The 60,948-nt window shown below is 39.8% G+C and overlaps 1 protein-coding gene across 1 annotated transcript; it reads right to left on the bottom strand.

Annotated features, from left to right (window-relative positions):
• Positions 1–917: 917 nt before the first annotated feature.
• On the bottom strand, positions 918–38,930 carry frmd6 (FERM domain containing 6). Its single transcript, XM_030127118.1, has 14 exons — positions 38,787–38,930; positions 22,654–22,961; positions 21,959–22,049; positions 19,622–19,701; positions 19,219–19,295; positions 17,982–18,168; positions 16,680–16,835; positions 15,157–15,222; positions 14,798–14,866; positions 8,472–8,646; positions 7,958–8,266; positions 6,409–6,540; positions 6,223–6,314; positions 918–4,943 (listed from the first exon to the last, which is right to left on the bottom strand). Exons 2-14 carry the CDS (start codon positions 22,750–22,752, stop codon positions 4,656–4,658), a joined length of 1,821 nt encoding a protein of 606 aa, XP_029982978.1. The 5' UTR covers positions 22,753–22,961; positions 38,787–38,930; the 3' UTR covers positions 918–4,655.
• Positions 38,931–60,948: the final 22,018 nt, after the last annotated feature.

The following is a 60,948-nucleotide window of genomic DNA, read 5'->3' as shown; positions in this document are numbered from 1 at the left end:
CAGCTTGCCATCTAACCTGGCACAGTTAATATCAAAAAATAAACAGATGAATAAATCACATCACAGAGCACTTTCAAGGACTTAAACTGAAATTCAAACACTTTCCAGAACTTAAAAACACATCATTGAAATTCAAGCATTTTCAAGGACCCGTACCAACCCTGAACAGTAAAACAGTGACAGGGATAGTTCTACTGCAGTGGCGTCCTTTAACCACATAACTAACACACTTTGACTTAAATAAGTTTTACGCCCTGTTACTTTTTGTGGAGTGTGTTCATAGTGTGTATTAGTACTTGATGTGTTTGCAGTACTATAGAAGGACCTCAGGCTACTGTTGTGTTTGTTTATGGGACCATATCACAGATGATCTGTCCTTATCAGCTCCACACATAAAAACCTGTTTTACTGAACAGAAGTTCACATTCATCCAATTAATTGCCATATAATATATTCATGTTTCTCTGGTCATTGCAGCTGATTTTAGTTTCTAGATGTAACACACTGACACTTGGACAAGCTCTGATTTGCTGTAATGTGGTTTTCATTAATATTAAACTGATAGAATGTATCATTTTATGAAAGAAATTATTCAGTTTTTGAATCATGTTTGTCTTGTGTTCATGTAGACAGAAAATTGTTAATCTCACACATGATCCATCCAAGATAAAGGTTTTAACACAAAAACATATTATTGTGGCTTTGCTCAAGACAGAAGAACTCTGGGAAGTTTTGAAGGAAAAAAACAAACAAAAAAAAAACTTGAAGACTGTCCAAAGTTCACAGCCTATACTTTGTGTTCTTAATCTTAATAAATAAACCAGTACATAAATGTGTCTGTTGGTTTCAACCCACAAACATTAGGTATTTTAAAAGCTTGGACAGTTCAGTGTTGAAATGAAGACACAGACAGTAAGTAAATGTACCTGTTTATTGGATATTGAAGGTATTAGTACCAAGAAGGCACAGACCAGGATCCATAGAAACAAATCATTTTTTAACTACAGGGTGACAAAAAAATAAAAGTCAGTTAGAGTCATTTTTCCTGAAAGGAGATCCTTTCACAGAAAGGATTATGGACACAGACATACAGACTCTTACATATGTAAGTTGGACCATATACTATTTCAATCTGACAAAAGACCAATGATGCTGCATTTAAAGACATGAATTATGGCTGCGTAGTATATGTACCTTTGCTGTTTTAATACACACTGTAGAAGAAAACATCATTGTCCATCAAAATATGACTTTTCATTTAGAAGTAGAAATAATCACAGGTTTACACAAACAGTTTGTATGAAATACACAAGTTGTTTAAATACATAAAGCAGTATCAAATGATGCACATATTAAATAAATGTCTTTGTTTAAAACCTTGGTCTTTCTATTATGTTGCCACAAAAAATGTAGTCTTGCTAAACCCAGGGTTAAATACATCTGAGCCTGGTGACAATAAAAAGGACATTAAGTTTAACAAAGTGGACTGGAAAATAAAAATATACACATGACCCATGAATATGAGACAAAAACACATGTTCATCCTTAGTGTCCTGGAGGTTCATTCGTCCTAAAAACCACCATCACTGCAGTGGTGATGAAGATGAGCTGTTGGAATGATGATGCAGAGCAGAAACATCAGCTGACTGCTGCATGTACATGTCTACAGAGACCGTTCTGGTTTCTACTCTGAAAACCTTCATATTTGTGTCGATTAAAGCTCTAATGTTGGACAGAACCACCACAGACATGACACAATTCCCTTTGAGCATGAAATTCAGTGGGTAGAGAGGACATGACACCTCAGTATCAACTCCTTTTAAGCCGCAATTCTGTCCAGTCACAAAAAGGTAGGCGGGTTAAATACATGATTGACAGCTTTTTTTAGGGGATCAGTCACATTTGACCATATTTTTGACATTTTATGGACTAAAGAACTGAATGATTAAAAAAACAGGTTAATAAAAGTAAGTGGTAGTTGCAGCCCAACAATGGGCTTTTTCATAGTTAATTACTGATGCAAAGTGTACGTGTACCGTTTGTCTCTGTAGACATATGTCCATCATTCCTCTGCATTTTAAAATGACCTCCCATGAGCTAATGAGACAACTCATAACAACATCCACATGTTTTCACTGGTATATTATGTGAACATTTTAGTATCATTATGATAAACATGATGATGTGTAAGTGTTCAGTCTTTTTTAGAAAGACGTAAATAGTGTGTATGTATTATAAAATGACTAATAAATGTAACATTTTAACATCCACCAGGGTTATGGTTGGGTAATGGCTACCGTACAGCCATGTTTAAAATGATGCAGATTAGGTTTTGTTTGTTTCCTGATAAACAGTCAAAGATGTTCCTTTTCAGATGAAGTCTAATACATACATTTTGGCTGCATACGTCTTATGGCTAAAGTAAAGAAGTCAAGTGACAAGTGGATGTTAAAAGGTTAAACTCTTTCAGAATAATTGTGAGTCGAGTCTCTTTCAATCAGATCTCAAGTTCCTCAAACTAAACGTAGGCTAGGGCTACATGAAAAGACTGTGTTGGAAGGTTAAAGCTGTATCTGTGGCACTTTGCACTGGTTTCAGAGGAAAACCACCTGTTTCAGCATCCTGTTGTCGTTGACTTCAGTCGGACTGAAACCTGAGCTGCATGTGGTTATCGGGTGAAAGGCTTCCACCACGTCTTGTCAGCTTCAGTTCCCCCGTATCTTCTGAGACAAAACAATGAAACCAGTCTTTCTTGTTCAGACTCACAAATAAAAAAAAACGATGTGTGAAATCAACATGTAGAAGATGTAATACTGTTGCTGTAATACTAATAAAACTGCCTGGAGAATAACTTTTTAACATATGCAAGTCTGGACAGTTCATCTGAAAAATACATGTAAAAAGGCTTTAGATAAAATGAGGCTTAAAAAACATCACAAATCCCAGTTGAAAAGATGAAGCAGAACTGAAAAGAGCTGCAAAATAACAATCAAAGGCATGTGATTGGAAAGAAATCCATACATGTATGTTTCCAACTGTCTTTACTTTGGCTGACAGCCAACGGACTCCATTTTGTGTCTTGATTACAAGGAAGCTTTTGTAGCCACGAGCTCAGTACAAGTCAGGACATGCAGGGAGTTACTCGACCTCATTCCTCCCACAAAGTCCCATTTCACAGAGGCATGTGAAACTAGGACCTCTGTGATATTTAAGATGCTGAAGCACAGATCATCCTTTGAATAAAGGACAGGTTTGATCTGCTCAAATGACCAAAACACTTGGAAATAAAGTTTGAAGTGCGATGGCTCAAACCTTTAACAAAGACGATCCCTGTGGCTGAGGCGAGGGCAGCGATTGTCAAGGCGAGTATCCGACACCTGCATAGTGTGATGAAGGCACGTTTGGGTGAGTCTCCATGGTTTAGTCCAGTCAGTGAGGGGAGAGTTGGCATGCTGCACTAGAAGACGACTCTGGGAAAAATTATGGGTAAGGCTGGGCGATAAAGGTGATAATGGCAAAAAAAACAGGACATTTTCTATCATCTTGTCCAACACTAACACTTATTCCAATATAGATAATGTTGGAGTTTGCAGATTATCCTGATAATGGCTGAGATTTCTCCACAATCACAAACCAACTCAAATGGACTTTGCGTTTTTTGCATCGACAACACAATCCACTGAAACTTTAGTCCAAACAGGCTGCAGCTGTTACTCAGTCTGGTCTGAAATGTGTAAAACTTAAAATGTTGTTCATATCTGTTATAACTGACTTTGTTTCACTCTCACCACTGGCAGCAGCATCGCACAGTAGCTGAAGTCCTTAAACTCCACAAATCAACACTTTTATGTATTTGAAAATCTGAGATAAAACCCAGCAGTATGTAAGTAAATGAGAATAAACTGGAGGAAAGGCCATCCAGTTCTTTACTACATGGCTGTTTTGGTACATTTAGCATGTGGATCATCTACCTGTGCTTGGCATTTCATGGATGTCACATTATTAGATCTATATAATCAAAGTAATGTCCAGTTCTGTTTACATTTCAACATACTCTCGTTTTGTGATGGATTTATGGCCCTAAATACGGATGACTGGAGGTTAAACTTCCTTTCTGCAGTGACTCAGAGACTGATGTGGGTTCAGTTTTTCTCCATTTCTTGTCTTTGGTTTGTAGCTCAGATTGGTTCTGTCCTTTGTGTCCTCCACAGACCTTCATGGATGAGGAGTGTTTGCTGTAAGTCTGTGTATGACTGTATTAATGCGTTGGTCGAAGACAGAGGATAAAATGTGAATCCTGTAACCAGTTTGGAGGACACACATACAAAGAACAGTTTTTAAGAAGATCCCTTTAGTTTCCTTTTGCACAGGGGAGCAGCTTGGGTTCCACTGAAACACAGTGTTCATTTGCTAAAAACTGCCATTTCACAATGCTCCAGGTGTGTTCATGTGTTCTGCGTTCCACACCTTCATATGCTAAAGAAGTTGCAGCTGATGTGGAGCCAGTTTAGTCATGGCTCCTCTTTGCTGCCAGAAATGGGAAGCATTTCTTCAACAGCGCTGCTCTTCTTTCCCTGAGGACTCAAACATCTGCACATGTGACACAGAGCAGTGACGGCTCCCCTGAGGCTGCCGTATTTCCACCTCACTGCCGGTCACACCACAAACTCCGGGACCTCGTCACTGCTCAGGTCCAGGGAAAAGTACTTGTTGGTTCTCTTGATGGGGAAGGGGTGCTGCTCATTTCGGATGCCGGCGCATTGATCAGCCAGGCCCTGGTAGTTGCAGCCGTCACTCAGCTCCTGAGCGCAGCCAAACGTGTAGCTGTGGGCAGTGTCCTGGCAAAGCTCCGCCCACTGCTGGCAGTCTTTCTGGTAAAGCCGAATGTCATCCAGGGATTGGCTGTGGCGGTCGGTGGATGACGGAGGCTTCCTGCAGGACGTCTGTTGATTCACAGCAACAAATCAGAGTCAATATCTGCTGCACAAACCAGGATTTTACAAGCAACACTCAGCGTCTTTCTAAAAATACTAGGTCAGTATTTCTTTCTGGAGTGATTCCGCTGTCTTTTACTTTATTTGGAGAATTAATTGTTCTTTAAAGTATAACTCTGCTAGATTTTTCAGATTAATAGAGGACTGGCTGCTGCGCCAAGCTTTAACAGGCAGGTGTGATTGACAGCTCACTCACCTGCCACATGAGACTGGTTTATTCAATACAACAGTTTTTTCAGAGGCAGCTGGACTGTAGTTGTGCTTAATAAATTATACCAGCGAGACTGTGCAATCCCTGCAGTTGACGGTGCATTTAGCCTCAGCTCACCCATCACTCCTCATGCTCTAGCTTCACCCTAAATCCTCTACACACACTGGCAGAACAGAGAAACTGTCTTCTCGCTCCCAAAACTGTGACAACAAATTGATGTCATTTTGTTGTCACAGTCCAAGTTTGGAAGTTCTCACAGCTTGTTCTCCACACACCATCCAAGCAGAACTTTCTTCTTGTGCACTGTCCAAGAGCTATTGCATGACTGGGCAGAAATTGGAAGTGGGTGTGGTTAATGTGGAAAAGCAGAGAACCTCCATGGAGTTCAGCACTGAAGTTACTGATAAAGTATGAAATGTCCTGACCAGAACCAACCTTGCTCTTGTTCTTTCCACCTGGAGAACAAAAACAGGTTTCTGGTGGAGTCAGTAACAAATTTTAGGGTCAGTGTTCGTCACCTCTGCCTCCAATGAGCCAACACAGGGACGGCAAAACACAAACAAACACACTCAACTAACTAAAAACAACTGGCTTCAAAACCTCAGATCATCCAGTGGGAGATGTGGCGGTAGTACCGTCCAGCTGTATAGATTTTATGGTCTTACACAGATTCAGCTGATTTTAATACTTTACCTGTAAATGAGTCAAGGTGAGGGATGACACATATGATGATTTGACAGTGGTAAACCATCTCACAGAAACCTGTGTGATCACATGTGACTTCAGAGTACAACAATGTGGACATGGCCATGGTAACCTCTCCCGTAGGTTTTTGGACTGACGTTTGGAAACCAGGAGTTTGTGTTTTGGCCACATTGCCATGTTTGCTCCTTGGAGTTGGGCGTAAGCATATTTGGATCTTTGGAATGTTAGACGAAGGTAAAAAAAACTGAATATTTGATGTCAATGTAATTGTAGTCAGTAAATGCTCTGAATCTGTTGAAATAAAACCATTACCTGTGGCAGGGACTCAATACTCTGTCCTCTCATCTTGACGACGGTTTCTGAGGAGCTGGATGTTGATGAGCTGACGTCTTTGACAATAAGACCTGCAGCAGATGGAACCATAAAGTAACAGGCTCATATTACAGATAAAGTGTTCATCAGACCTTGGGTAACTTCAGCAGACTGTATTCTACTAACCTGAGTATCCATTGGTCTGATCGGGGGACATGGTCAGCATGTCCTCAGTGATGTGGATGCACAGGTCCTGGTCCAGAACCATCTCATGAAGCTCCTCATAGTCTTTGGGGTCATCCACAAGCATCTCAATCTCTGCAGTGACAAACAGCGCTTGAATTAGGAACATATCGTTAGCCTCATGGCATAACTGGGGTCTGGGATACAAAACAATAATGACAACTGTCATAATATAGTTTCATACTGTGATAAATATCATTGCCTTGCATTGGTTTGCATTTGCATCTGTTATCTTCGCTTCCAAAATGCCTCAGAGATTGTTTTTACCAAATTTCTCTCAATATGGATTTTTTTTTATCCATGACTATGATTTTAAATGTTCTCCACCCTGGTAAAGAAGGCGCGACAGCGTTTATACTTCCTCAGACAGCTGAGGAAGTTCAACATCTCCATAACGCTGTTATGAGCCTTCTACAAGTCTACCTTGGAGCTGGTGCTCACAGGGAGCATCACCGCCTGGTATGGCAGCTGCACTACCATGGACAGAAAAGCTCTGCACAGGGTAATCAGGTGTGCACAGCGTACATGCAGGACAGCATTGTCCAACCTGCAAGACATCTAAACCAGGCGGTGCACGAGCAGGGCCAGGAAAATTATTAAAGACATTCACCATCCTGGCAATGGACTGTTCAGGTGGCTGCTGTCTGGCAAGTGCCTCCGCTCATGTATGACCAGAACAGAAAGGTTGAGGAGGAGTTTCTTCCCTCAGGCCATAAAGACTCTGAACTCTGCACCCCCCACATAACGTCCCACCCCACACACATACACACATTCATACACACTAAGACACACATTCTGATACAGTGAAAGTTTTGGCTTTGACTGGGCGATATATATTGTTTTCTTGTATTTTTTTTTTTCTATTGTTATTTTTTTAATTATTTATATTTGAGATGCCAATTTTTATTTTTTATTTTATTTACAAATGTTTTTTTGCACAATCAGGGTCTGTCGCAGCTCCCATTTTACTGTCGTTGTCTTTGTTAATGTCATGTGACAAAGATTCTGTTCTATTCTATTCTATTCTATTCTATTCTATTCTATCTCTAAATTTCTAAAATATTTTCCTGCTCTGACTAAATAATAATTTTCTGTCATCACTAACCATCTACTTTCTTCACATCTCACTGAGGAAGAAAAATCTCCCATTAATCTTTGAGGAAATATTGAGGTTTCTAAACTATATGGACAAAAATATTGGGACACATCATGTCTACAGCCATAAGATGTTCTGTTCATGGTGAGTTGAGATAAAAACATCAATATTCAAAATCAATATGATATTTATCACAATATTAAACTACATTATGACACTTGTCACTGTTGTTTTGTATCCCAGATCCCTGTTAGAAAAGAAACACCTGAATTCAACTTGTCCACATACTTTTGTCCATTTGTGTGTAAGTTAGGCAATTATGCTACGAGGCTAATGATACGTTAGTAGTGTTGCGTATCTTCAAGTCAAATAGTACATAATAGATTTGGTCCTCACCATCATCGTCTAGAATGCGTTCCTTGCCGCTGCTCTCGATGCCAGATGTGTGTGAGCTGCCATGGCTGGTGGTGGATGAACTGCAGGTCCGGAGGGGCCGGTGGGGGGCCTGACCCGGGGCCCTGAAACTGTCTGTCTCGATGCCGGAGGTGTGCGAGCTGCCATGGCTGGTTGTGGAATGGCGAGACAGACGTTTGTGGTGAGACACGCTTCCTGCGCTGCTGCCACTGGCCCGTGACCGTTTGTCCAGTTGATCCATGTCCAGTTCTAGAGCATCGCTGATGTATGACTCCCTGTACTGCTTCTTCTCTGAAATGAACCAAACACACATACATTTAATCTATATAATGGAAGATTACAATGAATGGTTTCCGTAACAGATATCAGATTAAAAAACACTGACGTACATAATTGTAAAAATGTGAATAATTAGTCTGTCCTTAATGAACAATTTCTACATACACAATATAGGATAGAGTAGGTAATTGAAAAGGCAAAACTAAAAGGTGCATGCCTTCGTTCTCTTCGAGCCGGCGGACCTGCTTCAGGACTGGCTGCAGGTTCATGTAGAGGCGGTGGCTGTTACTGAGCAGCTGCAGGAGATGGCGAGAGCGCATTGGACATCCGGTGTAGTAAATGAGTTTACGGGCAGAGGGGAGGCCGTCAGGGAGGATCTCAAACTTCTTTCCCTGAGACAGGAGGAAAATAAATGAGTCAGTGGTTTATGAAAAATGAATGGGAATTTGGAATTGGACTCAAGTGCCAGAAAAGCCCGAAGGCAAATCTAAGAGAAGGAGTAAAGTGTGTACTTCATGACAATCAGAACCAAGCAGTCCAGTCGACTCATATATGTGTTCTTTATTTCAGCACACAGACTCTACTTTTAAGTAGGTTTGGTGCTGTTCCAGGGAGAGGACATGTTGGCTCAAAGTGCGGAAAAACTAAAATGGTGGATTTGGCAGAGGTTGGACCAAGTAACAGCTGTCTTTAGTGTCAGCGGGGTTGTTTTCAATACAAGGCCCATAAACATTTCTGCAGGGTTTGGACTTTTCAAAGCGACGGGGTAGGTTTAAAGGGCAGTGAAAACGCAAAGAGCTGCATATTTATGTTCACAGGAATGAGCTTTCACTTCATTTATCCAAAGAATTTTTACAGCAACCAGATGAAGCTGGTTTGAGACAATGCATAGGTAGAGATTAACATTATAGGAGCTCAGTGTATTGTAGGGACAGAAGCTTTGCTATGAAAAAGAATGTCAAAGGGCTGTGCTCTACAGTAAATAAAAATAATCTGTTTCAAAGGCATTTCCTTCAGTCAGTTTCAGTGATTGATATACTGCATAATTGCAAGTTTTGTTTTACTGCTTAACAAACACACAGCTGCTCAAATGACACCACAAATGTAAATAGAATAAGAATGACAACAGGGCTGCCCAGCTTAAAATACTTGTTATAAACCAGGTATCCATGTTGAAGCCAGGCTTATTCACAAACAAGGCACTGTTTTATGGAACAAACAGGTTAATTAACATGATATCATATAATACACATATAGGCAGTGTTGTATCATCCTGTATCTGCTTTTAAACATATCAGCATAAAGTAAAGAGCTGAAATACAGCCCAGCTTTGGACAGTAGTACTGTTGAAAATAGAACATATCCTTTTCAAATCCATGGACGCAATGGGAAAAGTCTGAGTGAGGAAATGAAGGACTCCCATCACCTGCTTTATGTTTTTTAGGTTGAAAAAGAGGAAAAAAAAGAGGCAAGTCAGTACCAAGTAGTATTGCAGGACGTGATGGTTCTATGGGTTTCAGCTCATCTTTAACTCAACCCAACTACTTTTGCTTCCATTTTGTTTGTACAGGACTAGTACAGGGTGGGGAAGCAAAATTTACAATATTTTGAGGCAGGCATTGAAAGACAGTGTATGACCAATTAGTTTATTGAAAGTCATGAGAATTTATTTGCCACAAGAAAATTTACATAATAGAAAATGTTTTTATTCTATGGGTCCTCCTTCTTTCTTAATAACTGCCTTCACATGCTTCCTGAAACTTGCGCAAGTGTTCCTCAAATATTCGGGTGACAACTTCTCCCATTCTTCTTTAATAGTATCTTCCAGACTTTCTCGTAATAGTTTTGCTCATAGTCATTCTCTTCTTTCCATTATAAACAGTCTTTATGGACACTCCAACTATTTTTGAAATCTCCTTTGGTGTGACGAGTGCATTCAGCAAATCACACACTCTTTGACGTTTGCTTTCCTGATTACTGATATGGGCAAAAGTTTCTGAAAAGGTATGGATAATAGTGTTAGGTATGATTATGACATCAATATATGTTTGGTTTCAAAACAATTGACGTAGTGCCTGCTGAGAAAAAACAACTAAATGTTCATTGTAAATTTTGCTTCCCCACCCTGTATAACCTGAGGATCTATAAGTGACTCCTCCACAAACATTCATCTGTGTGTCATGTGGGTCACTGAATGGGATACATGAGGTCTGTGTTTTACTTAAGTTTAATGGATGTCAAAGCTCACCATTAATAAGATACCACATAATCACCACTGAACCTGGGTTAATAAAAGTCTGGTTTAGACCAGCTCTAAATGTAAAGTGTCATGAGATAACTTTTGTTATGATGTGGCACTATATAAATAAAATTTGATTGACTGATTGATTGACTGACTGACTGAACCTGTGGAAGGACAGAAAAAGTTTCTTGTTACATGTTGTCATTCATCTGAAGGATTTGAGTTTCTATGACTGGGTCTCCATGAGATTTTTCAATTTACACTTGAAGAAACTTCTGCTAACCTTGATACTCATACACCAGGACGGGGCAAAATAAATGTGTGGATTCTTATAAAAAATATCTCAAATTGCCTGGAATCATAGATGTGCGGATTTATACAGAACAAATATTATCATGTGTGAACTCTGTATTTTGCAAAATATGTTAGGTAATTAGGTAATTTGTGGTGAAATGTGTACTTTACATGGCAGATTGGAACAGGATTAAGGTATGGAAAAGATCCCATCTTCATCCACATGTCCCTGTAACTGTTTCAGCCATGACATGAAATATTGGTTGAGTGTTGTTGGTTCTGACATCTTCATCTGAATGAAATGAATGCGAAATGTGTTTAAAACTCAACATAAACATACATAAAAAAAACATAAACATATAACTTGTGATGCTTGTTTTCTTGTAATGCTTGGCCACCAGTGGTACTTTATTCTAGACCACGGCTTTCCATGCCCTTTCAATTTGAGACCCAAAAGTGCCCTCACATCCACACTATTGTACTGACTTTTACAGTGTGAGTACCAAATATATAAGTCAGCATAGGAATGTCAATCAGGTAGCTAACCAGTAGTAGTAGTAACAGTAGTTACCAACAATATTCCTGTTAATGTACATAAACAAATACAAATGATTTACTTTTCTAAAACTGTCAGCCCTTTCTCTTTGCTCAGTACATGTTTTTAACACTACATAGCATTATGGAATCATGATTCCACCTCTATCACGGCTCTGTTACTACCTCAAGAGGCGTTACAAAGCCGCAATGAAGGTGGGACCAAATGATCCCACCATTTCGTTTACACAGACGTCATTCCAGAATAAAGGTGAAATATTCCCGTAACAGAAATGCTGCGTAAAAGGTTCTGACACTGATTCCAGTTCTGAATAGTATTTGCATGTTGTCCTGAGCAGGATTTGTCTGGTTTCCCCTGCTGTTGAAAATATGAATGCTAGGTTAATTCTCTGGTCAGTGCCCTGGACCACATTGCTGGCTTAGATTTGGCGTTGGTCCACAGGGATCTTCATGGTTGCCCACTGCTATTGTGTGTACTTGATAGGTTAAATGCAGAGGCTGAATTTTCCTATGAGGACAATAAAACAGCTAGAACTTTATCACACTTTCACTTTTCACATCATATCTGGGCTGAACAGACCTAACATAATGTTACTCTAATTAAAAAAATAAACACATTGTTTTGCATTTACCTGCCAGCTGAAGACTCAAAATAACAAAGTCCCCAACTAGGAAACACAGTTCTAGATCCAACAAGCACAAGTAGACTAGTGTCAGGTGTCAGGGCATTAAAAGACGTTGAGATGCCACTTAGAGAAGTCTCTAATTTCATCCACACATGGTCAGTCAGTCTAAAATCTCCATTTATGACTAGACAAGTTTGTGTGCCTTTTAACTGGACCTCCCAAACAGGCCACACACAGAACAGATCCAACTAAACTGGCATTAAAGCTCTGGAAAGGCACAGTCACAGATCCCACACCACTGGACACCAGGGTGATGACTTCATCTCAGCTGTCACAGTCAATCAATAAATCCTTTACAAGCTAAAGAGGAACATAAATGCATCTTTGTTTTCTCTTATGGCATCACAAGTACTGAATTCCATCTCCTTCCTTTTACACTTGGAGTAGAAAACATGATTGTCCTTCCTTTTCGAAACAAGTTTAAGTGGTTCAAGCCCACAGCCTGAATTCAGAATCCCCCCAAAATGCATTGCAACATCTGGTGTTTATTGACCCGCCCTGCTCTGTGGCTCGTTCAGCCGTAGTGTTGCATGACGTGACTGGTTGGTGGGCGGAGGATGGAGAAAGCCTGTTATTCAGGAGAAGGGTGGGACAACGTCCACAGTACAACCGCAGCCACGCCACAGCATTCAGCCTCACCATGCTGCAGACAGCAGACAGAGGGAAAACCACCAAAAAACTACAAAATAAGAAAAACAGGATGTCTTTTTTTTAACTGAGTGGCGGATGGGTTGGTTACTTGTACCAAAATTAGGCCAAAGCAAAACTCCCCACTCTTGGATGTAAACCAATAACACCACAGTCTAGAACAACAGTGAGTTCCTCAGAGGAGCCTGATGGTCATGAAACCTGCCTACGAACATGACCAAAAGAATAGGGGCTTGTTTTTATGCAACTGATAAGGACTAATGACCTCTGGGTAGTGATTAATGGTGGAGTTGAGACGCCGTTAGAGTGAAACAGATATATTGTAAGCTCCTCTGCATTGCTGCGATAGGAGAAACCCTATGGAAGCAAATGAAGTGACTGCTGTGCTCAGCTTAATACCACGCTGAGTCAGAGCACAGATGAGATTTAACAGGATTTCTTTAAAAGGGCATATGGACACAAATGATAACTGACAACAGCAGGAAAATCAAAAGGCATGTGTGTCATTGGAAAATAATACTGCAGCTGATTATATGAATATGTGGATTGGACTTAATACTGTCCCTATAATGAACCACATCCATCATCACAAACAGCTTAAATTATATATTTAGTTCTTCTTCAACACCACACATTGATTATAGACATTAAAATACTATTTTGTATTTTACGCATCTGTTCTTGATGTAATTTTATCATGTCCTCAGTGCACATTAGTAAACCTCTCTAGGACAATAAACTTTGTCTGGTCTATATTCTTTGCTTCTGTTAAACAGCTTATGTTGATGAGAAGTGAAACCTAGTTTTTGCACATTGGCTCCATCGGTGTACAGCAGAAGAAATACACCTCCACCATTTTGGACTGACAGAAGTTTTTGAGTTTCTCCTCTCTGCATTTATACTCTGACATAAGCTTCTTCTTCTTCTTTAGTGTTTAATGTTAGCTGTCTATCATTCAAGCTTCAAGAGCGTGTGAGGGCGTTAACACATTCACAGTATCCAATCAAAAGGGACCAGTGCTTCCTATGGTATCTGCCCCGAAACTGTCTAAAGTCACATCAGCTTGTTCAAGCAGATTTCAACTTCAGCAGCAGAGCAGATCTGTGAGAGGTTGAATGTTGTACATTCGTAAAAACAGACTCACACGTGGTAGATGTTTAGTGTGCAGCAGCAGAATATTTCCTCTTCCTTCTCTCTGTATTTGACTTTTGTTCGCAGTGGCCCATATAGCTCTTGGTTGTTGAATGTTGAATATAACTTGCACATATTATGAATACAGTGTGAGTGTGAAATTAATATCAGTAAATGTGACATATAAATTGCTTATGAGTATGTTTTCTTTCTTGCTCAACTTTTTGATAGGAATTTAACAGCAGACAAGGCTGAACTGTAATTAGATCTTTAATCGGATGAAACTGTAGTTATTAGTGAATAATTTCTTTGCTTAGTTTGTCCTTGATGTTGGTATAGACATCCTCACATTCCCAAAATGGTTTTCAGTGTCACACTCCACCCTGTTAAGAGATTCCATCCACAATAGTGTTTTGTTTTTTTTTTTGTTGGTGGATATGGTTTCCCACCCTGTTATGTCACCTAACAGAGTTCATGGCATCAGATTTCTATCAAAGAACTTTTAAAAGAATTTAATGGAACACAAATGTCCTTTTTTTTCTTGAGCCAGTCGTCACTATTTTAACAATATGCATTCCATATTACTATTCTGATTCTAAAACCATGAAACACATGTAAGATTTTTTCCATACTTCTAGCCATAATGTTACTGGAGAACAGGATTGACCCATAACCCATACATTATAGTTGTGTCTATGTGTATGTGTGCGCACATGCAAGCAAGGAAAGTATTTCTAAATCCCTGATTAGTTCCAGAGGACTCACAGGGTTAAGATAAAACAGCAGTGAAGAGAAAAGAAGCCTTGCATCAAAGTTTCCATGACCCTGTGCAGGAGCTGGGCTTTTACAAACACTGCATTAGGCCTGGGGGTGCTGGGATCCTATCATTGAAGGAATTAATTTAAGAAAAAAAACATCAACACATCCTTTAAAAAATGCATCTGGGTGAACAACGTCTCAAAAACAGTTCTGATCCATGACACTCACCACAAATACCAGTTTCCCAACGTTGGTCCAGGGGAAGTCATACAAAAGCTGCCTCACAGACCCAACATTCTGCAAAACACAAAGCCACACAAATTAAGTCAACTGTAAAGATGATGGTGATGTTTTTTTTAGCTGTTACATTTTCATGAATGAAAATGCTATATACTGACAAACTAAGCAACAAATAAGGATTTTCTGCCTTTTCTTTGTGTGAAACTAAAATTACCTAAATATTTCCTAGAATGTAGTCTGTACCTCTTCACAGTATTTACGTACATAGAGTACATTTATTCACTTTTAAAGTGTATGACAGGAAACAGGTTACTCTGTTTTTAGAGACAACCAGAGAGAAACTGTACCTGGAATATCTGGATCCCACGTAAAGTCAGTCCTAATGTCAGAGATGCTTCTACTTCCTTCTTGTCCTGTTGAAAGAGATTAAATCATATGTAAATAAGAGAATGTAGGATTTCATCTGATTAAGTAAAACAACCTTAAATCTAACCCAACTAGTGTGTCATTATTAGTACACTATATATGCTTGGATATGTATTTATTCATTTATTTGATGGTCAGATACTATGTACATTGGCTGTAAAATTGAAAACAGACGCAAAAAAAATACACAAAAGGCAAAAGTTACACTATATATATATATATATATATATATATATATATATATATATACATATATACATATATACACACACAAAATATTTTATATATTTGCACAGCAGAAGGCAATATGCTGCCAGAATACCATATTGTAATGTTTCTAAATTCAACACTACATGTCCTCAATGATAACTATAAGAATAACAGTGATGTGTTGAGGATACTGATGAATAATAGAACAGTGTCAAAACTAAAACACTGACCACCTGTACAATAACACAAACTGGGCTCAGACTGCAAACTTTCACTTCACATTTGTTCCTCATCTGTTAAACATAAGGGCCACATTAAAGAATAGGCAATAAAACAGGGTTATTAATTCACTTTCCCTCACACCATGACAAATAAAACACAAAATGTTCTTTATCTCTCAAGGACCAAATTAATCACAATGCGTTTTGTTCATAAAGGCCAATGTAACTAATGACAGTTACACATGGTCGATCAGGTCGATCAACCCTCACTGTCACTGACTACACTTCTGTTTCTGCTTATTATCGTCTAATGGATTACATTTATATAGCTTTTCTATTTTGTGTACTCAAAGCGCTTGCATTGGATCCATTATTCATTCACTCCACAGACACACACTGGTGGTGGTAAACTACATGCATAGCCACAGCTGCCCTGGGGCAGACTGACAGAAAAGTGGCTGCAAATACAATGGCCATTCACCAGTGTGACCAATTGTGGCTGTTGTCTTATTATTCATATTATTAAAAAGAGAGTAAGATACATAAAAGCTGTGCTAGCGTAATGTGTTGTAAATAACATCCTGTAAATTCAAATTCTGATTCCAAATAGTGTCTTCTCTGTTGTTTGGTTTATATCCTGTATCTATATCCTGTTGACTTGGAACAATTTAAAAACCTAATTCTTAATTCTTAGTGTGGATGGACATTAAATTAAAACAGGATTTGGTAGTTCTCTTGAAAGTTTGGTATCTATATGGATGTGTCTACACACATCACACACAATTTAATGCTTTTTAAGACCTTCTAGAGAGTTTTACCCTGTTCCACAGCTTTTCTCCTTTCACAGAAAAAGCTACCTAAGCAAAAGATATTTTGCAAAATAGAACTCTACTATTGCTACTCCTGCAAATCTGCAATCCTACTGTATTTACAGAGAGGCATTTATCTTCATTGAAAGACTAAGGGACAAGTGCTAGAGTACACCCTGTCCTATTAGTAGACACATGTCTCACCTTGTAGAGCCTGTAGTAGTGGACAGTGACATCATCCAGCTGAGCACACTCCTTGATGTACTTGAGGTGCGCCTCTGAAGCTGTGAGGGCAAACTGGTCTTTGTGCATGTTTGGGATATGCCTGAGGATGTACTCACGTCCACGCTTTGCTATCACCTGGACAGACAGACAGAGGGGAATGTCAGGCTTGGCTGGCATCAAGTCAGAGCAGACTGATTGGAACTGATAGAGCTGAGCTGTAGACTGGCAGTGAGGGTAATAAAGTGCTGTGTTGTAGAGCAAATCAACCTGAAAAGACTGAACCAAAGCCAGATGCAACAACCGGAAGCACACCAGCTTAGCTTTGCATGTGGCTTTTGAAGATTTGGTAAGTAAGCTTTCTAAGCACCTAAACCTGCAGGGGGATTTACTGTAGGATGGCGTATGCCGCTAATCATCAAACGATTTCCTGTCACTGCTGGTTTGGAGAGGTGATAAGGAGGTAGGAGGCTAATCACAGGAAGTGAAGGCCAATCAGACGGGTGTGGCTTGCAAAACCAGAGAGGCGGCAGTGGGTGATGATGGGGGAGGGGCAGCTATGTTAGCTGGAAAATGTGTTAAGATAGAAAAACTATGTGTGTGCCACTTTCAGAGACAAAAATAAACTCAGTGCCCCACTTATCCTTGATGCTCAGATGTGGAGCTGCTGCTAAGTGTTTGGTCAGGGTGATTAATGGACAACCTATAACAATACACTGAAGACCAGGACAGTGAACACCGTCTGACAAAGCGCACCTCTGTTGTACTATGCAGCTTCTCAGCAATTTATCCACTTCCTTGTGCCCTTCATCAGCTCAGGAATTTCACACAAAACAGCCAAACAAATATATATCCAAACACAACCTTCCAAAAGACATAATGGCCACTCTAGGTAAGAACTGTTTGTACTAATGTTGTCTGAGGGTAAGACTGATTTATATGCAAAGTCATTCTGACCAAAAAACTGTAACAACTCCTGACACATGTGTGACCAAATCTCATTCAAAGATAATCAAGAAAAGTACATTTATATCATGAAATGTGGACTTAAAAGGATAAACTGTTTAACCAGGAATGTGCTGATCATTGGGACTTACCTACATATATTTTCTTTTCTTTTTGCTTCTTCTAACAGATTATCCACAACTTTTCTGTTTTTACTCCCAAAAATTCAGAGATCGCTCATCAGATCACTCACCTCTCTGTTCAGTCACCTTAAAACATCTCCTTTTCTCCAATTCAATATATAAGATTGAGCCCACATACATTACATGTTAAACTCACCCATGGGGGGAAGTAGGCTTCAGGTTCAAAGTACTTCCCAAAGTGCTTGTTGCGTTTGAAGTTTCCAAGGTCGGCCTGCAGGGCGAAGGCTGCCAGGAGGAAGTACGCCTCCTCCCTCTGGATGCACTGAGACAGCAGCACCTGTTTCCTCAGGTGCCAGTAGTAGTAGTACCGCGCTGCTCGGTCACTGCACATCACACAGTTACAGTTTATTTATCACTTTGTGTGAATCATTTCAATACCATAGAATTCAAATCAGTAAATGTGGCTCTTAAAGTGTACTGGTCAGGGTTACGACATTAATTGTGCTTTGTGTATTACTTATAACATTCATTTTCTGAACCCGCTTTATTCTCACTAGGGTCACAGGGGTCACTGGAGCCTATCCCAGCTACTTATGGGCGAAGGCAGGGTACACCCTGAACATGTCACCAGTTCATCGCAGGGCTGACATACAGAGACAAACAATCACTCTCACATTCACACCTATGGGCAATGTAGATTAACCGATTAACCCATCAGTGCATGTCTTTGGATGGTGGGAGGAAGCCAGCGTACCCAGTGAAAACCCACGTAGACACCGGGAGAACATGCAAACACCACACAGAAAGGTCCCACCCCCATCTGGTGTTGGAATTGAACCCAGGACCTTCTTGCTGTGAGGCAAGAGTGCAATCCAGGGAGAGGCGCAAATTCAGTCAAAACAAATATCGCCATAAATGCACCACACTGGACCATTTTATTACAGCTCTGCCCATTTGCTGTACAGAAGTGACGTACTCGCATTGATTCCAGGTGATCGAGTGCAAGTAAACAAGTAGCAGTCAGTGAGCGACACTGAGTGGAAAGCATGTGTTGGTGCTTGTTGTTTGTGCAGCTGGAAGCTTTGTACTCCACCATTGTCCTAGGGACATGACCCAGCACTAGCCGATAATGTGTCATTTGAGACTGGTGTCTGCTGCACAGGGTTAGTGACCAATCTATCACAGCCCAGGTAATCAAACAATACAGCGAGTATGGGTACTGGAACAGCCAGTGAAAAAGGAAACTGTCTCTGACCATGAATGACTGGAGGAGTAGTGACTTAGCACTCACATGTACTTGGCAACAGGCTATGACATAAGTTACTGGACTGGGCCGCTAGGATTATACGTGATTTTTTGAAATAGCTAGTGATAAAAATTCACTACAGGAACCCTTTAATGTTGTGAACTGGCACAACAGACACTTCACTCACCTGATCAATCTCCCATTTTCAACATAATACTGAGCTCTGAAGTGAATGATCATCGGCGGCCCAAACTGGTCGATGCCCTGAAACACATCAAATACAAATATTTGTTTCTTTTTTCATAAGAGGCTAATTTACCAATGAAACACACTGCAAAAGAAACAGTCAAATTAAGTCTTGGTACTTCATAACTAAGACACAATCTAAAAATCAAAACATAAATAAATGGTAGTATTTCTGGTCTTCTAGACACTTTTAAATTGTATCACCAATGCACAGATAGCTCCATGTATATAATGCTGGATTTGTGTTTTTGGATCAGTCTCCACTCTAAGTCAGATTAATATGCTTAGAGTTGATTACAAATCCAGATTTAGTGTAGAGTCAGGGATGCAGCATCATGCCTTACCTTGCTGGCTTCTCTTTTCCATTCTTTGGGGCAGTACTTGGATAGCTTCTGATCCAGCTCCATATAGATGTGTTCATTATCTGTCACAGAGAAACAAAGGTTGAGCTCAGACACTACTCTGCTCCTCCTCCCCTTCCTCTGTTTGGATGTTTACTGTCAGGGCATCTGTGGATGTATGTGTACAAGACCTGGACTGATACTGACTGAACCTGTTCAAAGACCTCAACGGAGGAATCCCCTCAGACAGAGCCTCTGCATTTCCCTTTGTACTCAGAGCCACTGCTGTACCTTCTCATTTCTTCATCTCACTCTGTTATGACTTAATCTGCTCTTCAACTGACGTCTTTCATGAGCTGCAGGTAGGTGGATTCAATACACCCAATCCTCAGGGAACGGCAAAACAAGAGCAGAGCCTCTGAAAGAGCATCTGTTCATGTTATTAGAATATTCAAAACATATCATTGGAGTGAATGTGTTTACATGTACATTGTTTGTTTCCCAATTGATATTTGGCAAGCATGCATTTCATTTACATAACCAAAGCCCAAGTGCTATGTTCCCATGAAGATAACTGGTTTATTTGGTGACATTTGGAGACATCTGCCGCCATCCTGTTACAACTGAGGTCAGTGGTATTGGACTTGTGGTGCACCAAGAATCCGAAAATTATATCTGAGAAAATTTCAAGAGCAATGTGTGTTTCCAGAAACAATATCAGCTCACTGTGAGGAGTTTTCATTGAGAACTATGTTTGTGGTGGCACAGACATTAAAACACAGCCAGGATTTCAATAATGACACTTAAAGTAAAAGTAAGATTTGACAGACTTTATCATGCAAACTATGTAAACATATTGCCATGGCGTTGTCATTTTTTTTATGAAACAGTAAGTTTTATGGTTATGCTGAATTTTAATTGTTTTTCTTGGATCAGGCTATTTCATAATTTGACATGTAAACCTACACATACCTAACCCAAAAATATTATATTATCCAACATTTTTATCTGTGGTATCATTTTATTTCATAGGGTTTAATCAACAAGGTTGGTTTGCATTGTAGTATGCTGGATATGTTCCCAGTGTGGGTTGGACTCCACCAGGGTTGCCATTTGTCAACATTTCTGTTCACAATTTTTATGGACAGATACAGATGATGTGGTCTTGTTGGCCCCATCAAACTGTGACCTTCAGCTTTCACTGGGATGGTTCACAGCCAAGTATGAAGCAGCCTGAATGAAGGCTAGTACCATCCATCCATCCATCCATCAATGGATGGATGGATGGAGTCCAATATTCTAAACAGCACTGTCTAGCACCTGTCAGTTACAACTAAATAGATGTATGATCATGCCACTACCTTATGGCATTTTTTTCAAACTTTCAGACTGTTAAAGCAAGTTTGGTTTATTTATTTGTTATGGTTAGACCACATCTACATTTATCCCATTTTCTCCAAAACATTCTCTCAAAATGTAATAAGAGCAGATTATTTTAACTTAATTTTAATTAAGTTAAATTATTATTTAACTTAATTTCAACGATAATGTATGCATCACATCATTGACCCACATACTGTTTAACTGTGTGCTGAGTTAAATCCTGACTGTGGATTGTTGGGGGGACGGTGGGTGACACACCAGAGGTGGGTGGCCCCTGTTTGCCTTGGGGATTTCACGCTGTTCAGACAAGCACTTCAGGAATGTCACACAATCAGACCCATTGGCTCCTGCTCAACTGAGCTGCTGGGCTGTCATTGGCTCATCTGGAGGCCAGCTGTCTGAAAACACTGCTGCTGCAATTTACTCTGCTTCTGCAGTTGCCCACGACTGTCACCTGCTGTCTGTGCCCACCATGGACGGTGACTCATACCACACATTAAAACACTCGCTGCGTCTCATCACTGCAAAAACAACTTTAGTCTCAGTGCACAATGGGGGCTGTCAGGACCAGGAGGCCCAGGTTCCAGGGAAACCATCATGACAGATAGGTGAGAGATGTTCCATTTACAGCCCATTCCTGTTTCTCAGAAAGTTATGGGTCTGAGAGAAATAACTGCCTAGTGTTTCTGTGGCTCTGATAACTGTGGATTCAGTTTGTACAATGCAACCACATGTTGGGTCACTAGGAAATTTGAATGGTTTCAAATCAAAACAATTCACAGAACTGGATGGTGAACTCCCCTTCAGTAAAAAAAAAAAAGTTAACACTGATAGAAAACAAAAGCTGTTCTGTTCAGCAGATGGGTAAACAAGTTTAAAAAAGGATAAACTGTGTACAACACATGACAATTCAACATATGGAAGTGACCAAATACAGCAGGGAGGATTTTGTCTTACTCTGAATAACACTGAGTCCAAACAGGTGACAGTCCTTGAGCCTCAGGAGGTCACACACCTGGACCAACAGTTCCTGGCATAGGGTCTTCACCTGAGGGTTGATGAGGAAGAGGGTGGTCAGAGATGATCTGTGAACCATCACGTACATAAATACTGACAGAGAACTGGCTATAAAGAATGTTCAATGTGTGCAGCCTTTCCTGTCAAAGTCTGATTTGTGCTTACTTAATCTCAGAGCTAAAGTAGATCATGTAAAACCATATCCAGATTACAACCGTCATGAACATACACTTTACTTGATAATTCACTGCCAAACATCAGTGATTACTTTGAAGGTTCAGTGTGTAACATTAGTGATCTGTTCCTTCACCTTAGGTAATAAAAACTTTTTTTTTTTCATTTTAGTGCAATTACACACAGATGCTATTAGATCATCTTAAATAGCCCTAAATTTTACACACCAGTGTTTTCTTTGTATTCCATGATGTTACGGAAACACTGTCATTCATACATTAGCAGTTAAATATGTCCAGATAAAGCAGTGGTGACAGTCATTCTCCATTAATAATTACAATCCAGTGATTATGTAGTAATCATGTCAGGCCTAATGATAATGTAGTTCAAAATAAAGATCACTTGAACAGTTCCCTACATACAAACACATACATATGAGTATGTGAGTGCATATTACTCACATTGACAATGACATTGAGGGTGTCATCATTGGGCAGAAAGACACAGACACATCGGCGGTCCTGCATGGTTTTGTTGTTATGAAAGTTCAGTTTGTTCATGTTTGTGTGGCTGGGGCAGGACAGGCCCCTCCGCCTGCTGTTGGGGCTCTGGGCCCGCCGACAACCTGCCTCCACCACCGCAGAGACTGTCACCTCCACTACAGTAGGTGTAGTTTGAGTCCTGCTTCAACTGCAGCCCAGAACACACAGTCCAGCACCGATGGGCCAAGCAGATGGAAAACCATGAAGACTCCAGCTGCAGCCAATCTCTGTGGAGACACATGGAGAAACTGTCAAAGGTTGTTCTGCAGGACTGCTGTGTGGTTAAAATGACAAATACAGATTAATCACAATATCCAAATTAACATTTAAAAGCACAGCAATAAGTTAGAACTAGGAAAGGAGAAATAAAAAACAGCCAGTTAAAAAAGGAGGCCAGCATTCCTATGTGTTACTCTTTTGTCCATGAAAATATGACATCAGTGCAGGGGAATGTCAGCAACTCCTGGCGAACATCTGTCTGAAGGAGAAATGAAATATAATGATGCCATGAGGACAACTCAAAGACACAGTGGCCCATACTCCACATTTGTATCACTGTCTTATAGAAAACACAGCAGAAGCCACATTAACAACACTGTTCACAAACTTCAGACAGGAGTTTAGATGTGTGTTCAGCTGTGACATGTTTGACTGCTGCCTCTATGAGCCAAACAGTTCTGCAGTTTCCTCCTGGGTTGTCAGCTCATTCATTCTAATGACATGCATTTGGCTTTAACTGTCTGCTGCTAATCCACATGAAACTAGAAGCACTCGGAGAGCGCAGACCTCCGCCAAGGCTGATCAGTGGCCCCCCCTGTGGGCCCCCCCCACGCCAAGGAGGTTATGTTTTTGCCAGGGTTTGTTTGTTTGTTTGTTTGTTTGTTTGTTTGTTTGTCTGTCTGTTTGTCTGTCCGTTAGTGTGCAACATAACTCAAAAAGTTATGGACAGATTTTGATGAAATTTTCAGGGTTTGTTGGAAATGGGCCCCCCCGTGGGCCCCTCCACCCCCGATCACCACCAAAATGTAATCATTTCTTCCTTATCCCATTTCCAACAAACCCTGAAAATTTCATCAAAATCTGTCCGTAACTTTTTGAGTTATGTTGCACACTAACGGACAGACAAACAGACAGACAGACAAACAAACAAACAAACCCTGGCAAAAACATAACCTCCTTGGCGGAGGTAATAATCAGTGTTTCACTACCATTAGAAGATCTGGTATGTATTTGCTTAGCGCTCAAGCTAAAACTCTACTATTCTGACAGAAAAAAACACACCATATTAGTGAGAATTGAAGGCTTTGTCAATGATATTGTTTATTCACAAAACTGGAACTGTATGTTGACAAGATCAAATATTCACCTTAAATGGACAGAGTACCCATGAAACTCCAGTTTTACAGAGAGCATTGCTTCATGGATCATTTGTTAGTATCAACATTGCTATGCTTGTGATCGCCATGTCTACGCTTATATTAATATTTTACAAAATAAAAGTGGGAGCATTGACAGTTTAGTAAACAATGAAGTAACACCTTAATTCAAACATACCCACTGATGCATTTATGCCGTAGTGAACATGAACACATATGTTTAGATCCAACGATGAGACATGCAGGATATATAGGTTTCTTTCATTTACTCACCATTCTTAACATTTTTTGAAGTCAGCATATTACCTGCAGTAGATCCCTGACACATATTGAAGACATGCAGTTATGTTATGGTAAAATCTATAAGGGGTAATATAAAAAAAAAAAAAAACACTTAGAAAACACCCACACAAACACTTTTAAGATATTATAAGTTTATAACTAATGATGACTACTGTTCAACTGCATGACAGACAGCCTTTATATCTGCTATGTCCAATATTACCCAATCACCTACCCTTTAACTTCCAGCAGGGGTGGGTTTGAACTAATAAAACAAGTTCAGATAAATACGGTCAATCCCACAGAACACCAATCACAGCCCTAAAGTGTTCCAAAGAAAGAAAACCCTACATACATCACTTTAAAAGTTCAAAACCTTTTCAAAGAAGGAATGTGTGAGTATAAAAGGTACGGTGGGAGAACATGTATGTATTCTCCCTGACACGGTGGTGTTTTTCCACAGCACCTAGGCCAAATGGAATGAAGAAATAAAATGTTGACACTTCAAACCTCTTCACTATTGTTAAACTTGTATCATTTTGCAATAATCAACCTTTCCTCATGTAGGAGCACATTTATGTAATCCTCTTATTATAAAATGTGTAATGTAATGTAGGGCTGGGAATCTCAGGGTACCTCACAATATGATAAATGATACATGGCTCACAATCACAATAATATCTCGATATGGCAATACTGCGATTATTCATATATTGCTCTCAATAACCTATGATATATCTGTGTGTTTATAGGTGAAACAAAAACAAACAAAAAACTAAATTTCATAGTTTGTATTTTTCAGCACCGTTTAACCATCAACAGAGCAAAAACAATGGTACTGTTTTGTGCAACATAACTGTAAACAGGATTTTGTTTAGGTTTCTGACAAACAGTGACACTATTTTAAACCCATTCAGAAAACACAACAACTCATGCCTCTCAAGTAGATCAAATCTATTAAGTAGAAACATAACAAAAATAAAATAGGTGGCTGTACATTTTTGTCATGCCACTTGTGTATCGTATTTTTGTGAGACAGTTCCTACATACGGCAAAGTCCTTAACCAGGTTTGTCTCATTCACACTATGAAAACAATCAAAAAATGTTTAATGAAAGAGGGGAGGTTATAATTGAAGGGAAATTTTAAATCTAAAGGTCAGAAGCGTGTGTACAACATTGAAAAGCTTCTGTATCACTGTTAGGGGAGTTAAACTGTGGAACAGATTGAGTGCAGAACTAAAACAAATTGCCAGTATGACTGTTTAAAAAGAGACATAAAGAAATTATTTTCCAGAGGTACATTGATAAATAAACTCCATAAGGTTGTTTGTTATTTGGATATGAATTTTGCAATGTGTTGGTGAATGTGTTATAATATAGATGAGTGACTAAATGTACATGTTTCAAAATTGCTGATAAATTTGGGAGCACTGTTTTCAGCAAGTATGGAAAGGTTTGAAGGGGTAGGATTAGATAAATTAATACTTCTTCCTACTCCTTTTCGCTCATGTAAATTTTGAGGCTTATGACATTGCAGTTTTAAGTTACCGTTTGGTTTTCATTCTCTTGATTATCATTTATTTGCATTTCTGTTTTTAAATTGTCATTTACATGATCGAAATAAAGATATCAATCAATCAATAAAAGCCAAAGTAAGTCCACACTTTTGATTTAAATGATGCCAGTGCATCTTTGAGTTTAACTTCACTGCTCGAGTCTGCCATATTAGCAAAGTTGTTTGATTTTTCTTCTTCTGTGACTTCGACCCAATTTTCAGCCACTCGTGCAAGGCGTGCCCCCTGGATGACATGACAAACAGTGACTCGACTCACTAAGGAGGAACGATGAAAGAAGTTTATAGTGGCTATATTTTAATAATAATTAAAAAAAAAAAAAAGATACGCGATGAGAGCGAATCGATAATCCATCGTAAGATTAAATATCGCGATAGTTCGCCATATCGATATTTTGTCACACTCCTTATGTAACATATAAGTGTAATGTGAAAATCTACCATTCGACTGTATTTAATAAAAATATTTTAATGATAACAGTCAGGTCTTATGTGAAAATGCTCAGTTAACCCTAACCCTGTCCCCCCAAAACCCCATGACCTTAAACCCCCTGTAGCAGCAGCATCCACAGTCCACAGAGGCTGGGAGGGACCTAATGCCGCATTTCCACTGCGTGGTATCGGCTCGATTCGACTCGACTCAGCTCAGCCTTTTTGCGTTTCCATTACAAAAAAGGACCTGGAATCTGGTACCCGGTACTAGTTTTTTGGTATCACCTCCGCTGAGGTTCCAAGCGATACTAAACCATGACGTATAACACTGCAGACCACTGACTGGTCAGATAGTTTTCTCTGTGACTCGCTGTTTTACAAAAAACAGATGCAGAAGTGGACAGTAAATATAGCGGTACATTAGTCCACATGATAACAGCCCAAAACTACACCATGGTCAGTCGAGGAGATTCAGTCTTTGGTGGCCGACGTAAAAATTCAGACGAGACAACACGCAACGAGCGAGTTTATCAGCAACTCTCTGAACAGACGACATGGAAATAACATGCCGCATCGCTATGACGACCAGGTACTGTAAAGTCAGTAGTATCCTGTAATGGAAACAGTCTCTAGGAATACCGAGCCGAGTCGAGCTGGTTCCACATAGTGGAAACACGGCATAAATGTGCACCCTGAATTTAAGGTTTCAATATTGTGAGTTCTGACTTAAGCCTGCACGTAACAGTCAGGTTGCCTTTGGTTTGTTCTCTCACACATCATCTCTTAAGGGAACACACACTGATGCACCTCCTACTTCAACAGTTCAGGAGCATCTCACAGAATGAGGTTCACATAAGGACATACAAGATGTCTGGAGGGTGTGAAAAGCCTCAGACCAGACAAAAGAATGGTCAAGAACAATCCGTACTCATCATCACTTCTTCTTGTTGGAAATCACTCTCCTCTAAGCTGTGTTGTCATTAAAATCACAGAGGAGGGAAACTGGGTAGGATCACATTGCAGAGAGAAAACAATTAGCATTGAAAAAGAAGTAAGAAGTACTGAGTGTTTTCAGTTGTTTCTCATACACATAAAGATCTTCTGTTGTGTGCATGCATTACTCCTTGCTTCCTCATCACATCCAGAAATCATAACTAAAAGTCTGACTTCAACCTCACACATTCTGTTAGTGCTACGTTCATGAGCAACAACGAATCATGTTAAAATATGAACCTAATATCAGTGAAACAATCACACTGAAATGTCCAACCAAGTGACTGATAACATTACAGTGTGGGACTGGACTTCTGCTGCAGTGTTCAGACTAAGAGCCCATTCAATATGCCTTCTGGTGCTGTATAACACTGCTTTGTTGCTGCAGAGACAGGGAGCATTGTGGGCAACGTGGCCATAAATACACATAAGGCTGACATACAGCATCAGTTCTCATTAAAGCTGGTCATTGGATGTGCAGTGTGGCAGGAAAACAGCTCTGCAGCAAAGTGTGCTGATGAACCACGACGAGGACTGCTGCGGCTGCTGACCTCAACTAAACATATCACCGCATTACTGCAAACACACACATTCACACAAGCATGTAAACATATGGACATGGAGACAGAAATAGAGCCACATGCACATTAGATCAAAACCACAACAGTCAGTCAGTATGTTCTTTTGCCACAGGCGTCAGGCACTACTACACAACAGCTGAGCAGGGTTATTTAAAAGGAACATCCATGGTAAACATTCTCCTCAGTAGGTGACTGGTTCAATAACTGCCACTGATCTCCAGAACTGCATATGATGTATGTTGATTAAACTACCACCAGTATATCAACAAGGGTTTCCCTACTATTATAAGATGCAGCATCCATACCATTCTGAGCACCAGTTAACTAAAATGAATGTCAAACACATCAAAAATGCTGGAACTCAGACTTAAAATTGCCTAAAAACCCTGCAAAAAATAATTCAAATGAGCTCAATCTTACACATGTACAGTAAAATGTAGTATACACATTAATACAGCAATAAAATGAATCAAAAACCTGACAGAGACCATTTTATTGCACTGTAACTACTTTGATTTTTCAAACTTCAGTTGCGTTTGACTGATAATACTTAGTAGACAGTGTGTTGTCAGTATTTTTACTTAAGTCAAGAATTTGAATACTTATATTGAATATTGAATACTTGATTGAGCATACTAAATATCTTTTTTGCAGCAGTCAGTAGAGAGGTGATAGGAAACAAAAGAAGGCAGAGAACTGAACTGAAAGGCTAACAAATGTCGTCTGGACTGGGAATTAAATCAGGGACACTGTGACCCATGGAAGGAGTTCCAACCTCAGGCCATCTCTAGAAAAGTAGGTGTTTTGTTGTCAGTTTGAAATAGTTATACAGGTAAAAAAACAAAAAAAAAAACAAATAGCTTCGTCATGCCTGCCATTTCCCTCCATTTCAGCTACAAGACTTTAAATCTTCAGTGTGAAAGTGAATAACTGATACTTTACTGTGTTCAGTCATCACTGATGGGTTTAATGGCCTATCGTGTCATGTCTAGTCTACACGTGAGACATTACCACAGAAGGAATGTCCAACGTTCACCACTGTGAAATGAAAGGGTGGATTCTCTCCCACAGAGTGCTGGATAATGACATTACTGCTGCTTTCTGCCCCCCTTTCACAGCAAAGTGTGATGCAACACCAGTGTCCGTCTAAAGCAACACTCACACAAAGAGCAGCCAAGCGAGCTTCCTCCTGCTTGTCAGGTCCAAACAGAGATTCTGTCAACGTGGCAAACCTCAGAGTCAAGCATAACATCGAATCCACCCTGGGACAGAGAGAGGGCCTCTGTTACAAATACTGGATGGATAGTTTTCTCTCATTCTTTCCCTACATTGACAAAGAGGGGTGGAGAGCACCTATGTCCAGCAGAAGAGGAGGAAGAACTGAACAGGCCACCGGAGGAGGCTGTCACCACGCTGAATTAAGAAGAGCTTCGAGTACAGTACATGTCAAAGAGAAATAAAAAAGGCAGTTGAGGACCCAGGGTATATATATACAAGACAGGGAGGAAGCAGAGAGAGAGAGAACACTCCGAGCTTAGATGAGGAAAAGATGAAGAAAAAACTGCTGCAGTCAGTAGAATTCCTCCCTAACATCTGCTTCTCATTCCAACAATGGCTGCCTTTGATTCCTAATGCAGACGATGAGCTGCCCCCCCCCACCAGCACCTCCATGTGTCCCCACCACCACCACCCACCTACCTCCACGTGTGTATCCAGTGGAATCCCTGCACTTGTGCCAGATTCAGAACTAAATGCATTTGGACATGAGTCTTAACAAGTGTCAAGAACTGATGGATTCGGTTCTGCTAATTTATGAAATCCATAGGTTAGGTGTTTTATTTCTTTCTAACTGCTTTGGAGGTAGTGTCAGTCAGGACACTGAGTACAGAATATGCTGACCTCTGAATATTCTTAAAATTATGAACTTTTACCAGGGTTTTAACTGATCTGTTATAAGCCTACCAGTACACAGTGTTGTTTTAAAATATGTCTAACCACACTTATTCTTGTATTTGATGTACTGAGCATTTGTGTCTGTGTGCAATGTCATGACCTTGCTTTCTGCTTTGGTCTCACTTTCTCAGCAAGTAAGACCACTTGTGTATATTACTTTACAAAGGTTTTTGCAAAGGGTTCAACGTGTGATATTAAATGCCATCTATGTATTTTGTTAAGTCCTCCCTTTAGGTCATTTGCTCCGTCTTTGCTGGACTCTTTAGATAGATAAGGGGATATTAACTCTGGCACTAACTCAAACATAGTAGGTGACTGTAATGCACCTTAATGCTGGATGCTATCTGATATAAAAGGGAAACAGTGAAGCTCTTTGTAGCTACTTTAGAAACATGGTGGAGCAAAATAGTGGACTAGTGGATAATTCTGAATATTGCATTCCATTTTTATTTTCCCAAATCTCCACACTTAAAATTTAAAGTGGGCACAACTGACTAACAGGGGATGTTTTTCACTTATTCAATTGGTTGTATTCTATAACTCCACGTCAATATATCACTCAATATCACACATTGAACCTTAAACAGATACATCACTAACATAACGTTTCTCCACAGTATCAGCACAGGTATTGTACTTTCTATAGATACTACACTAGCAAAGCAGTGTAACACCATCTACAACTACTAGTGAGGCAACAATGGAGGAGGATCAAGCTTAAAACTACAAACTAAAATTTCCAAAATAAAACGTTTTTAAAGATTTTCCCAGCTGAGAATATAGTTGCTTGGACTCCTGTCTGTGGTCAATTAATCAAGATAGACTTGACTTGAAAATTTGCCACAATGCTTTCAGAGAGTCCCTGTTCATTTGTCTTTACATCATCTGTTGCAACATAATGACAGAAATACATGCTGAAACAGTGATGATTTTGGATCAACCGATCTGTGACTTTCAAGATTTGAGATCATGTTTAATTTGCTTCAGCTCACTTGGAACCTTGGTGAGAAGATGACAAATAGGTAAGACATGTCTGCTGAATGAAAAAGAGGCTTTGATTTAACAAGCTTCAGAACATTACTAGACCTATTGAACAGATTAGTAATTTTATTTTATGCTACTCTTTTTGTCTATTTGTCTTGTCTTTTAGTCTTTTTCAGTTTTTATGCATCTTAATATTGGAGGATGCTGAAAATACAAGAAGGTATTGGTCAACGCTTCATTTAAACCTTGATCTTCACATGAGGACATATTAAACTAGAAGCACTCGGAGAGCGCAGACCTCCGCCAAGGCTGATCAGTGGCCCCCCCTGTGGGCCCCCCCCACGCCAAGGAGGTTATGTTTTTGCCAGGGTTTGTTTGTTTGTTTGTTTGTTTGTCTGTCTGTTTGTCTGTCCGTTAGTGTGCAACATAACTCAAAAAGTTATGGACAGATTTTGATGAAATTTTCTGGTCTGCGCCCCCCCCGTGGGCCCCCCCACCCCTGATCACCACCAAAATTTAATCATTTCTTCCTTATCCCATTTCCAACAAACCCTGAAAATTTCATCAAAATCTGTCCATAACTTTTTGAGTTATGTTGCACACTAACGGACAGACAAACAAACAAACAGACAAACAAACAAACCCTGGCAAAAACATAACCTCCTTGGCGGAGGTAATTATACAAATATACAAAGCAGCTTTTAATATAGATAATACATAATCACTGGCCATTTTTGTGGTGAATGTCACCTTATTTCCAGAGTTCAGTACCAGTCAATAATGAATTATACTGCTACAAACTCGTCTTTCAAACAAAACCACTTTAGGTTGCCATTTCATAAACATTGTACAAACTATAAAGAAACCCTGAAAAACAAAAGGCAAAAGACAAAATCATATCAATCCGTCTGACCAATCATACTGAGGAAGGTCTAAAACACAGACTGCAAATGCTAACACTGATTTTCATTCCTGAAATATTTTAAGATCTCCCTTCCAAAAGGTCACAACTTTTACAAATAGTTCTAACAGCTGGATCTAAATGGAAATGGCTCTTTTTTCTCCATCAGATCCCTGCCCAGAGATGTGTTTATTCAACTTATGAGAAATGTTGCTGAGCTGAAGAGAAGCTCTAAATCACAATGGTCACAAGATGGCATTAGTCTTCACGGTGACTTCATGTCCTTTCTGTCTCTGTTTAACCCACTGACTCACTTATGGGAGGGGCTGAGCACTAAAAAAATAAACAGGAAAAAACGTACCATGGGCGACATGCACAACCACCCAAACCACAGACTCTGGAGGTTCTAAACATCTATTTTTGACTCTAGCTGGCTTTCAGTAGTGTCAGGAAGTGGATGTCATGTACAGAAACGTATTATACAAACAATGTACAATTATATCTGCCGTTAACGCAATAGATAAAACAAATGAATAACAGTGACACTAAGATATTAATAGACTATGTTTAGTTGTTACCTGGATTCTCTGTGTTTTTAGCCTGCAAAACTAATCTCAGGCAGAGGAAACAGAACCACACAATTCCAGACCTTGATCCCTTCACCATAAGATCATCTGGCGAATATTTGTTTGTTGAGTGTAAGATCAAGTCTGAAATGTCAGTCAGAATAATACAACATACAGACATTATCCCAGTCTTTCACGCCACTTATAAGATACTTATTTGCTCATTCTATTCCAATGTTGTGATAAGTAAATGTCCTCCTTTATCAGATGTCATGCTCATTACCCACAGATTGGTTCTGTTATACCATTATATAATTCACACAGCGTAAATAAGTGCTCAGGGACCTCAGGCTGAACTGTAACTTACAGAGCGATGCAGCTGTATGGTCTCACTTATCCTACATTGTAATAACTACTTACGTGGCTTATTTTCATTTTGAATGAGCCTCGTCCTGGAATTAGTCAGTTACAGAGGCTCCAGGATTTTTCTGCTAAATGAATCATTCTTATAATTCTTGATCATTTCAGATAGAGTCACGGAAGCAACAATTTTGTGACATCCTACAGGGCATTATTATTTCACTAATTTAAAAAAAAAAAAAGTCAGTAACTTTTCCAGGTTTCCCATGACTTCTATTTGCACAGCAGATTTGTCTGATTCAACTATTCTTTCTATGTACTTCTAACCTTTAAACAAGATCTATGACACCACCAATCAAGGCAAAGTAGAAAAGAAAAGAAGTGAAAACAGATGAATTTATCAAACTTGCAGTGAGCAGGTAAATGCTAAAACTGAGTTAATCTTTTAATGTGAACTGATAAACATACTGTGGTGATGGGTGTGTTTTATGCACAACTCAAAAGCAACAAAACGTTCAAACAACGTTGCAGACTTTGAAGAGAAGTTCAGCACACAGCTCAGGTACGTTTGTGAAAAAATGGTTCCAACATTCATCACATCTGGCCTCCATGTGGCTCACAACACACACCACACACACACACACACACACACACGCAGGCATGTTAGAACAGAGTCAGCCGTCGCTGCTTTCGTTCCCGCCCAACAGTCAGGCCTGGACTGAGTAACACACCACGGAGACGTCAAACCAACCATTACGTATACTCAAAATAGAGCGGGCCGCCTTAACAGAGAGGTTTAAAACACAGAGCTGCAATTATAACAAACTCAACTCAAACCCTGGTGTTTAGTTTCCATTTGGACTGAATCAAACAGTTTGTTTGCAGGTCATCTGATATGCTTCCTGTTAGAAGCTTCTATAACAGGATTGACTGCTATTGTTTACTCTGTTACACCTATACTAGACAAGAGACTAAAGCAGAACATTATTCATTAGCGTTGTGTATTAGGAGTATTGTATAAATGTTATCTTTTTCTTTGGCAAACCACTTAACTGTCCACAAAGTGTGTGTCGTGTCTTTCATATAGTAAAACTACCTGTCAGTGTTTAAAGCTTGGCAGAGTGTGTAACAACATACAGACGCATGAATGAACCGCTCCCAGTTACTTGGAAGGATGCCAGCTTTTCCACAACACTGCCTTAAAAATACCTCAGTATACAGAAACGATCATGATACTGTAAAACCATGAGCTGGCACTGGTGATCTAAACAATACCTGATATTTAGATAAAAGCATGTAGCTGAAGAAGTGTTCCCAAACTTAGGTGTCTGGTGTTATGACCCATGAGTGAACCTGGGTGTCAGTAACATGTCTATCTGCTACCAATCCAACCCAAATCAACTAAATATCCCAGGAAATACTGAGAGTTCAAGTGAAAGGCATGTAAGGTGAGCGGATAATATCCTCAGGACAATGCCAGCAGGTTAAATCTCTCTGGTCTACTTCCTTGAAAAGACTCAGCAAAGCATGAGGAAAAAACACAATCAAAGGAAAGGGGAGACTGGAAGACAAATGCAGGAAGAAGTGACCCATTTTTTCTTCGGTCCACTTGGTGCATTTGAGAGATGGATACGATAAGTCACTGAACACATCTTTGGAATTTGGATTAAAATTACGTTTTGTTTTTGACATGTCTTTCTCCAATTCTGAGCCAATTCATAGCCTATAAAACATTCCTATAACCTCACTCATCTGTATATTCTACGTTAACAAGGGAAAAGTAGGTGGAACTTACTAATACACCCGCCCAGTTGCACAACATTTTGCCCCTCCTGCTCACTGATACCCTGCCTACTCAGGGATGAATTTTGAGTCTTAACTTTCAGTCTTTAAAAAAAAAAAAAAAAAACTGGGAGAAAGGCACATGTAAAGAACATGTCTGTAAAATTTGAAAAGAATCGGATGAATACTTTTCGAGAAATCGGTTGGACAAATTTTCCCAAGTTGAAATTTTCATAAATCTGTACAAAAAAATCAAAAAATTTAAATGCAGTTATCAAATTGTGCACTGCATCTCTCCAAGTGATAAAGAACATGTGTGTGAATTTTGAAAAGCAGTGTCCGAGAAATGGGTTGAAAAAAATCTCAGGCAGACAGAGGGATGGAATTCTAGGTATATCTATATACCCCCAGGTATGATAAAATTCAGTGGCACACAAAGTCCATGAATTTACTCCTGGATGATCAAACAATAACAAAATGAGCACGAAATCACAAGAGCAGAGACTATAGGTATATTGGCCTAATGGGTCTTGTTATGGCTTTAAAATCATTGTCATCATTTTTGTTTCGTTAAGATTTTTACATTATCATTGTAATACTAAAGCTATTACATTGTTTTTGTCTTTGTTTTGGTTTTTCATCCTGTTACATCTTTTGTGTCATTTTCACCTTGTTATATATTTACACTAGCGCGGTGACCCGTGGAAATCCACAGGTTCTAGAAGCAGCAGAGTTGATAAAATGGGGAGCAGAGCTAAGCTTACTGGCATAACACACAGATTAGGCAACTATATAATGACCCTCATTTTGTTTTGTATTGACATCGACGTAGACCACAGAATTTGACACAGGACTGAACATGATGGTTTATTGCGACTCACTGCCGTCCTGCATCTGGATCCACTGAACTCCAGTCAATCTGATCGGAGTCTGCGCAACCCCCCCGCCCCCGGCTGTGAATGGAGTCATCCAACTGTAAGCCCACTGTAATTTTAAAAACGACTAATAACTCAAAATGTATTAGTCATAATAATAAGCTGTTTTTGCCAGTCTGATCCTTGAGCCTAAACACATAAGTACTCCAAAAGGCAAAGGCTAGCTCTGTTCAGATTTTTAGTTATAAAGTAGACACATATACACGCCCGCACACAGAGGACACTTGGATTTTATAATATAGATTACAACCTTTATGGCATCTCACTTTATGTATTTCTTTTCTTGTTGTATCTTTTAAGTGTTGCTGCATCGTTCACATTATTTCTATCTTAATAATTCTTTTTTGTTGTTTTCATCTTGTTTATTTTTTGTTATGTCATACATCTTCTGTTGTATCATTCTTTAAACCACTGACTGGCTTCTTCAACTTTCACTCAGAATCAAAACTCAAAAGAAATGCTCATATTTGATCATAACATCATTTATTTATCACAATGATTGCTATTAATTCATAAGGAAATTCTTATAGTAAAAAAAATGATGAGTGATAAAATCAGATGAAAGCATTTATAAACAGTGGTTTTTGAAACTATATGAAAACGTTCATCCTAGCTTGTGTCAGGCTTCCCTGGTGGAATTAGCATTCTAAGGGAAGTGATTATGTAAAATGTGTACAACAGGTTATCTCCAGTTACCCATGCAGAGTATAGCACCACAGATGCTTTCTTCTTCTTCAGCCCATGTCCTGTTTAAGTGTTGACTGCAGAGTATTAGCATCAAATAAAGTCATCCCTAGGAGCTAAGGTTTCAGTAAAGCCTCTGATACAACAGAGTTTATTAGAGATGAGATTGCCATCTAATGTTGGAAAGAAAAACACAGATTCATTCTCTGGAGCACGTATTGTATGTCACAAGTAACATCATACAATACATTGTTTGTCAATTCTTCATTTAACATCTCCAAAATGTTAAATAAAAATACATCTACTGATTACAGAGATGATAAATGAGGGGAGAATTGAGGCTTGTGTAATTATGGACCATCCCCATTGCACATTCCAGCACATTCATCTGAATGAGTCACACACACACACACACACACACACACCAACCATCTTTGTTCGCACATTTCCTCTTTGTTTCCTACTCATGCAGTGGGTCTTCCTGTCCACACACCACCTGCATCATCCCTCTCTGTCTCTGTCCATTCACTCTGCTTGTCACAATCACACAATCACAAAAACATGTCTTGTTTTTCTTCCGCTGTCCAACAAAGCTGGAGCAGAGAAGGGGATGACATGTCATATACATCACCAACAGGCCACAGAAGGTATTTGATGAGCCCTCCATGTGTCCTCAAGTGTTTTCAGTCCTTTAAGTGATCCTCTGACTGACTGTAACATTATGAACAAGTGATCACAGAGCAACTCACTAAAACAGATTTGATCTGTAAATTGTAACTTTGAGAAATGCAATAATGATTAATGTGCGATGTTGGTACGTTGAGCAACATTAAGTACACTATTGAACTCACTATGACTTTAGTCACTTGAAGGACAGTGACAGTAGAGTGAAAACAACCACAAAGGCCAAGTATGTACATTTGGCAAGGAGTTGTTCCTTCTGCAGTGCCCTTAAGCAAGAAATCAAATCCCTATTTAGTCTCTCCAGTGAACAACATCTGACTGAAAGCAATAGAGACAACCTGTACTGATGAATAAGGCTGAACAATGCAGAAGACATTGATAATTATCACAAAAAAAGAATTTTCAAGTTTAAGAGCTACCTTTTGTCCCTACATGAAAGTTTAAGACAGAAGACGAATACCTGTGGTTTTAAATTACTTGCAACAACAAACAAAATAAGATACAATCAGACATAGGCTACTTTATTGACCCCCACCAAAGGGAAAATTCAAATGTAACAGCAGCACAGGACAAGAGGAATCAAATACAATAGAAACAAATAGAGAGAAAGGTAAAACATTAAACAAATTCCAAAGTCACTAAAAGTGACATAAATAGTAATAATGCATAAAATTAATAAATGTGGTGAAAGATGCAATTCGAGGCCACAACACAAAAAATCCTTCTACTGCCTCTACTGCTAATTGTGTTCTTTAAATAAAATGAAAAATGGTATGTTCTCACTCATCAAGAAATATAACGTTTAAAACACAAGACAAACACTATGTAAAAGACGTGACAAGATGAAAACTAAGCAAAAGAGGATTAAAGTTTTTTTTATTTTACATTTTTCTTCATGGTCAGAGTATGACAAAGACTCCTAAATCAGCATAACATTCCCTTTATCTAGATATAGAACTCTGAAAACAAAAATGATGATAAACATCTGTTTCCAACATTAAATTATGCAGGAGTAAAATCAGGTTATATAACAAAAAAATATCAACACTGTGTGACTGTTTTAGCCGAGAATGTAACTGTGACAGTGTTATGATGACAGAACCTGTTTTTATTGATTCACTGGCCCATGAGTAGAGTTCTTTAGAACTTTAATAACCTCATCATTACCTACTCATCGGTGAGAAGTGATGGTCTGTATCATTACCTGTTGTATTACCTGTGATAGTGGCTCAAAAACGACGTGGAGACTCTGTGGGTAACATTAAACCGGAGGGGAATTGCTGGAATTCCTGAATGCTAAACAACTTATCCTATTTGTTTTTCAAAGTGAGTGGAAGGAAAGGGGGGATGTGTACTCAAAAAGCCTGAGTTACACGACTTTTTCGCTCTCCGAGTTCTGTCACACAACTCTGCCACAGGTGGACGAACACGTAAATAAAGATAACTTTGGTGCTTTGGGGTTAGAAAATCATAAACAAATAGAGAAGCTAATCCCTGTTTACAAGGGCACAAAGATGGTGAAGACAGGAAAGGAAAAGGTAGAATAAAAAGGGGAAAATTCTAACATATAACTTCTGGTAAATTCATTCTCATATTGTACATCATATTGTGCTCTGAACAAAGTTAACATTAAATACCTGAACCTGTAGTAAAGACTCGGTTTGCTTCTATTCACTCCTGTTTTCATTCCTTGTGTATTGTCCTGGCAGCATCACCGCGGTGAGGCAGGACCGTACCAAAACGACCTGGCTGTCCCAACTATCTGTCACTAAGGCTTTATGGATTAAAATGTACAGTTAATAAAGTAAAAACGTGTTAAATTCCTTTTTAAATGAACATTTAAAGGAGCTCGAGCGCTGAGGTGACGTCACGGTAACTGTCCGACCCGTTAACACTCACCAGTGACGAATTAAAGAGCAAAAGGCGTTTGAGCATAAAAAAAAAGACAGAAACACATTAACTCACCTTTAAAGAGAAATGGAATTAGTCCCTTAAAAGTATTAATCCGACCAGGTTAAGTTGCGTTCCTCACAAACACAGATCCAGACTTGGGCAGGACTTAGTTAAGTTTGGGTGTTCGGACGTAGGTTCCGTCGCCCTCCACCGGAGCCTCAGTCGGTTCCATCTGGAGCTTGAGGCAGGACAGAGGGATACATGTGCGGAGGGTGGAAGTGCTAAAGGAGGGGAGCGGTTTCATACCTGTCTGAATAAACAGACCTGAGCTACACAACCACTGTCAGAATTTAGTAATTAAATAATAAATGAATCTACAGCACACTTGAACTCATCAGTATTGGTTTTTGCCCTTTAATGCCACGAATAGTCTTGTTTCTCACTCTGACCCCCCCTCCCCTACGCGCACCTTGACTTGGTATCGCCCACGGCTGCCTCTCATTCCATTCCTCCAGTGCAGGAGTGGACTCTGCGTCTGCGCAGTAATTTTGGAAGTCGGCGGGGAGAAATAGTAACGGCGTCTCTGTATAAGTATTAAAAGCGCGCTCGGAACAGTTTGGTGATGTAGGCTGGTTTATTTTTACGCCCAGATCACCAACACTTTGCAGCTGGCCTTCTTTTATAAGCCATTTCTGACCCAGACCGTCATGAAAAATGCAGTAACCCTGTAATAAATCTTTTTTACAAGGACAGACATAGGATATCAGGGATTAAAAAAAAAAAAAAAAAAAAAAAAAAAAAAGATAAAATTATCATAACATGGAGTACCACGGGATGACTGTCAACTCAAGGAAGGGGTCATTTAAGACCCTTACATGAATATATTATATTTTTGAACAGCCAATCCCAAAACTAGAATTAGGACCAAAAATGGGTCATAGACCTATTTTTGTTGGATTGTCATGTGTCAGTGGAAAATATATCAGTGCCATGATAGTTGTTAGTAACAATCAAAGGGAGGAGACCTCAGCTCCAAAACGCAGGTATCCAAAATGTAAGTATTTTAAAGTGGTGTGACACTGAGCTCTTGGAGGTGGCTACAAAAAGCCCTTAGACTTACATTGAACCCATTCATTCATTTTCCAAGATGTTTAATCCTGTAAACTGTGGTGGGGGTGTCAATCCCAGCTCCCAACAAGCTAAGGTGGGTTGACCCTGGAAGTGTTGCCAGTTGTAGTCATTGTAGGGCACTTACATTGAACTTCTCTGTAAAAATACAAACTCTTTCCCAGGACGCTTTCTGGTCTCGTGCATTTTATTTAGACCCTTTACTAAGCATTCTTATCCATCTTTACATTTTCACTCCACTAGAGAGATCTCAGGTCAAGTAGAAGCTGTGATATCTCTCATGTTGGGTTTTGGAGTCTCTCTCACCTGCTGAGTCAAACCTTTGGAGTTTTTTTTTTTTTTCCTCAAACACATTTTTCCTGACAGACAGCTCTATGGTAGTTGTGGTTAATACAGTCAACTCTCGTTAAACCGCCCGCCGTTATACCGCCATTTTCGCTCACCGCCGACCAAAACCATTGCACAAAAATCCCCAATGCATTATTCCATTAGCTACCGCCATTTCCGCCTATCGCCATCCGCCAGCCCAGTTCCATGCACAAACAACACTTATACCATTGATTTCCCGACCGTTATACCGCCAGCGTGATTGCCATCGAGTACACATAAATTTTAACAATGCACTGAAACAAACGCGCCAGACGCTGATCACGACATGCTACGAATAGGTCTACGGAACGGCCACCGTTCATTTATCGCAGAACACTCAGTAGGTCAGGATGTCGGGAAGAGGACACGGGATTAAGCCAAAGCCTCAAGATGATGGGGTGTCATTTCCCGACACGGTATAATAATGCTTAAAATGTTTCCCCACTTTAAATGATCCCTTACAACATAACAGAATCAAGATTTATTTAGAAACGCAATTAGAACAGGTTAACGGAGGCAGCATAGACATCATATAGTAAAGACATGCACATTATGGACGCAACCCGTTGTAACGCCATTTTCGCTATACCGCCAGTTTGGCCGTGAACGGAAGTTGGCGGTATAACGAGAGTAGACTGTAGTTGTGGTTAATAGTTTACACCAACAAGACCATGAAATGACATTGCTATACAATGAAGTTTAATGTTTTACAGTCAGTAGGGTTGTCATTAGAATTAGCTCCTATCTGATCCCTTTTTCTGGCTGGCAACACACCTTGTGTCAAAAAATAATCACCTTTGTCTTCAACAACCAATGACAGTTCGACACTATTGCTTGTGTTTTCTTCTCAGCTCTTGCAAAAAGCAGAATGGTACCTATCACCACAGTTTCAAAATAAAAGATATTCTAGATCTGATTCAATTAATATTATCAGTTTAACTGGAAATAAAACAAAAGATTGAAATTATTTGTTATTCAATAAGTAGGCCCCTACTTATTTTCTTTTACAAAGAATGTCTAATACATGGTGTTAATGAAATAAAACATTAGCTACATGTATTTTTGTAACTACTTAAACCAGGGCTAATGTTACATGGAAAAACACGACATTATCACACATGCATAAAACAAAATGAGTTTGCAAAACAAGTTGTGATGGTTACTCTTATTACAGTTCATCATGTATTTTTGTAAATTTGTGCCTCTGGTCTCAAGCTGAAAAAGTCTGAGAAACATGCCTTTACTGTCTGTATAAAACCAGGGCTTTGCGATCACTCATTCCTAAAATAGTTGGCCTACAATTATATAGTCCAAAAAAGACCAGTTTGTTGGAGATTATGGATATTTGTTTAATGTAAGACTTCAAAAATATGACCTGTGGGAAGGTACATGTCAAGATGAGAGGCAATGCTATTATATATAAGCACCATCAACTTTCCATGAATAGAGATAAATGTAGGACTCCAGCTGCGCTACGGTAATATATGTACACATGCCTCATCTCCACTGTTTATTAAGATGAATAGGCTATTGAATCCTCATACTTCTCCAGAATGATCCTCCCCCTTCCTAACATCAGACACTGCTTTAAAAGTGGGGGGAGCCCCTCTTTGTTGACTTAGTGACCTGCAATTAGTGCTTGGGGGACCCAGGCCCCACTTTGACTGCTTGTCAGGAAGAGAAATGGAGTGGCAAACATGAAAAGAGGAAGTGTGGCTGGTCAAGCCCAGCTGAACCCCCCCCCCCCCCCCAGCTCCTAGACTGAACACACTGCTTTGAAGTGACATCAGAACAGGACTTGTGAACAACAAAGACAGCAGTATCTTCAAAAAAGGGCCATAAATCCCTGATCCTTGGATCAGACACTTCACTCATCAGGTTACTGTCACTTCAACACTGACACCATAGTCCAAATGCACCACAGCACAGAAAGTCATGGAAGCAATATTTCTGCTTTTACAACTATGCATGCATTTGAGTGGGTTTGGATCCATATCAAGGCATATGTTCACACTGAGCTTCAGTGTTCATTTCAGATTTATTGCTGACTTACAGTGAAACCAAAGAATAACTATCTGAATGTGTCACACCTCTGATGACCACTTGACGCTGACCTGGCCAGTCAATGCCTGGACGCTTTAATAAGAGTCAGATTTTTTTACTGGATGTAGAAGTGGTTAATGAGTTTCACTGACAGGACCATTAAACAAACACATTGTTAAACAAATGCTGGATAAAGTTGTCCCATGCACTTATTAGAAATGGATTCTGGACCCCAACATGGTACCTGTGTGAGAGTGATGTCTCATAAGCCACTTGTACACAGAGATCCTGGAAAAAAGGTGAGATGGTGATCCCACTTTTTTTCCACCATTGACCAATTTCCACAGCCAAGCCAAAGGAGTAACAGAGGTGAGAGAGGCTGAACTTTTACACAGTGGACCTGCATTCCAGAATCAAAGGGGCGGTGGCGCAGTGTATACTATGCTTATGGAGATACTGGAATGGATTCTGCGGCAGCCGCTCTGGGTACCAGTCCCACAGCTTCATGCCACAGGTAAAAATGGCATGTAGCTGCAGCACCAGTGGCATGTAGCCGGGGCGGCTGCTGCAGAATCCATGCCAGTGCCTCATTCTTTCTCAAAACAATTCAGTATAAAATATGTTTTATTTTGCAGTAATATATTTTCAAGCCATTGTTTATTGGGTTCCACTTGTTGCTTGGAGACAGTAATTAGTGGGACATACTAGGGCTGCAACTAACGCTAATTTTAATTATCAATTAATCTGTAGTTTATTTTAACTAGCATCATTGTACCCGTGGTGCCATTGTACGATAGCATGATAAGCAGAAGTTGTCTGCCACCACTATCCATTTGTAAACTACCATTTAATCATGCATCGTGCAGGTAATAATTTGAGCCAACATGCGAGGCATGAAGGGAAGAGCATGTGTTTGTTTGGCCTGTCAAGCATGATTAAATTCATACAGTGGTAGTGAACTGCAGCCTTCACATTGTAGCATGGTCTGGTAGGAGTAGAAATGTCATGAACAGCAGCATAACCACCAGTGTTGGGCAAATTACTTGTATAAAGTAATTAGTTATAGTTACTAATTACTTTTCCAAAAAAGTAATTGAATTAGTAATGGAATTACTCCTTCATAAATATAATTAGTTACCAGGGAAAGTAATTTTTGCTTGACTTTTTTGAAAAACCTTCAAATATGTAAAAGGAAACTGATTTCTGAGAGTGTTTCATGGCCCGTTGCATAGAATAGAACAGAAAACAGGTACTTCATACCATAACTGTGGTGAGGCTGGGGTCCACCAGGGCCCGGCTGGGGTCCACCGGGGCCCGGCTTTTCCACCACATGAATGCATATGTGCATTTATAGGAAGAAGATGCTCCTCCAGTTAATCTCATATCTCCACTTTTTTCAGTCGCTCCTCCTAGATACAGCAGTAAATGTCTCCAGTCCAGTCAGTCCAACTGTCATTGATAAGTCCTCTCCTAAATTAGCTGCACACGTAGCTGCGTTCAAGTGAATGGGGTGTGCTGCAGACAACTCAAACTCAGAGATGTCATTAGTCATTCTGGTGAAGGCAGCGTGGACAATTCAGAATCATGGACACACAGGTTAAGCATGAAGACAGTGTGGGCAATTTGAATATAAGAACGGCAAGTAAACAAACGGCTCGCAATGAATAGGTTATCGTTCACTTAAAAGAGCCGTTGAAAAGTGTTGACTCATCCACGAACGTCACATCTCTTGTGTCTGGCTGAGCGAGCCAGGATGGATAAAATCGCCCAGGATACCTGACAACATTTGAATACGGACATAAAATTGTGCCAAGTAGATAACCGGGTAATGTTTCTATTCATTTAGCGAGTTTGGTGGCGATCGGGCCCGTGAAGGCTTAGGAAAACCCATGCAAACGCCCTCCCGTGCTGCAACATCGGGACACGCGCCGGACACAGAACATCCATTATAGTAGGATAACTAATTGATTCATCAGATAAACACAAAAGACTCAATTCTCTAATATCGGTATTTAACCCAAATCAATATAGGCTGCAGACAAATCACTAATGATTACATCCCGACAATGGCTTTGGGTTTAGTTAGTCAGCACTGGCCCACTACCTAGACTTGTTGTGGCTGGAGACTAGCAAGCTATAGTCTTCAACTAGCTCCAGCTATAGGCTATCAAACTAGTGTTGTATGTATTTGTTCCAGTCAACGATAGGTAACGTTAGTCTGGTGGCCTGATAAATGGAGATAGATGAAAATGTTGTAATTATGGCAATAGTCTAACTAGCTAGTGGGCTATCTTAAGCTAGGTTTACATTTATGTTCCAGGTGGCCACCCGGTTTTGTTACATAAACGGCGCACTGTTTGGGCCAAACGGGGCTGGTGTGGTCACTGGGAACATAATGGAAACCTAGCTTTAAAAATCTGGCCCGGCATTCTACACCTCAGCCATGCTGCTCTGTGTTTTCCTCTGTTACACTACACAGCGTGCGGGCATGCCTAACATGCTCAAGACCCAAAGAATCCACTGCCAAATTCATTGCCAGCTCTTTGAAGAATTGATTTAATCGATTCTTTGTTGCAGCACAAGGACATACCTCCTCTTCCGTGTGCGCAGCTCTCTCTCTCCTCCTCAGTGGGAGTTGAGCAGCCTGCGTGCTGGTGAGTCACATTTCTCATTTCAGTCTTCCTATTAGTTAAGCTAGCGGTTTTTACAGCTAAGCTAGCTGCAGATAAGAGCTAAAAATGCAAAGATAAACTTATAACAAGTAAAAAATATTTTAATGTAATCAAATTAAGGGTTGTTTTTGTCTTTGTTTTCCCCCATTTTGCTCATATAGGGAGCGGTATCAGAGTTGTGTCATGCCTCTGCCAGTGTCTTCATATTCTTACAATGGTGACCGACTGAAACATGCTCTACCTCCCGATGTGCTCGCTGTCTCTCAGGCGTGGAGGTCACCATCATCAAAACATCACACCTTGGTTGCTGAACAAGAGGTGTTCCTTTTACATAGCATTCTAGAATCATGATTCCACCTTTATCGTGGCTCTGTTACTACCTCCAGAGGCGTTACAAAGCTGCGATAAACGTGGGACCAAATCATTCCACCTTTTTGTTGACACAGACATGTTCCAGAATAAAGGCGAAATATTCCCATAACAGAGGTGTTGTGGAAAAGGGGCGATAGTCCTTAAACCAATAGAATCCTGAAGTATGCCTGAATGTAAACCTGACCAAGGCACTAAGTAGGGCTGTGCGATAAAACGATATATATTTTGCGAAATAACTTCTCCTCCATAGAAATATGAGACATGCTTGATACAATTTCGATAGAATTCATTTGCCCATGTTTGGACAGACATAAGAACGGCCTGTCACATCTCTGTCTCTGTTGCTCCTCACTCACTCACTCACTCACTCACTCAGCCACACCCACCTCATCAGCCTGCCAATATTTATTGACTCCTCTGCTCTCAGTTCTTTGCCAGATTGTTCTTCTGCATTCATGCGAGACTGTCCAGAGTGACTTTAATAAAGATGTTTCTGAACTAAGTCAGGATTTCTGTGAACTGCATTTGGGTCCTAAGCACACTCGTCTCACAGCTAATCATAATTAAGTAGCGCTGCATTGAACCAATCATGCTAGAGCCTTGGCAAGTTAGGTTGACACACACAGCACAGGCATAAGAGCCAGCCACAGCACACACCTTTGGGCTGCAGCAGAAGATAATGACTGTTCACACAGGAGAAAATGTGACCAAGAACTCAGGTGACCAGGTTACTGAAAAGTAGGGTGTGAACTGTTTCAGTTAGGGGCCTTCAATATAATACAAAGGTGTACCAAGCAAATAAATGTAGCCTATGTGAAGACCGCAAACACTCACCTTTCCTTAAGTTTCACTTTCAGTTTTACGCCAGTTAAGGCAGTTAAGGAACACACCTCATGTATACCCCCAGTATTGTTTTGTAAAGATGAAACAGTTATATAATGTTCTTCAGCTTCATCTGTCATGTTCCACCTCTGACAGACAATAAATCATATTTAAATAAAAAAAAAACCTTGTGATGTCTTCACAACTAACTTATGAGTAACAGAAAATTTAAGCTCAACCAAAACAGTGATTTGATTTATATTGTGTACATATCGTCTGATATGCAAAAAAAATAAAAATAATCGTAATAGAATTTTTTTCCATATCGCCCAGCCCAAGCACTAAGCATGACGATTAATCACTTTATCCACCTCTGTTCTACCCTGATGCTTCCATTACTCTGGAACAGGGTCAATCACACCACAGGACCTTTATCCATTAAATGTAGTCTTTATGCCCTAAAAATGCAAGACAGAGAGAGTAAAAGCAAGAGGATAAAGAGGACACAAAATGCAAGTCTCAATACACAATATTACTTGCAGTATTTGTGTATTAGGCAATGTGTATTACTTTTACTGAAGGAAGCAATCTGACCACACCTACAGTGTCTTTAGTTTTATACATGTGGTCAAGTGACCAGTTCATTCTGCAAAAGTGACACTGGCCACATTTTAAAACTATAATGTACAACACACACAAAATAATCAGATCTGGGCCATAAATTTGAAGTGAGTACTGAGGCTGTTAATGGAAAACAACCAAATCCATGTGATTTTATGCTGTTTATACTGTTATAAGGAGAATACAACAGCCGCATTTGTGAAAAGAGTCTTCATTATAGAAAATGAATAGAAAATGAAAAACTACTGCAGCTAATTGGACTCTGAGCATGACACTAGTTTGAGCTTGTCCAACTGCCAAGGGTTTCCGGGCTTTTGTCTGCATCCCTATCTTGATTTGATTACCTGTCTGTGGTCGGACAGAAGTGCTGCAGGAGCACAGCGGCCCTGTTTGTTATGGCAGTGTCTGAGTAATTGGAATAACTCCCTCTGCGTTTGTGTCTCTTCAGGGTAAGACAGGGACGACAGGAAGGCAGGGCACCCCCCCCAGACAAAGTAAAAGCGTCAGATCAGTATATTTTTACATAAATGTTATGCAGTTGAGCAATAAAACTATTTTTGGGATGGTGCTTGTGTATGAGGCCATTTATTGTCATATTAGCAGTTTTCTCAAAGTGGAAGCCTATCTTATCTTATCTTTTTCTGGTAGAATGTACAGAAGGCTGTCTACATGCTTTTGACCAGTGGTGGTCCGTCAGGGCCAGTAAGGTCCTCTCTGCTGGCCTAAACATCATCAGAAATCCTGACCTACATTTTCAACATAAATTGTAATATTTGTTTCATGAAATTGTATTAATTTATTCCCAGTAGACTGTTCCCTTAATTTCTTAGCGTCTCTCTTGGCTGCACTGTACTTCAATGTGGATGTAAGATATTTTGTCCAATCAGATTTCAGTCTCTATGTGTTGCTGGGGTTAATCTAATCTGCCCTGGGCCTTCAAAATGACTAGTGATGGCACATGAAACTTAAACTATATAGCATGGGGACTGTTTCTTCAACCAGTCAGATTCCAGCGATTGGCCCACAATGTCATCAGCATTTATCCTTCCTCTGACTGGATGGTAAGAGCAAAACCTATTTGATATAGCTTGCAACACATTCTTTTGGATTCATGCAAATAAAGCTCCTTGAATTGAACTATTAATACATTTATGGTAGAATTTTTTTTACACCCACAGTGGCTGATGGAGGAGAAGAAAATGATTTGATCTTGGTGAGACTTAAAAATCCATTTTCAAGGTGGACTTTTCCAGAAAAGTTGGCCATCGTGAGGAGAGGTCAGCCAACCCCGATGCTAGCCAGCTTATCTAGAGGACATTCTCTGTGTTCAAGAGAATAGAAACTTTTGCCAGAAATATGACTGGAAAAAGGAGACTCTCAGCCTTGGCCTCCATGGACATAAATAGGACTTATATGGAACTGAAACACACAGATCACTGCTATGACAGAGTCAATGAAGTCTTCCTGCACAAAGAAAGAAGGATGGATTTTTTAAAATAAAAATTATTGTATTGTTGTATTCATTTTTTTTTCATGCTATTGATTGTGAACTAATCCAGATGATGTACATTGTACAGTTGTAGTCGTAGTGTCGAGGTCTGGAGTTGTCTTAACTGGGTTTCTTGTAATACTGCTATTCACCCTAAACACCAAATAGGTCTCTCTCTGTAATTCCATGCCTTGTTCTGTTGCGTTTTTTTTTTTTTTTGTATAGTATTGATGATTTCTATAATTCTATAACTGTGACATCATAGTGGTGGTATGAAGAAGTGGAGTCTATATTTTATAAATAGTGACATAAACATAACATGCTGCACACTTTTAACCCCCCTCGGCCAAATGTAGTGTAAGATTCTGTTGAAAATTACTGCTCTATAATTTAGATTACACTGTCTTTGTGTTTTATTATTACATACATATTTATATTGAAAGTACTCCGATATTATAACTGCACAAGGCACAAGGCCATCTGACCTTGAAAAAGTAGTTCAAGGTGACATGTTTTCAATAGGCTTCTGCTCCATGCCAAGATGCATCCACAGTATAAATTTGGTGCAGATATCTCAATGCATTCTTCAGATAATATGATTATGTCATTGAATGGATGGACAAACAGACAGAAAGACAGACAGACATACGACAAAATGATTGCAATACCCCTTCGGCCAGAAGTTGGCCGAGGGGTAAAAATTATTTAGTAAATTATTGTTTAAAATTTAAACGACAATTAATATATTAATACCGATATCTAGGGACTGAAGTTCGTAAATGCGTTGTTCCTGTTTTTAACTTCATTTCATTTCCCATCATGCAGCGTAGTACTGCACTTCCCGTCTACCATCATGGGCATAGCAACGTGATTGTAAGGCTGTTGTATTCCAAAATGATTAATATGTCCCAAAATATTGGTTCTGTTAACTTGCTGTTTTTTGCTAGTCTCTTCTTTGTCCAAAAATACATAAATATACCAGACTGCAGCAGTCAGCTCTTTCTTGATTTTGTGTGAAGCCCGAGACACATACACAAACACACCCACAGAGTCCACTTCCTTTTTATAACATAGATTTTAAGTGGTGAAAATTGAGATTTTTAAAAAGTTTCCCAAGTGAAGACTTTTAACTCTTTGGGTGGTTGGACGGTTGGTATCCATGGAGACACTGGAAAATTATGGTGTCGCACCCCATTTTCCGCATGTCTGTCATTGAACATGTAATGAAGCAGCACCTGTAACATCAAACCCAGGTGTATAAATCAGTGCCTGACCTGCAGTAGATGGAGATCGGGCTGGACTGTACTAAGGTTATGGACAAATCCACATCATGTAGAGAATACACAACCACAACCAGTTTAAGGTTACTTAAGTTTATAACTGAAGTAGTTGTTTCTGCTGGATCTGGTTGACAGAGATACTTAGTAAAATTAAGATCGTGTGGACATTTTTTTTAATGGATGAATGATATATCTATTTAGAAAAATGTCTGTGTTAGTGTGAACAGGGCACGAATTAGATGAATTTTTAGACATGCGTTCCTCAAAGGTCAACACAAACACATCATTTCAATATGATGCATTGAACTTCCAACAGTTTATCAGGTAGTTTTATAAATGAGGTCAGCCTTAAAAACATCAATCCAAAACATCATATATAACAGTAAAATACTAACAGGGACCATTTTTCATTTCTTAAATACATAATCTACACTTTGCTCATGCATAAGTACAGAACATTTACTTGGAATAGTAGAAGTCGTACTAGTGGTATTTACTTGGAGTATTGTCACAGTGTGCTTTAGTAGTTTATTTGATTCAGTACTTCTTTCAGCTAATTTTCCTCCTCATCACATATCAGTTATGTTAGGTCAGCAGCGGTGAAAGCCTCATCAAACATAGTTTGTGTTTACTGTCACTGGTCCTGTTTATTTTAGGTCCTTTTTTGTTGAGTGGCGTGGATCTATTCTCAATATGGCGAAAAGGCAGATGGCCTGTCTGTTGCGTAAGATTCTTGATTCAATTTTCCTCAGCCCCTCAGGGAAATATCAGGCAAAACAGGGGAGGGGGTATGTGTTTGGAAGACAAATTACTGTGCAATATAGTGAAAGGAGACCAACGAGGTGCACTCCCCAGTGTTAGAATTCTATTGGAGTGCAATATTAAAATAGATCACCAAAGTTCTTAGACCGAAGTTTCTCATCTTTCAGTGATGGAATGTTAGTGCTGCAGTTACTCTGACTGGGTTGTAAAGAACAGAGCTGTAGAGGCGTCAAGATCCTTGAAGGCAAACAGATGAGCACTCTGATGTAAGTTATTGTACCAAAGCCTCCTCTCAGAGGATTTCTGACAGTCACCGAGCACAACTAAAACAGCTTATTATGTCATCTAATTATTACACTAAGAAAACTATTGTTTTCAGATACTGAGTCTGATTCAGAACACTTTATTAATCCCAGAGGAGAGTCTGTCTCCTCTGTCGTACTCCATGCAAGTGTAAGAAAAAGTAGCAGGAAAGAAATTAGAAATTAAGGGTAGATGGCGATGATTCCTCCAGTACGATGTGAGAGTTTTTGTAAGAATGCAGACCAAAGGCACATGGGTATTTAATACATCCTTATTAATTTTGAATATTATATATTTTTGTCTTTTTAAGATATAGTTGGATATAGTTTGGAATGAAATGCTGGACTCCTGGTTGAGATAGATCTCTATGTTATGGATTCTAGTTTCTGATCTTTTGTGTGTTGCCACTGTGTTGTTGAGACAAAAGGGACCAAGTATTTCCACCATTTCAGTCACATGTACATAGTCACCAGCTCACTCTAACTGGAGGATGGACAACACCAGATAAAGAAAGAGAGGAAAGCATGAACAAAGATTAAAAAAAGGGTGATAGAGGTGGAGGAGGGGGTTGGACAAGTCACCAGATGGTACAGTGAAAAGAATACACAATTGTAACACTACACTGGTTTCATTGAATGTGCTTATGTAAGCCTACACTGCTGTAGTCAAGTGGGCTCAGAGTGCACTGTGCATATGTTGGATCCCTCGTCTGAGATGTCTTCTGCCAAAACAAAGCCCTAAAGAGGTCCAGCACTGTGTTGTCTTTTATATTTATAGATGCGTTACTGATTTTTACTGTTGGTGAAAGGACACTTAGAATTAATTTACTATTCCTTAAAATGTCTTTTGAATTATCAACAGAATATAAAGGGTTTTCAAAACGAAAATAGCAAAAACCAAGCATTATTGTGACTGATCACATTTTAGGAGTTCAGTCTGTAGCTCTTGTCTCTGTTGGTATCTAATATACCAACAGAGATAACAGCATTAGTAGGTAGAATAAACATACGATGTGATAAAGAAAGGAAACAAGAGAAGTCAGCCACATGTGTTTTATTTTTCATCAAATGCTAATGAAAACTAATTTCATGATGTGATTAAATTTCCCCTTGTTTTTTATATATGATATAAATTCTAAAAGGTGAATTTTCCCCATAAAGACACTTCATCTGTCTGTCTAAAAAAAACAAAAACATATCTGTAGTGAAGTCATGTAAAGCAACATAATCAGATTGTGTGGTTTATGTCACAACCACAACAAAAGGAAAGTGCAGGAGATACGTTCATGTTGTTTTAAATAGGGTTGTATGAGGTATTCATCCATATGAGCCTATTATCTACAGAAGATGGTGGTTTCTTTTGTGTAATTCGTGTTTTCATTTCATCTCTCTATTACTGATAATGACTTGAAGGTTTCCAAGTGAAATGTGCAGTGTCTCCTGTGGAAATGGACATGGTAGCAGTAGTAAACAGTGCGTGTTGTTGGAGGAGAAGGCGTTGTTGTGATACGGCGTCCTCCGTCAGCTCCAGTCTGTATCAGTGATGTCCACCGTCTGCCATCCACCTGACCTGGCCCACGTTCACACCCACACCTGGCACCGGCTCAGATCTAGGAATATGTCTGGCAGACATTCACTTCGTCTGTTACAACAAACACTAACCAACTGTGGACGTAGATGACAGAGCCAGCTGAACTGTTTCACCCTGACATACATTTATAAAGTTTAAATGATTGTAGTGACTGGTATGTTTTTAGTGTATAACCATATAGTGGGTAACATCCATATTAAGGTCATACTAAACTGGTTTCTGGTCATAAACCAATGTCATTTTCCATTTAAATGTTATTTAGCACCTTTATTATACTGAACATGACAGTTTATTTAGCACCTCTGTTTTTTTATGAGGTCTGTATTGACACTTTCAATTTATTATGTACAGTGTGTTCTTTCTTTCTTTCTTTCTTTCTTTCTTTCTTTCTCTCTCTTTCTTTCTTTCTTTCTTTCTTTCTTTCTTTCTTTCTTTCTTTCTTTCTTTCTTTCTTTCTGCTTGCCTGCCTGCCTGCCAATCTATCTATCAGTGGTGGCTGCTCGTCTTTCAGAGAGGGGAAGCTCATTGTCGGCTTACATAAGAACAAGTCAGGTTATTTAAACATAAATTTGGTCCTCTGTTCCTTTTTAAGAAAATGGTCAGTGACTATATCGTACCAACTAAACAAGAAAACGTTGAAATTATGTTAAATTGAAACAAGGAAGTACAATGAGTGTGTTTTATTTACAGTGCAAGAAATGAACAAGTAATTTCGTTGTGGTTTCTCTTGATTTCACAAGCAGAATGCACGACGGTATTAAATTGGACTCTTTCAAGTGAAGGAGAAGATCTCAAAATAGCTGTCAATCAAATGGGATTCAGCCTTTCGACTGATCCTCCAATCAGCACGTGGAAGCCCGGCGTCCAGCCCAGCTGGTCCGCCCACAGCTCCAGTCACCCCCAGAGACAACAGGTGTCCGGGGGCGGGACAACATTGTGGCGTTTATCCAATTACCGTCCAGTTTTGAGGCAGTGAAAAAAACTGTTCCACTCAGTCCCATTGAAGTACATGGACACCGAGCATCTACGGGCAAATGCATTGACCAGAGATCGTATGAGAAAACAGCGCAACGGGAATGTATGAGAAGTGAACAACATCGAGTCCGTTGATTTGTGATAAAGCTGATTCTGAACGAACTTGTCTTTGAGAGGAACGTGTTCTAACACATTTGTAGTCAATGAAATGTCAACACAACCGAACATATTTGACCATTTAATTTTCGTAATTTTAGGGGAAGCCGAGCTTCCCTTGCAGTCTATGAGAAATCACCTCTGGTATCTATCTATCTGGAATGTGAACAGCTCAAACAGCTCTTCTTTTCTTTGGTAGCCAAAGGTCGAGGTCATTTTTGCTGCATTTCCACTGCATGGTACCGGCTCAACCCAACTCGGCTCGGCTTTTTTGCGTTTCCATTACGAAAAAGGACCTGGAATCTGGTACCCGGTACTAGTTTTTTTGGTATTACCTCCGCCGAGGTTCCAAGCGATACTAAACCGTGACGTATAACACTGCAGATCACTTATTGGTCAGACAGTTTTCTCTGTGACCCGCCGTTTTACAAAAAACAGATGCAGAAGTGGACAGTAAATATAGCGGTACATTAGTCCATATGATAACAGCCCAAAACTACACCATGGTCAGTCGAGGAGATTCAGTCTTTGGTGGCCGACGTAAAAATTCAGACGAGACAAGACGCAACGAGCGAGTTTATCAGCAACTGTCTGAACAGACGACATGGAAATTACACGCCGCATTGCAATGTAGGTACTGGTACTGTACTGGTACTGTAAAGTCAGTAGTATCCTGTAATGGAAACGGTCTCCAGGAATACCGAGTCGAGCCAAGCCGAGTTGAGCTGGTTCCACGTAGTGGAAACACGGCATTTGACCTCAAAAAGCATTTTTGACCCTAAGCCTAAATGCTTGTAAGTGAGAGAACTGCATGAGCACATTACAAGTGTTTACAACAGATCTAACGGAGCCAACGGTACCTCTTGAGCTGTAAATTAAATTTACTGTTGTAAATGTGATGAAATACATCAGTAGTTTAATAATACATATGTATATTAAAAACAATATTAATTTTATAGGTGAAAGTGATGTGATACACCTCATCTTGTTGTAAATCATCTTTCCCACCTTGATGTTCAGATCAGTCAAAATGATGAAATTTGATAAAAACTATAATCCTGTCTCAATCCACACCAGAACATTCAGCTCCGCCTGCTTTGCCTCATTCTTAAATCATGAGTAGGTGGAGTTTGATTCAGGATAGGGTGGGGTATTCTTTATGGAGTGTTATGCCGCGTTTCTACCACTTGGTCCCAGTTCGACTCGAGTACCAGGTACTATTCCTGGAGACCGTTTCCATTACAGGTTACTACTGACTTTAGAGTACCTGGTCGTCATAGTGTCACTGCACGTAACTTCCGCTCAGAGAGTTGGTGATTAAATCATTGCGTGTTGCCTCATCAGGCTCACGCTGAATCTTGTCATCGGCCACCAAGGACAGAAACGTCTGAACCTCCTCGACCGACCGCGGTGTCATTATGGATAGGCCTACTTCCGAATTTCTTATTGTTTTTTTTTTTTTAATGACGGGTCACACATTGATGATGCAATGATGCAGAGACAATTATCTGACCAATCAGTGGTCTGCAGTGTTTACGCATCACATTTTAGTGTCTCTTACCCATTTTGGAACCTTGGCCAAGCAAGTACTAAAAAAATAGTAGTGGGTACCAGATTCCAGGTTCTTATACATAATGGAAACACAATAAGGCCATGTCGAGTTGAGCCGGTACCACGTAACCATTATCGTTCCCTACCACAGACAGTTAGGACTCAGGGTTTTGTCTGTTTTAGATGTGACCCTGGTCATGTGACTGGTTTGGTCATGTGACTACTGTTTCTGAACAGAGTGGTAAAAGGCTTCACTTCAGTTCAGGAGAATCTGAAGGACAGATGGACTCAGCACCTCTGATCAGAGGATATGACGTGATGATCCATGATTCAAAACCATCCTAAAAGTCCGACTCTGTGTCATGACATGTGTTGAATGGAAGCTGAAAACTGAACTGTTTTCAACCACAAAATGTAGAAGTACATTCAGCTATGTATTTGTCCATATTTCTGTGTATTGTCACAAGGATTGATATGTTTCATTAAAACTAAATCATATGATTCTATTTACAGTGCAAAAAACAAGTTTTAGTGATTTGTATTACTTTAGCAAGATTTTTTTTTTCTTAAATAAGTCATTAGTCAAATTTAAGTCATAAACACTTTCATGTCTGTGATTCTGGGGACATTATTTATATGATTGCATCCTCACAGTGCTTACATGCTGTTGGTTTGTTATAGGCCTCAGAGCACATTACTGTGTTTTATATGCTCCAGTTGGAATGACAGATGTTTTTACACACAGACTGAAACCCCGTATTCTTTTATTTATAAATGTCTTTTATTTCTGTGTATTTCATATTTACTGGTTTACATCTGCTGGAATGACTTTGATAATTACAGTCTCTGGTCCCAGGATCTACAGGGGTTGGACAAAATAATGGAAACACCTTAAAAAATCAACAAAATATAATTTAATATGGTGTAGGTCCGCCTTTTGCGGCAATTACAGCCTCAATTCTCCGAGGTATTGATTCATACAACTTGTGAATTGTTTCCAAAGGAATTTTAAGCCATTCTTCAGTTAGAATACCCTCCAACTCTTTTAGAGACGATGGCGGTGGAAATCGACGTCTTACTTGAATCTCTAAAACTGACCATAAATGCTCAATAATGTTGAGGTCTGGGGACTGTGCCGGCCATACGAGATGCTCAACTTCATTAGAATGTTCCTCATGCCATTCTTTAACAATTCTAGCTCTATGGATTGGGGCATTATCATCTTGAGGTGAAAATGTTTCCATTATTTTGTCCAATCCCTGTATTATATCTGTTTGATCCAAATGTCAGAACAACTGGGAATGAACTCTGTTAAATGTTCTGGTTCCACTGAATGGACCAACCTGCAGAAGGAGATAAAAATGAAGGAGCTGCTCTCTTTAAATACAGTCAAGTCATTTTATGTAAATTAAAAGGATAAATGTGAATGGAAACATATTTCAAACTGATTGAACTGTGTTCTGCTTTGAGATGGTTTTGAGGAACAGTGTTGATTATATTTTTAGTGCATTTAAAAATATTGATGATGTTTTATGCATGTTTTTAGTTTGGAGGTTTATGTATGGCTCCAACTATAGGGGGATCACACTCCTCAGCCTCCCGGGGAAAATCTATTCCAGGGTACTGGAGAGGAGGATCCGACTGATAGTCGAACCTTGGATCCAGGAGGAACAATGCGGTTTTCGTCCCGGTCGTGGAACGCTGGACCAGCTCTACACTCTCCATCAGGTGCTCGAGGGTTCATGGGAGTTCGCCCAACCAGTCCACATGTGTTTTGTGGATCTGGAGAAGGCGTTTGACCGTGTCCCCCGTGGTATCCTGTGGGGGGTGCTTCAGGAGTATGGGGTCCGGGGCCCTTTGCTAAGGGCAGTCGGGTCCTTGTATGACCGAAGCAAGAGCCTGGTTCGCATTGCCGGCAGTAAGTCAGACCTGTTCCAGGTGCATGCTGGACTCCGGCAGGGCTGCCCTTTTTCACCGGTTCTGTTCATAATTTTTATGGACAGAATTTCTAGGTGCAACCAGGGGCCGGAGGGGGTCCGGTCTGGGGACCACAGGATTTCGTCTCTGCTTTTTGCAGATGACGTTGTCCTGTTGGCCTCATCGAACCTGGACCTTCAGCATGCCCTGGGGCGGTTTGCAGCCGAGTGTGAAGCAAGCGGAATGAGGATCAGCACCTCCAAATCCGAGGCCATGGTTCTCGACCGGAAAAAGGTGGTCTGCCCTCTCCACGTCGGTGGGGAGTCTTTGCCCCAAGTGGAGGAGTTTAAGTATCTCGGGGTCTTGTTCACAAGTGAGGGAAGGATGGAGCGTGAGATTGACAGACGGATCAGTGCAGCGTATGCAGTGATGCAGTTGCTGTACCGGTCTGTCGTGGTGAAGAAGGAGCTGAGCCGAGAGGCGAAGCTGTCGATTTACCGGTCAATCTACGGTCATCCTACCCTCACCTATGGTCATGAGCTTTGGGTCATGACCGAAAGGACAAGATCCCGGATACAAGCGGTCGAAATGAGTTTCCTCCGCAGGGTGGCTGGGCGCAGCCTTAGGGATAGGGTGAGGAGCTCAGTCACCAGGGAGGAGCTCGGAGTAGAACCGCTGCTCCTCCGCGTCGAGAGGGGCCAGCTGAGGTGGCTCAGGCATCTGTTTCGGATGCCTCCTGGACGCCTCCCTGGGGAGGTGTTCCAGGCATGTCCCACCGGGAGGAGACCTCGGGGAAGACCCAGGACACGTTGGAGAGACTATGTCTCTCGGCTGGCCTGGGAACACCTCGGGGTCCCCCCGGAAGAGCTGGAGGAGGAGTCTGGGGAGAGGGAAGTCTGGGCATCCCTGCTTAGACTGTTACCCTCGCGACCCGGCCCCGGAAGAAGCGGAAGATAATGGATGGATGGATGGTTTATGTATGTTTTTGGTTTCAATGTATGGATGAAATTCCTATTTTCTGTCATTTCTGCTGCTGTTGTGCTGGCCACAATACTCTGGAAAAGACTTTGAATTTCAACAAGTTCTTTTTTTTGCCAGGTTAAAAAATGTTAATGAATAAAATAAATGAATAAAAAAAAAGAAATTATAAGAGCATAAAAATCTGGTGTTACAGTGAGGACAGTAATTGTAATTTATTACTTTGAACTGTGCAAACAGTCCAGTCACTGCTGGATGTCATTGTCATACAGATCATTGACATATGTGTTGAATTATTCATGGTAGCTTTAGTGAAATACAGTGTCTCCATGTGCTTTGTCCATGTGTGGCCTCTTCCACCACTAAAACATCAGAACAGGAGTTATTGGACTGAATATTTAGACCGACAGCTAATGGATGTTTTTATAACAGTCATAAAACTGTATTGATCATCTGTGTCGGTGCTGGTTCAACTTGTCTGTGATTGGCCAGAGTCAGTCACATGGTCTTTGAGCAAAGTTTTAGTGCAAAGTGGAGGAGTGTCCTCAGGCAAGGATCTGGATCTGGACCTGGACCTGGACCTGGACCAGGATCTGGATCTGTACCTGGATCTGGACCTGGATCTGGATCTGGACTTTCATCATCCCTGTACCAACATGAGTCCTTCAGTGTGTGGCCGTTGTAAATCCACAATGAACCCTGGAATAAAAATAACACACCGCTCAACTGTGAGGTTTTGTCACTAGGGCTTTGGTGTGATTTGTGCTATTAATAACGTGGATATATTAATATTATGTGTTGTCTGCTGGTCAAGGTTAAAGTACGTCAGTGAAAATCTCCTGAGCCAGCAGTTGTCTTATAATGCTCTAAACACAGGACACCTTGAAAACCTCATGGTTCCCTGGTGGTTTTACACTCTTTTTAGATGTTTTCAAGCACAAACAGATTTCACCTCAACACAAATAAAATGACACTAATCGTTACTTTAAATTACTGCTATCATCATTTTTTTCTGAAAGCATGTGCAGTGTTTTCCTCACCATTAACGATGTACCACTGTAACTAACAATGTGCAGAAGAGTGACATTTTCACCTGTTCTGTGAATTTTATTGTAATTTACATTTAAATGTTTGTTATTGCCAGGAACAACTTAAAACAGAAGCTATTTAGACATCGATTTCTAGTTTTATCCTACAACTTTAGAAATTTGTTTCTATTGAGATACATTTTACTGGGGCAGGTTAATAATAAATATTGTCATTGGAAAACATCTGTAATGAATAAAAGATGGTCTGTAATGAACTTCACTCTGAATAAAGACTTCATCTCATTCTTTCATAAACACTTGCAAAGCATTGAGAGACATCCAAAAACTTTGTAGAAGATGGCAAGAAAAAATCTCACCGTGCATTTGATGAAAATGACTGAGAGAAATGCATCCAGACTAATTTCATTCACTTTTCATCAATGGGCATTGATGTAAACAGAGTGTTGGGACATGTATCGATTGATATTGAAATTTTGGTCAGTGATGAGTGCAGTACAGACTATATCCTGTCTCTATTCGCTCAAATCAAAACTTAAACATGCGCACATTTCAATAGATAAATAAGTTACTATTTATAGCTACAATATGCATATTACTCAGTTGGATTTATGACAAACCACCTACTGTGTCCTGGTAGTGTGAATTCTTCAACTCAGAGCAGAAGGGAAACGGCACCACTTTAATGGATATTTAATGGGCAACTGGTCCAGATTCACAAACATACAGTCTTAGTCCATTGCGGTTTTGTTTTTTTTTTTTTATTAAAAACATTTCTTTACTTAGGTCTGATACTGGAAAGATAGAGGTTGCAAAATAAAACTGAAATAAAGCCAGTTTATGCAAGACAGTTTATGAGTATTAGCTGTGTACAACCACCAATATATATATTTTCAGTTGTTTACTATTGAGCTTTAGTTAGCATATACTGATATCTGTACCTAATGCAGTTACCTGAGGAGAAATGACATGTTAATGTTCAAAATGTTCTTGGTAAATAACATTTACAATAACATAAACACAAAGTTATTTTACATTAATGTACATAAAGTTACATCATCAGTGTTTGCTGATGCATATATATTGCTCTTCCTCAAATAAAAGCCTTTATTTACTGCAGTTTCACATGGTAGTGGGCATTTGTTTGACACACAAGCTTGTATTAGAGGTACACCTTTTTTTCTAATTCCTTTGAAGTAGAAATGGTCATCTTTGGTACAATACAGTTTTAATCTGCTTAAATTTTCCCCTGAACATGAGAACCATCACGGACTTTGGCCTCTTTAAATCCAGGCTTAAAACGTGTTTATTCAAACTGGTTTTTAACATTCAGTAATGCCGTGACACATTAGTTGTGTTTGTTTTTGCTGTATTGTTATCCCAGCCCCAAAGGGAATCAAGGGGTATTGTTTTGGGTTCGGTTTGTTTCTTTGTTTGTTTGTTAACACTTTAGCAGCAAATCTATTTGTTGAATTCATATCAAACTGGGTTTACAGATTACCAGTGACCCAGAACTAGAATTGAGGAGATGACATAATGACCAGTGTCCCCGCCCCATTTCACCATTTTGAACTTACAGGCGCCAACAGTTCCATAGCAGCACGTTCATTGTTTTTGTAAACTGCCTGTAAAATCCATCCGACCGAAAATGCCCGGGAGGCCATGCTGCGTTAAAAATAGTTCCAGTTACTCCCGTGATTGACACAGCAAACATAGAGACCCGGAGGTATGTTATTTTGGGTTTCCGACTAGTTTAATGCATTTACAATTCCCACACACTAACCCACCCAACCAGGCCATCACTAAACTAGAATCGAACCCGTCACTTCACAGATACATGGAACAAGAATATAGGAGGAAACATTAAAAATATAAATGATGCTGTCTATTGACTGTGAAACAATGTTGATAGTATTTCTCCATTACTACCCCCTTGATTACAACACGTAAACATGCCACCATCCATGGGCTGACCTTTGACAGCACCACAGTGTTTTCAGTCATTGTTCTTGTAGTTCCCCAAACCTTGAACCCAGCCACAGCTAAACTGTTCATAGCTGTCAGGGGACTTGAAGCTTTTGAATTCTTGCATTGTGTAGTAACTTATGCCGAAAACAAGATAGTTAACTAACTGCATGTAGGTACAGGGGCAGAGTCCAG

Source organism: Sphaeramia orbicularis, chromosome 22, assembly GCF_902148855.1.
Source record: "Sphaeramia orbicularis chromosome 22, fSphaOr1.1, whole genome shotgun sequence".
Taxonomy (NCBI): Eukaryota; Metazoa; Chordata; class Actinopteri; order Kurtiformes; family Apogonidae; genus Sphaeramia; species Sphaeramia orbicularis.
Note: the sequence above shows the minus strand (reverse complement) of the source record. Positions and strands in the feature narration are given on the sequence as shown.

Coding starts and splice junctions, on each gene's coding strand:
- frmd6 (XM_030127118.1), bottom strand. CDS start 22,752: ATGAACAAACTGAACTTTCATAACAACAAAACCATGCAGGACCGCCGA. Junction 19,296..19,621: donor GGAAAAGAGAAGCCAGCAAG/GTAAGGCATGAT, acceptor GATGTGTTTCAG/GGCATCGACCAGTTTGGGCC. Junction 4,944..6,222: donor GTATTGAGTCCCTGCCACAG/GTAATGGTTTTA, acceptor GTGAATCAACAG/ACGTCCTGCAGGAAGCCTCC.